The 50,930-nt window shown below is 42.2% G+C and overlaps 1 protein-coding gene across 1 annotated transcript; it reads right to left on the bottom strand.

Annotated features, from left to right (window-relative positions):
* Positions 1-4,466: 4,466 nt before the first annotated feature.
* LOC124771133 (WD repeat-containing protein 91-like) lies at positions 4,467-33,624 on the bottom strand (the record flags this gene model as incomplete). Its single annotated transcript, XM_047249288.1, has 5 exons — positions 4,467-4,617; positions 7,123-7,316; positions 20,803-20,918; positions 21,037-21,177; positions 33,457-33,624. Coding segments are annotated over 5 exons (755 nt in total), but the record flags the coding sequence as incomplete, so codon positions are not given.
* Positions 33,625-50,930: the final 17,306 nt, after the last annotated feature.

Below are 50,930 nucleotides of genomic sequence, written 5' to 3'. Positions count from 1 at the left end.
CTTACCCTCTCCCTTAAAACCCATATCCTTTCGTCTTTCCCTCTCCTTCCCTCTTTCCTGATGAAGCAATCGTGGGTTGTGAAAGCTTGAAATTTTGTGTGTGTGTTTGTGTTTTTCATTGTGTCTATCTACCAGTGCTTTCCCGTTCGGTAAGTCACAGAATCTTTGTTTTTAATATATACAGATACACACATTTTTAACAGCTTGTTAAAGCATATTATCTGCCTTGTGAGAAATACAGTGGTGTTTAATTTTTTATTCATCATTCCTGTCTACTCCACAAAAAAAGCACCTTCACGTTGATCCTTACAACGATTATAAATTGGATTAACATTTAATAACAGAATTTTTTATTAAGATTCATATTAATACTTTCATATTATACTATATTTCAGATTATTTCGTTTGTTTCATTTGACTGTGTGGTACAAGTTGTCTTCTTTGTTTTTCAGCATCTTTTCTCTGCAATCGCAGTTATATAACTTAGACAGATTTTTTTAAAAAAATACCGTCTTTCGTGGCCATAACAAAGTATCATAAGGACTAAACATGTCTTGCTTTATCTTAAAACATCTTTGGTGGTCACTGTAACAAAATAATTTTCCTTACAGTTTTGGTATGCTAAGACCATGAACAGTTCCCATGCATCACCACACTGCCATAAACAATATTAATTATTATCACTGCTTGTGGTTTTTTGGTATCAGGACTCATCAACACTAAATATATTCACATTTTTGTGTTGTGAAGAACCATTTCCATCACACCACCTCATGCACTTTTTTTTTTAATATGTGGTATGCATTTGTCTTTTGTTTATTTTTGGTGATAGCTTGAGCTTCTGCTATCTCCCCCCCCCCCCCCCCCCCACCCCCTCTCTCTCTCTCTCTCTCTCTCTCTCTCTCTCTCTCTCTCTCTCTCTGTGTGTGTGTGTGTGTGTGTGTGTGTGTGTGTGTTTTGTAACTTACTGCTTTACTGTGGTATATTGTGTGTGATCTAGGGTGGGGATATTGCCCAGTTTCTGTAACGCTACTTTGTGGTGCCTAGGGGGGTTGTAACGCTACTTTGTGGTGCCTAGGGGGGTTGTTCTTTATCTACTATATGTTTTATTAGTGTGGTAGCTGATGTTCTTTCAATTGTTGATTAAGTGTTTCTTTTCTATTATTGACTTTTGGATGTAGAAGTTCTCTTTTAGGTTTAGGAGATGTTTCTTATTACAGTAGCTGACTATTTTCATAACTGTTCCTATTTTGGTAGGGAGGTGTTTTTCTTATCAGAGGTGTTCCACAAATGTTGAATGACTGGTACTATATTTCCATGCACTTTTATGCTCTTTATATATTACTTCAAAATTTACGCTGGTCTGCTACAAGTACAGAGCATTACAGCTGTTACAGTGGAGCTGGCAGATGTCAGACCTTTGGTACACATCAGTGTCGTCTTCCTTCTTTAGACATTTTTGTACAGAGTTCTTGCTTTGGTAAGCTTTTTATTCCTTGTTTCTTGCGGATGCTCCCAAAACTGTGTGTCAATTTGTTTCTGTATGTGAGTGTGTAGTACTAGCTGGGCTGTTGAACTTCTGTTTTGTGGCCTTGTTGTGCAGCAGTGGCATTATTGGTTGGTTGGTTGGTTGGTTGGTTGGTTGGTTGGTGTGTGTGTGTGTGTGTGTGTGTGTGGTGGATATTCTAACTCTTTGGATATTTTTTCTAACTAGAGATTCTTTACATTCATTATTCTTGCTATCTGAATTATTATGTCATGCCTGTTATTATTGTTGTGTTTGTCAAGTGGTACTGTGGTTAGCCTGTGGAGCTTATATCTGAAAGCTGATTTTTTTGGACCTGTTGGTGGTTAGATGACTGGTATACTACTGTGTCTGATGTGTTTTTCCTGTAAATGCTGAAGGAGTGTTGGTTATTTTCTTTGTGATGGATATATCTAGGAATTCTATTTGGCTGGATTGTTCGTTCTCTAAAGTGAAATTTATTTTTCTGTGTTGTGTGTTTAACTACGAATGTGTGTAGTTGATCTATCTTATTCTCTGGTTCACTACCAAGCAGAGGATGTCATCCATTTTTCTCTGCCAGTACTGTATTAAGCGTGCACTTATATCTGTTGTGTGTGCCTCACTGTAATTATTTAGGTATTGTTCTGTTATCTTCATTGTTTCTTTGACTGGGACTGTTGAGCATATGTTTTCCACATCAAATAAGACCAACATAGCTGTACCCAGGACACACAAGTCTTTTTTGTGGCTTATTAGTTCATCTCGGCTCTGTCATTTTGTGTTTCATATAGCTATGTGAGTACATTTAACATGTCTGGTGTGGATGAATGTGGGTGCCTTCCCACAATTTATGACTGGTCTTATGGGAGTATTTACTTTATGAACCTTGGGTTAGCTCTGGAGTTTTGGAGCACTAGGTTTCATACGTGAGATTTTTATCTGTCATAAAGTGTGTAATTTACAGTCTTTAGAATATTTTTTAATTCTGTGGTATAAATTCTTGTGTCTTGTGTATTCACAAGAATCACTGTGTTCCCCTGTCTGCCTAAGTTGTTGTTGTTGTTGTTGTGGTCTTCTGTCCTGAGACTGGTTTGATGCAGCTCTCCATGCTACTCTATCCTGTGCAAGCTTCTTCATCTCCCAGTACCTACTGCAACCTACACCCTTCTGAATCTGCTTAGTGTATACATCTCTCAGAACATGTCCTACCAACCGGTCCCTTCTTCTTGTCAAGTTGTGCCACAAACTCCTGTCTCCCCAATTCTATTCAATACCTCCTCATTAGTTATGTGATCTACCCATCTAATCTTCAGCATTCTTCTGTAGCACAACATTTTGAAAGCTTCTATTCTCTTCTTGTCTAAACTATTTATCGTCCATGTTTCACTTCCATACATGGCTACACTCCATACAAATACCTTCAGAAGTGATTTCCTGACACTTAAATCTATACTCGATGTTAACAAATTTCTCTTCTTCAGAAATGCTTTCCTTGCCATTGCCAGTCTACATTTTATATCCTCTCTACTTCGACCATCATCAGTTATATTGATCCCCAAATATCAAAACTCCATTACTACTTTAAGTGTCTCATTCCCTAATCTAATTCCCTCAGCATCAACCGAGTTAACTCGAGTACATTCCATTATCCTCGTTTTGCTTTTGTTGATGTTCATCTTATATCCTCCTTTCAAGACACTGTCCATTCCGTTCAACTGCTCTTCCAAGTCCTTTGCTGTCTCTGACAGAATTACGACGTCATCGGCGAACCCCAAAGTTTTTATTTCTTCTCCGTGGATTTTAATACCTACTCCGAATACCTAAGTTATGATTATGTTTTCTATGTGTAGTTTTTCTCTGAAGGATTTCAGAGTTTTAGCTTCTGTGATTATCTCTCATTTTACTGTGTCCACGTCTTGTATCTATCATGCTTTTGATTTGTTTGCCTATTAATTATCTTGTCAAGCTTATGTTCACAGTGCTTATGTCCTCTTTTTGTTCTCAAATTTCACGATCAAATTTTCTACATAACATTCATTTACTTTTGTGTTTACACTGTGTTTTAAACCTTTCTGCACTAGCTGTGTTTCTTCATCCTTAAGTTTGTTGTCTGCGTGGTCTATATGGCATGAGTAGAATTAATGTGTGTGTCTCCACTTATTTGGTGTGTTTGACGTATTTGTTTGCCCATAAGTATCTTTTGTTTCTTAAACTGACTTTGCTTTAACTGCTCTATGACTTACACATGTGCTCTTCAAGTTTGTCTAATATATATCAGGGGATGGTGCTGTTATTTATAGTGTCAGTTAAGTGCAAGCATGTTTCATACAATTTATGTTTCACCTCATGGTTTTTTGTGTACTGTTTTCTTATTTCACTTGCAGGCTGGCATTTTTGAGCTAATGACTTTGCTCTTTGAGTTGCATGTGAACTTTTCTGATAATTACATCACCATATTTAGATAACAGGTTATTAAATTTACAGTGTTTAGTATTGAAATGAATCGCATCTTTTTGTCCCTCATCTCAAATACTTCGGAGCAATGTATGGAGTACAGTTCATGTACCGTAATATAAATCACTTTGCAACCACAAGAAGTCACATCATCAATCACTCTTTCAGTATTACGTTCACCAATAAAATAGAAGAAACATTTGCAACCATGATACATTTAATGTAGCTTGTAGTTTAAACAATGATGTTCACAGATAATAAACAGAAGTAATAAAGTTGTACAAAAAAATAAGATATTCATGCACAAAATTTCCAAGTAATGTTCAATTTTGTATGATCATTTAGCATAAGATAATTAATAACTATTTAGTAAATGTTGTCAGGGTTTTAATAACGGATACAAATGTTCACAGCCTAATTTTACACTCTAGTTTGAACTGAATGTTGTTACACTTGTAATTTAAAAAGTTGCATTTATAGCAGTGTGAAATTATCTTGTTTTAGACTACTTGCACTGTCATTAAAACAATATATTATATGTACCTGCCTGGGAACTCTTTCTGTTCAGAATTGGACTTGCAGGCAAACCACTTCCAATATTGCGAATAAGATTCTTAAGAGTTTTACTTTGACTCTCTCCTGAGTTCAGTGTTTCTCTGGAATTAAAGTGTTTCAGATATTAAAACAGTAATTTCTGAAACATCATTTATATAATATAAATCCCCTAATACAAAGTGTTGCATATGATGCAATAGAAAAATATATCACAAAACTGATCACAAAATTTTGTAATGTTTCTAGTTCTGCACATTCACAAAGATATCTTTATTTATCTGATAAATATGATGAAATATGTCTGCAAAATTTCGCTCCGATTTTCAATTATTTGACATTTATTCTGGATATACAATGACTAAGAGCAGTCCTGTGCTATCCCAACCACTAGAGAGAGAGAGAAGATGGGAGGGACAGAGAAGAGGGGGGCAGAAGTGGATGCTGAAGGGGGGGGGGGGGGCAGACGCAGAAGATGTGGGGGGGTCCGATGCAAAAGAGGCGGTGCGGGGGTCCGACGCAGAAGAGGGGGGGCGTGGGTCCGACGCAGAAGAGGGGGGGCGTGGGTCCGACGCAGAAGAGGGGGGGCTCGGGTCCGACGCAGAAGAGGGGGGGGCGCGGGTCCGCGCAGAAGAGGGGGGGGCGCGGGTCCGACGCAGAAGAGGGGGGGGCGCGGGTCCGACGCAGAAGAGGGGGGGCGCGGGTCCGACGCAGAAGAGGGGGGGCGCGGGTCCGACGCAGAATAGGGGGGCGCGGGTCCGACGCAGAATAGGGGGGGCGCGGGTCCGACGCAGAAGAGGGGGGGCGCGGGTCCGACGCAGAAGAGGGGGGGCGCGGGTCCGACGCAGAAGAGGGGGGGGGGGGCGCGGGACCGACGCAGAAGAGGGGGGGGGGCGCGGGACCGACGCAGAAGAGGGGGGGGGGGGAGCGCGGGTCCGACGCAGAAGAGGGGGGGGGAGCGCGGGTCCGACGCAGAAGAGGGGGGGGGGGCGCGGGTCCGACGCAGAAGAGGGGGGGCGCGGGTCCCACGCAGAAGAGGGGGGGCGCGGGTCCGACGCAGAAGAGGGGGGTCGCGGGTCCGACGCAGAAGAGGGGGGTCGCGAGTCCGACGCAGAAGAGGGGTGGTGCGGGTCCGACGCAGAAGAGAGGGGCGGGGGTCCGATGCAGAAGAGGGGGGGCGGGGGTCCGACGCAGAAGAGGGGGGTCGGGGGTCCGACGCAGAAGAGGGGGGGCGCGAGTCCGACGCAGAAGAGGGAGGGCGCGGGTCCGACGCAGAAGACGGGGGGCGCGGGTCCGACGCAGAAGAGGGGGGGCGCGGGACCGACGCAGAAGAGGGGGGGGTGCGGGTCCGACGCAGAAGAGGGGGGGGGCGGGTCCGACGCAGAAGAGGGGGGGGGGGCGGGTCCGACGCAGAAGAGGGGGGGTCGCGGGTACGACGCAGAAGAGGGGGGGCACGGGTCCGTCGCAGAAGAGGGGGGGGGCGCGGGTCCGTCGCAGAAGAGGGGGGGGCGCGGGTCCGACGCAGAAGAGAGGGGCGGGGGTCCGACGCAGAAGAGAGGGGGCGGGGGTCCGACGCAGAAGAGAGGGGGCGGGGGTCCGACGCAGAAGAGAGGGGGCGGGAGTCTGACGCAGAAGAGAGGGGGCGGGGATCCGACGCAGAAGAGTGGGGGGTCCGACACAGAAGAGAGGAGGCGGGGGTCCGACTCAGAAGAGTGGGGGTCAGACGCAGAAGAGTGGGGGGTTCGACGCAGAAGAAGGTGGGGGGGTTCGACGCAGAAGAAGGTGGGGGGGTTCGACGCAGAAGAGGGTGGGGGGGGGGGTTCGACGCAGAAGAGGGTGGGGGGGTCTGACGCAGAAGAGGGTCGGGGGGTCCGACGCAGAAGGGGGGGGGGTTCCCACGCAGAAGAGGGTGGGGGGTTCCGATGCAGAAGAGGGTGGGGGGGTTCCGACTCAGAAGAGGGGGGGTGTCCGACGCAGAAGAGGGGGGTGTCCGATGCAGAAGAGGGGGGTGTCCGACGCAGAAAAGGGGGGGTGTCCGACGCAGAAGAGGGGAGGCCAACACAGAAGAGGGGGTGCGGACGGGGGGCGGGCGCAGAAGAGGGGGGCTGGCGCAGAAGAGGGGGGGAGGGTGCAGAAGAGGGGGGGCGGGCGCATAAGAGGGGCGGCGGGCGCAGAAGAGGGGGGGTGGACGCAGAAGAGGTGGGCGGACACAGAAGAGGGGGGCGGACACAGAAGAGGGGGGCAGAGAAGAGAGGGGGGCAGACAGAGAAGGCGGGTGGGGGCGACAGAGAGGAGGAGGAGGAGGATGAAGAAAAGGAGAAGTGTGATGGAGTAGAAGAGGAGAGAGTGTGTGTGTGTGTGTGTGTGTGTGTGTGTGTGTGTGTGTGAGTGTGTGTGATAGAGAGAGAGAGAGAGAGAGAGAGAGAGAGAGAGAGAGATTACAACAACAGAATTCACTTGGTGAAACTTCTGTTACGGAATTATTAAAATTATATGTTGTTTTACCTTTAACAATCCTTAGTCACTAACCATTGTAAGGAAAGGAAGAACTTTAATTTTTCAGTGATTTATTCTCCAAAGATTGAACATCTAAAAATATTATAACTCACTGTGCAATGATGTAAAAATCATCCATGAGTTCTGTAGGCTGTACTCCTTCTATCAGTGATGGCCCATCTGATGGGGTGGCTTTTGTGTTATCAATCTGTGCAAGTTTATGTCTCAGCATGTCATTTTCTTCCTGCAGACGACGCATTCTAGCAGCATCCTCTTCGTAGTTTGCAAGTGTAGGAAGGGGCATACACTGCACAGGAAGACAAGACTATTAAATACACAAGTTAAACATTATTTTAATTTTAAATTACAGTCACCAGGCAACATTAATTTATCTTTGACACAAACACATTTTTTAATCTGCAGCACATATACATCATGCAGAATGGCAATAAATTCACATGCAACAGAAATTAATCTTCTAATTATGTCCAAATAAACTTTTTCACTTACTGTGACAGTATGGTGTGAAACAATAACTGAGTTCCAAGCGCAGGGATGAAACAATTTACATTTTTTGTAACTGTGAAGGTTTATTTCATGGGGATTTATATTAACTATGAAAAGTATTTCCCATGTAAGTAACAGGGATTTGCTTTCCTAGAATCTAAACAATTATGGAAAATGTGGTTAATAAAGTATACATATAATTTGTATCTTTAATTACCCATGTCAATCCACTTTCACATTTTATTTTTAACAAAATTCTACACCTGAGTATACTGTACCACACAGAAACACAGACTTTGATGAGAGAGTATATTTGCTTATTAGCATTGAAAACTTAACATTCATAGAAAAAAAACCTCTGCAAAAATAAGTTTTGTCACATGCCTGAGCTGCCGGAGTTTGGTGTGTGTGTGTGTGTGTGTGTGTGTGTGTGTGTGTGTGTGTGTGGTATGCTTGCTTGCATGAATGACTTAAGTGTGTTTCTCTTCTTCTGATGAAGACTGTGGCCAAAAGTTTAAATGTAAGTGTCATTTAATTGTGCCTGTCTGCAACTTAACATGCCATCTTTATACTAAGGAGCAATCTATCTGACACTTCCTGGCAGATTAAAACTGTGTACCGGACCAAGACTCAAACTCAGGACCTTTGCTTTCATGGGCAAGTGCTCTACCAGCTGAGTTACCAAAGCATGACTCACGACCCGTCCTCACAACTTTAATTCAGCCAGTACCTCGTCTCCTACCTTCCAAACTTCACAGAAGCTCTTCTGCAAACCTTGCAGGACTAGCACTCCTGGAAGAAAGGATATTACGGAGACATGGCTTAGCCACAGCCTAGGGGATGTTTCCAGAATGAGATTTTCACTCTGCAGTGGAGTGTGTGCTAATATGCAACTTCCTGGCAGTTTAAAACTGTGTACCGGACCAAGACTCAAACTTGGGACCTTTGCCTTTGATGGGCAAGTGCTCTACCAACTGAGCTACCCAAGCACGGCTTAAGACCTGTCCTCACAACTTTAATTCTGCCAGTACTTCATCTCCTATTTTCCAAACTTCACAGAAGCTCTTCTGCAAACCTTGCAGAACTAGCACTCCTGGAAGAAAGGAGTGAAAATCTCATTCTGGAAACATCCCCTAGGCTGTGACTAAGCCACGTCTGCACAATATCATTTCTTCCGGGAGTGCTAGTTCTGCAAGGTTTGCAGAAGAGCTTCTGTGAAATTTGGAAGGTAGGAGACAAGGTACTGGCAGAATTAAAGTTGTGAGGACGGGTCGTGAGTCACGCTTGTGCAGCTTAGTTGGTAGAGCACTAGCCCGTGAAAGGCAAAGGTCCTAAGCTCGAGTCTCAGTCCGGAACACATTTTTAATTGGCCATGAAGTTTCATATCAGTGCACACTATGCTGCAGAGTGAAAATCTCATTCCGGAAGCAATCTATCTTTTCCTACATTACTGATACAGCTGAATTAAATCAGGCACTTCTGAGAGAACAAGAAATTGAAACAAGACATTAAAAGCAGTTGATGAGTTTTGCTGTTTGGGTTGTACATTACTGATTATGGACAAAGTATGGAATATATATGTAATGCAGACTGGCAGTAGCAAGAAAAACATTTCTGGGGAAAAAAGGGGGGACTTTGTTAACAACTAGTGTAAGTTTAAGTGTAAAGAAGTCTTTTCTGACAGTATTTGTCTGATGTGTAACTTTATATGAATGTGAAATGTGGACAATAGAATGAAATCCATGATTTTGGGACAAAGACAGGGTGGGGGGAGCAATCACTGTGCCATTCCCAAATTCTCTAGAGTAAATGAAGCTTCTCCTTAATCTGTTATTATACCAACTGCAATAGTGAGAAAATTTTCAAGAGTGCTAAGTCTGAAAGCTATGTAGCGAACTTGTTTCTTTTGAGGTTAAGATGCAACAGATGTAGCTCTTGGGATTTTGGGGGGGGGGGGGGGGGAGGGGGGGTAGATCAAGTAACAAATTAGGAAATACTGAATACAATTAGGCAAAAAGAAATTCATGGCACAACTTGGCTAAAAAAAGTGTTCAGTTGATAGAACAAATCCTGAGGCATCCAGGAGTTGTCGATCTGGTAACAGAAGGAATTGTAGCACGAGAGCAAGGGTTGATTACTGTTACCAAGTTGAAATGGATGTAGGCTGTGGCAGTTATGCACAGACTAAGAGACTAGCATACGAAAGACTAGCATTGAAAGCTGCATCAAAACAATCCTCAGATTGAGGAGCATAATACAAAAAACAACAACAACCGACAGCAACACGTAAGAGCAGTTACTAGTACCAAAACTAGTGCCCGGTGTCCGGACATTCACAGGTGACACGGGACTCAAAGTGAGGGTTGCAAAGCAATAGCAGACATAATGAAGCCTGTCTTCAAATTTTCCTTTACAAAAGAAACTCAGGGAGAATCACCACAGTTTAACCTTGCACCACTAAGAAGATAAATGATACAGATATTAATATCAGTGGTGCTGGGAAACAGGTGAAACCAGTAAAACTGACAAAAACTCCAGGGTCTGATGGGATCTCTATCAGATTTATGCAAAATTTTAACGATAATATACTGTAAATCCATCAAACAAAATGTTGTGACCAGTGATTGGAAGAAAGCACAAGTCACAATCATCTTCAAGGAGTGATCAACAAAATGAATTGTCCAATATCATTGACATCTATCTTTTGTAGAATCTCAGAATACATACTAATTGATCAAAAGTGTAAAGGTGCCCATATGTAAAGCAGAACTGATCACTACATGTCGTAAGAGGTGGACTCACTAGTATAAAAGTAGGCTGGGAGTAATCTGTTGTCAGTAGAGAAGTGGTAACAGCAGAAGTAGGAGAGCTCAGCGATTTCGAATGTGGATTAGTAATTGGATGTCATCTAAGTAACAAATTCATCAGGAACGTTTCAATCCTCCTAAAGCTGCCCAAGTCAACTGTCAGTGATGTGACTGCGAAGTGTAAATGCGAAGGAATAACCGCAGCAAACCAAGACCAGGGAGACCTCAAGTACAGATAGAGAAGGCCTGCTGGACTTTGGGGAGGGTGACTGTAAAAAACTGCATGAAATCAGTGGAAGGAATTACTTGCGAATTGCAAAGTGCTATCAGCACACACTGACTGTGCACAGGAAGTTAAGAAGAATGGGGTACGTCGGTCAAGCAGCTCCTCATAAGGCACGAATTTCTGTAGTCTGTGCTAAGTGACACTCAAGGTGATGTAAAGAGTAATGACACTGGACAGTGGAAGAATGAAAACAAGCAATCATCAAGCTAGACCCTATGGCAATCTAATGGAATGGTTTCAGTCTAGAGAATGTTACCTACCATTATGCATCGTGGCAACAGTGAAGTACAGAAGAGCGGTATCAAGGTGTGGGGGTGTTTTTCCTGGTTAGGGTGCGGTGCACTGACTGCATTTAAGGAAATGCTAAACGTTGAAGGACATGGACACATTTTATAGCATTGTGTGCTGTGTACAGTCAATAGCAGTTCAGAGGTGTTGATTTGATCAGCATGATGATGCACCACATAATAAAGCAGCAACTATGAGGCAACGGATTGTGGACAATAACATTCCTGAAATGGATTGGCCTGCACACCACCCAGTCTGAATCCAATGAACACATTCAGGATGAGTTAGATGTTGACTTTGCGCCACATCCCAGCATCTAACATCACCTTATTTGGTTTTGTCTTTTGAGACATAACGGGCTGAGATTCCTCCGTATACTTCAGACACCTCATTGAAAGTGTCCCAGGCAGAGTTCACGCTGTCATATAGGTGAAGGATGGACACACACCACACTAATGACCGCTAGTAAGTGTCCAGACATTTTGGATCAGATAGTGTGTTCTGAGCTACAATGTAATGAGCTATTTGATCAGAAGCACTTCCATGCCGAATCGTATGATTCCAAAAACAATGATCACATAAAACAAAACCTGCCTTTTTCTCCTGTGATATCCTGAAAGCGATGGATCATAGCAGTCAGACAGACAAAGTAAACCTCAACTTATGAAAAACATTTCACTCATTACACACTTATGCTTGTCATTGAAATTATGATCATATAGTATATCAAGCAAAATTTGTGACTGGACTGAGGACTTCTTGGTCAGGAGGATGCAGTATATTGTCTCTGATGGAGAGTTATCACAGACGTGCAATTAACTTCACATGAGTCCTAGGAAATAGCATTTGGACACCTCCTGTTCATGTTGTATATTAACCACCTAGCAGGCAACGTTCATAGTAAACTCAGACTTTTTGCAGATGAGGCAGTTGTCTATAATGAAGCACTGTCAGAAAGAAGCTGCACAAATATTCAATCAGATCTTGAAAAGATTTCAAAATACTGCAAAGACTGGCAACTTACTTTAAATGTTCAGAAAAGTAAAACTGTGCACTCTGCAAAATGAGGAATAAATTGCATCATATGACTGCAATAACGACAAGCCACAGTTGGAATCACTCAATTCAAACAAGTCCTGGGTATAATAATTTGTAGTGATACGAAATGGAACGATCACATAGGATCGGTCATGGATAAACCAGGTGGCAGTCTTTGGTTTATAGGTAGAATACTACAGAAATTCTATCAGTCTACAAATGAGACTGCTTAGAAAATACTCGTGTGACCCATTCTAGAATACTGTCCAAGTGTGCGGGACACGTACCAAATAGGACTGACAAGTGATATATATTGTTTACAAAGAAGTGGAACACAAATGGCAACAGGTTTGTTTGATCCATGGAAGAGTTTCACAGAGACACAGAAAGAAACTCAACTGGCAGATACTTGTAGACAGATGCAAACCAACCTCGTGAAATCCTACTTAGAAAGTTTCAAGAACCTACTTCAAGCAATGTTTCTAGGAATACAACAACTCAGTAGATGTTGCTTCCATAGGGATCATGAAAACAAGATTAGTGTTTCAGCCATCATTTTTCCCCACACTTGATACATCAATGGCACAAAAACAAGCCCTGATAACTGACACAATGGAAAGCACCCTCTGCCATGCACTTCAAAGTGGTTTTTTGAGTACAGACTTGAACAAAGTAATCTTTGTATAGTTATGCACACTTTTAAAGCTTTGAATCTCTCCTCTAAGCACTCATGTTTCGCCACACTGTACCTTATGTCAGTCTCATTTTTTGTATGACTGTATTCTCTTTTGTGTGCTTCATTTTTTATATTTTCTCCATTTAACAATTAAACTTTATATTTCCTGCCTTTATCAAAGAATTTCTATTGAACCTTGTCACTCAGCTAAGTTGTTCCTCACCTTCCTTCATTGTTTCCTCTCTCAAAGCTACCCATTCCTGTTTCATTGTTTTTCATTTGTCTATTTCTGCAGTCTAATGCTAACTCTGAAACACTCCACAACTTCCAATTGTTTCAACTTATTCTAGTACCATCATCTTAAATTCCACATTTCTGCAATTTCATTAGCTTTAGTTTCCCAATCATAACCAGTAAATTATGGCCAACAGCAAGCTCTGCTAGAAGAGAAATTCTGCAGTTTGCAATCTGGTTTATAAATATCTGTCTTACCACTATGTGATGTATCTGATGTTTTCTTGTGCCCCCAGTTCCCTTCCCCATATACAACCCACTTTCATTATTTGAAGCTCAGTGTATGCAATGATTATATTGTGCTCTGTGCAAAATACTACCACGAGATTCTTCTTTCACTGCTTTCATCAACCCACATACTCCTACTGTGTCCCTTCTCTTTCTTTTCCTACTTTTTGCTTATTTTCAGCCCAGTCAATGTCTTATGATTAATAATCTGGGATAACTCATGCCCCAAAAGTGTTCAGGGGTTCAAAGTTTGATTTGTTTTGTTTTGTTTTCGGGAACAAAAACAACTAGAGTCATAAGTACCCATGTCAGAACCAAAGAACATGAAAACGAAAAAGGAGTTAAAAGCGACTAAATGTTAAGCCCAGTTGATGGAAGGAAAGACAGCTAAAAGCAAGGACTTGGAAAAAGGTCCATAAAATACACCATAAAGACAATGGAGGCCCTGAACTAAAGATAGAATGTCCTTCACCACATTGCTACAATGGACAAAAACGCAGTCAACAGCTCACGTGTCGTTTGCTAAAACGGCTGATAACTCAGATGACAAACATAAATGAGAATGTAAGTGTTAAAAAAGGAGCATTCTACCAGGAAATGGCAAACCATCACAGGCTGAGGGCAACGAGCACAAAGTGGTGTGGGATCTCCGCTAAACAAATGGCAATGGCTAAAAAGACAGCACCCGATACGCAATCTAGCTAAAATGTTCTCGCGGTGAGAGAGCCGAGAGGAGGTCAGCCGAGCCACTGGGAGAGGTTTAATTCCCCAGAGCTCGTTCCCACGGAGGGAAGCCCAGTGTCGACGTTACAGTGACACCACCCGGTGACAGTCGGCAGCACAGAGATCGTCGGAGGGAACGGAAGAACTGGCGGGCCGAGGAACGAGGACTGCAGCCTCGGCAGCAGGGTCAGCAACCTCGTTCCCCATCACACCCACACGATTAGGGGCCCACATAAACATCACAATGGCTCCATCGAGAGTGAGCGAGTGATATCTTTCCTGGACTTACTGCACTAAGGGATGGACGGTGTACAGCACACAGAGACTCTGCAGGGCACTGAGAGAGTCGGAGTAGATGACACGGTCGAAAAGCCTGTTTCGCAGGATGTACTGCGTCGCCTGATACAGGGCGAAGAGCTCCACTGTAAATACTAAGCAGCGTTCCGGAAGCCAATACCAAAAATCACTGATGCCAAACACAAAGCCACACCAACCACCACATCATCCCGAGGGCCATCAGTGTACATAAAGTACTGTTGCGAAGTTCCGTGCGAAGGTCGAGAAACTTACGGCGATAGAGCAAGTCTGGAGTAGTGTCCTTAGGAAGCGAATGAAGTCCAACGTGAACACGGGTCGCCACACGAAGCCGAGGTGGTAAATGGTTCACACCCATTGGGAAAAAGGCAGGGAGCGTGAAAATACGCTGCCAAAGCAATAGCCAAAGTGAACTACATTAAGTAACAGAGAAGAAGGATGTGCTCCATACTGGCGGTCAAAGGAGTCATTGAAGAAGGAGGCATAGGATGGGTGGCCACGCACGGCGGACAAATGGCACGCCTACCTGCGGAGGAGAAAATCACGGCAGTATGACAGCATTAGTTCGGCAGCTTCTGAATACGGACCTTCAACTGCATTAGTGTAAAAGGCACCAGTGGCCAAACAGATGGCATAACGGTAGATTGTATTGAAACGGTATAAGATGGATGGACGTGCAGATGCATAAATGAAACACCCACAGTCTAGTTTTGAATGGAAAAGGGACCAGTACAAGTGGAGGAGGGTGGTCCGAGCTGCTCCCCAGGAACCACCGCTGAGGGCACTGAGGGACCGCGTACAGCAGGCGGCCAGGTAAGACATGTGGGAGGACCGAGAGAGTTCCCTAATGAGCATGAGCCCCAGGAATTTCATTGTTTGAACAAATGGAAGAGCAAACGGCCCAAGGTGTAAAAACGGTGGAAGAAATCAATTCCGCCAGCAGAAAGTGATACAAATCGTTTTGTCAGTGGAAAAGCGAAAGCCATTGTCAATGCTCCACAAGGGCAAAGGCGATTGAGACAACGCTGAAGACGCCGATGAAGGAGACAAGTCTGTGAAGAATTGCAATAGATGGGAAAATTGTCAACAAAAAGGGAACCGGAAATGCCTGGTGGGAGACAGGTCATAATACAGTTAACGGCGATAGCAAAGAGGATGATGCTCAGGTCTGAAGGCTGGGGCACACCGTTTTCCTGGATAAAGGTGTCTGACAAGGCAGAACTGATACGCACCGTGAAAAGTCAGTCTTTTAAAAATTCCTGATCCTGAAGAAAACGAGGCATGCGACATCGGAAGCCCCATGTGTATGGAGGAAACCAGTTCTCCAGCAGGTGTCGTGCACTTTCTGCAAACCGAAAAACACAGCTGCAGTCTGGTATTTCCACAGAAAACTATTCATGACCTGGGTTGACAAGGTGACAAGATGGTCAACTTCAGAATGGTGCGCTCAAAATCCACATTAACCAGCAGTTAGTAAATTTCGAGACTAAAGCCACCATACTAGCTGGGCGTGAAACATATGTTCCATCGGCTTGCAAACACAGCTGGTGGGAGAAATGGGGTGGTAGTTAGAAGAAAAGTGTTTGTCCCTACTGGCCTTAGGTGCAGGTATAAGAGTGGCTTCACACCAGCATCTGGGGAACGTGTCCTCTGCTCAGATGTGATTGTATGCATGAAGGAGGAAGTGCTTGCCTGCAAGAGGAAGGTTCAGCAACATCTGGACGTGAACATCGTCTGGCCCTGGAGTGGAGAACTGGGATAAAGTGAGAGCACGATCTAGCTTCCTCACAGTGAAGATGGCATTGTAGCACTCACGAGTCTGAGAAGAGAAGTGTATTGCCCGACACTCCCCACTTGTTTCCAATGGAGAAAGGCAGGGTGACAGTGGGTGGAGTTCGAAATCTCCGCAAAGCAGCACCCCGAGGTGTTGGAGATAGCAACAGGGTACACTATGACACTGTCTGCTATGGTAAGGATGGAAATTGGGGAATGGACGTTGGCCCCAGAGAGCCGTCAGAGGTCGGCCCAAATAACGGAAGAGGAACTGGAACTGTTAGAAGAACTAGTAAACGAAATCCAGTTAGCTCTTTTTTCTATCCTGAAGAATGTGATGACACTGCAAGTGCAACTGTTTATAATGAATGCAGTTTGCCATCGTACGATGACAAGTAAAAACATGGCGAGCATGTCTCCACACACGAACTGCATCTTGGCAAGCCTCAGTCGACCGAGGGACTGGGTCACTGAGCAGCGAAGATGAAGTGCCAGGAATGGAATGTTCTGCAGCAGTAGGGATAATGTTGGTAAAGTATTCCACCTGGTCATCACAACTGGAGAAATGTTGTTCTTTGAAGGTCACCAGGGAGGAGTAAAACCTAGAGTCAGTCTTAGAAAGCTGTCATTTGAGTGTGCACATAGGTGAGGTCTGAGTCAGCAAATGGATAGGACACGGGAAATGATCACTTGAGTACATGTCAGAGGGAACGGACCACTTGAGATGACAGGCAAGCTGGGCAGTGCAGAAGGAGATGGACCAAATAGGAATAGGTGTGCATGGAGCCTGAAAGGAATGTGGGTGCTCCTGTGTTAAGGGAAACGAGGTGAAGTTGACTGAGAATATCAGCCAAGAGGGTACCTCCTGGACACGTTCTGGGAGAACCCCAAAGGGGATGGTGCACATTAAAGTTACCAAGCAGCAGAAAGGGGTCAGGGAGTTGCCCAATAAGCTGGAGGAATTCTGCCCTGATGACACTTAATGATGGAGGGATGCAAACGGTACAAAGGGAAAAGGTGAAATGCGCACTACAACAGCTTGAAGCTGGGTAGTCAGCAACACGGTTTGACTACGAACATTATCCCGCAGAAGCAAGATGACTCCCCCATGAGCCAGAATGCCATCCTCGGGGTGAAGGTCAAAGCAGACCGCAAAGAAATGCAAGAGGTCAAAGCGGTGGTGAGGATGCGATTTTGTTTCCTGGAGCACGACTCATGACCCCTCCTCACAGCTTCAATTCTGTCAGTACCTTGTCTCCTATCTTCCAACCTTCACAGCAGCTAGGAATGAGGTTTTCACCGTGTAGTGGAGTGTGCGCTGATATGAAACTTCCTGGCAAATTAAAACTGTGTGCCAGACCAAGACTCGAACTCAGGACTTTTGCCTTTTGTGGTTAAGTGCTCTATCATCTGAGCTACCCAAGCACGACTCATGCCCCACAGAACTAGCACTCCTAGAAGAAAGGAGTGAAAATCTCAGTCTGGAAACATCCCCCAGGCTGTGGCTAAGCCATGTCTCTGCAATATCCTTTCTCCCAGGAGTGCGAGTTTTGCAAGATTCGCAGAAGAGCTACTGTGACGTTTGGAAGGTAGGAGATGAGGTACTGGCAGAATTGAATCTTTGAGGACGGGGTGTGAGTTGTGCTCAGGTACCTCAGATGGTAGAGCACTTCCCCTCGAAAGGCAAAGGTCCTGAGTTCGAGTCTCAGTCCAGCACATGGTTTTAATCTGCCAGGAAGTTTCATAACAGACATGTTCCTCAAGGGAGGGAAAAAAGAATAGCAAGTGGACAGACATGCAGCACGGAAGGGAAAAGATCGTGGTAGTCAAGCACGATCCTGCCAAAGTGCCGTGAGCCATGTGGGGGGAGGTTCCAAAGTATAATGGGAAAGCCTCTACTGGGACTGTACGGGTCTTCGAATAATGTAACTGGTAATGCACTGCTCATACAGTGTAGGTATCTACATTCAAGTCCTGATGCAGCACACAGCTTCAACTTGGCATATGCAGGAGTTGGACAAAAGTGGGAGAAATGCTTGCTTGAACATAAATGCAGACACTAGCCAAGCCTGCAGCTTGGGGTGTTGTATTTGACCACAAGTGGAACCTGCATAATGTCTGAAATAAGTTGATAGTATCAGTCATGGTTATAACAATGTTCTGCATAGCTGTGTGTCCATTATGTCAGAGCTAAGTGAATTCGATTGTGGACAAATTTTTGGTGCATGTATCGTGGGTGCTTCCATAAACAAGGAAGCTGCAGTGTTTGGTGTTTCAAGAGGCACTGTATATCAAAGATTTATACCGCACACACGGGAAGATGGAAAACATAATCCAATAAGTCACAACGCAAGTGAAAGAATGTGATGAGTGATCATGACAGACGGTCATTGAAGAAGACTGTGATGAAAAGTAAGAGGATGAAGCTGTAAAAGTCACTGCAGAACTAAATGCCACACTCGTGAACCCTGACAGCAACAAACAACATGAACGAAGCTTGATAAGCAGGTTAACTGCAGGGTGAACTGGAATTCCAAAACCACTAGTCAGTGATGCAAATACCCATAACAGAAAAATGTGGTGTCAAAGCCATAAAATCTGGGCTATAGAGCAATGGAAGAAAGTCATTCAGTCAGATGACTGTTTCCAACTTCTGGCCAGTGTCCCAACAGTGAAATACGGTGGGGATTCAGTGATGATTTTGGCAGCCATATCGTGGTATTCCATGGGCCCCATGGTTATTCTGCAAGTCTGCATTACAGCCAAGGATTATGTGATCATTTTGGCTGATCAGTCCCATCTCACAGTACATTGTTTGTTCCCCAGTAGTGACACACTGTTGCAAGATGAGAAGACCCCTGTTCACAAAGTTTACATCACCCATGACAGGTTTTGTGCGCACGAGGATGAACTGTCACATCTCCCCTGGCCACCACAGCACCCAGATCTTAATATTATTAAGCCTTCGTGGTCTACTTCAGAGAGAAGGGTGCATTATCACTATCCACCTCTGTCATTGTCAACTGAACTTGCTACTATTTTGCAGGAAGAGTGGTATAAGGTTCCCTTGGAAACCATACAGTACCTGAATTTATCAATTCTGATACGACTGGAAGCTGTTTTCAATACCAACAGGTTTCCTACACCATATCAGGCATTGTAATGTGTTGTATTTTCGCGTTTCCATTTTTTGTCCCTCCCCTGTATAAACATAACTGTTTTCTCCATCAGTATTTTTATAGTACAACTGGTGAGACAAGAGGGTGTAGTTAGTTTTAAAAATGGTATTATCAACAAAACTTATGGATGAAAGAGGTCTTATCACGACCAATAGAATTAAGCTGGAGGGCACTACAAACCTTAGGTAAGAAATTTAGTTTTCTACATTTATCAATAGAAACACTCACAGAACCTTAATAGCTATAGTTTATGTTTGAGACTAGTGAACAATTAAATATGTCAAAGCATATCATTAAAGTTTCCACAGCTATAACAAAAAATTCATTCATATATACTTGCACTCTCAGCCAATCACAGGTGTGAAACATCTCGTACACTGGAAGTAGCATATGGACAATTCTCAGTATCCAGGATGCAAAATTGCACTAAACAATCATGTTGCTGTCAACCATGCCATGATAGTGACATTGCCAGGTGAATATTCTCAAAGATGTCTCCAAATGCTCAGTATTGCAGAAATACATTTTAATGCTAGAGAGTGATATTATGACCAGACTGTATGGGGTGCATGTGAAGAAATTAACAACTGCACTCTCAGTTTTGATACTGAACAGCATTAATGTAAAGGAAATATTACACGTACTCAATAAGCAACTGAGGTCCAGAGCTCAGATGATATTGATAAACTTTTTGATTTTGTTATATTTGTAAATAGCGCATGACAATGCAATTCATGACAGCTTGCTCTATGGAATACTTTTGTTTAGATGACTTTTTAAAGTAGGTATGTTGTCTGTATTTAGTTCAAATTAACAGACAGACACAAAATTCATCCATACCTGGCACAGAGCTACCTCTCTAAAATTATTTAACAAGCGCACTATATGCTATTGGATGAACAGCAGTTAAAAGTGTATAAAATGGCAAACACCAAAGGCACAGCAAAAGAAGGAGTATGACACATTTTACATGAATAATTAACAATGAGAAAATTTTGTACAAACTGATGCAAATTTATTGAACTCTAGCCAATAATGAATATCTTTGCAATGTTCATACTGAAGATTTCAGCAGATTTTGTGCACTAAATTGTTGCTGGAGGATACTGATCCATTACTTCATGTCAGGAACAAAGTAGCAATCAAAACAGTGGATGGAAGCTCGTGGCTTTGTTACAAAAGCTAAAGCTTTAAAGTCTATTGCAAATTGCAGAAAGTTAAAGGATAAAATAACTGGTGGATTTATTAAGTCCTCTGGAACAAATGGATGATCCAATATATGAGAAGATGACTGGATGATATGTAAATAAATGAGAATAAAAAAAGTATCACACAATACACCTGACCACAAAGATGTTTCGGGCGGGGAAAAAAAAAAAAACAAAAACAAAAAAACAGGAAATTTGAAATACTAATGGTTGAAATAACCAGCCTAATTGCCATATTTGGTACCCTCAGATTTCCAACTAAAGCCACAGCTGGAAATTAGGGTCTTGAAAATGTTTCGTATCCAAATATGAGATGAAAGCAGACCAGTCTTTCACTGCCAAGTCATGAACTTTTTATCCTTCCTTCATACAGCATCTGTAGATGAAGGTTAATGATGTGGAAATACTGGCCAATTGCAGCTACAATTGCACTTTTCTTATTGATAGACAATAAAGCTTACCTTTTCTTACCTGAAAAATCATTGCAAGGAAATTGTGTAAGGATACAAAGAGAGTATCCTGCCACTGGCGTGTAAAATGAACAGCAAAGGTGGGGTTTTCCTCTGGACATTTAATGAATGGCAACACTGCGAAGGAAGAAAGATTTAAAAATTATATTACACAGGGGAGTACACAAAAATACATATACTGTTACAGAGTAGGTTCACAAGAGAGAAAAAGCAATAACATGAATCTAGTACTTACTAAACCATTCTTTCCACTCAGACTGACTACTGAGTTCAGGAGTCATTTTCGCGAAAAAGTCCGTAACTTTCTCAGGTTTGTTATTAGTGACAGCATTCACAAGGTACAATTTCAGTACAGCATTCTCCATTTTTTTAACAGCTGCAAATACAAAAAATGAAAAATTGGTTGGATTAGTTGATAATCAAACAATGAAAACTCAAATGTTGTGTGAAACTTATCATGTGTCAGGGACAAAACTTAAGCAAGAAAGTCACGAGGAAGGCTGCAAAATAGCGAAAATGATACACCTAACACATCAACAGTGGTCTTTACTTCATACGTCATATACAACTTATGTCTGAAAATCAAGTTCAGAATGACAATTGTTCCTAATATAACACAAAGGATATACATATATGTAAATAACCAAAGGCACCCAGAATTGGTGATATGGTCGTCGTCACCATCATCAACCAACATCACCACCACTATTACTGTAAGGTGTATCTGAAAAATAAAATCCCCTTACTCTCTCTCTCTCTCACACACACACACACACACACACACACACACACGCAGACACACACACACACACACACACACACACACACGTGCCAACTTTTATTGACAGTTTTTGTTTCCTAGAAACCTACTTCACCTTTCCATATAATCATTGTCCTGATCTATGCACATTTCACAAAGCTGCATTAGTTGCTTCATCTGATCTGTCTAGAAGGCCTCAACCTGAGAAATGAACCAGCTGACAACAGTGGTCTTTAGCTCTTTGTGGCCTTCAACCTGTCACTGAAGGTGAAGTCGGAACCTGAGGAGTTTTCCCTTGTTGTGAGTTGACTTTAAGTGATCAACATATTGCAAGACACCAAGTTTTTACTCGTTCCCGTGTAATAACGGTTAACTTCTTTTCCGAATTTCCTGGTCGCAGTCTTGTAACTGAGTATGTAATTTGTGTGTTCATAACATCTCAGAAAATATGTATGTAAGCTCATGTTTGTGTAAACTTTTGGCATATTGCTTCATGCCAGCAAATTATCATAATGTCCAACATCAAATGTATGTTTGTGCATCACCATGTGCATGTCATGTACAGTATTGATTCAGAGGACAATAAATAAATAAATAAATAAATAATGCATGCTTTTTGTCTAAGTGAGGAGATAGCACAGAATATAATCCTGTAGCACCCCAGTGAATGAAAATGTTTTCTTACTAGCACCTATATTCCCAAAGATGGCAATTATTCTTATGGCAAAAGTAGCTGATCCTAAAAGTTTTAGCAGGTCTGCTATATGGTTTCTCTTCTTTCAGTTTTCATCAATATGCACACCTAAGAACATAGAATTTTCTACTATGTTTATTATTTTTTGTTGGTACACTAGGTTAATAGGAAGTGAAATCAAACAATGGAAAATCTGGCATGGAATAATAATAATGAAGACACAGAAAACCTCACATGTTTATGGCCACTGTCAATGAGAATACATATATATCTGTGTGTGTGTGTGTGTGTGTGTGTGTGTGTGTGTGAGAGAGAGAGAGAGAGAGAGAGAGAGAGAGAGAGAGAGAGAGAGAGGGGAGGAGGGGGGGGGGGGGAGGGGGAGGGGGAGGGAGAGGGAGAGGGAGAAGGAGAGAGGGAGAGAGTCAAGTTTTCATTATTTTTTGTGTGTCTCTTGACAACTCATTTCAGCTATTCAGGAAGTTTATACTTCACTCCTAATTATTGACAATCTGCCAGAACTTTCCTTACCACACTAATAAGAAATGAGATACTTTCGACAGTACAAAAGTAAATGAGCTGTGTTTTGTCAAAATTTAAAGCTAGCAAAAGTGTTTCACAAATTGAGCAAGTCAATAACACATTACTCCACCTCTGGCCCTTATGCAAGCAGTTACTTGTCATGGCATTTTGATTCGCAGAGTTGTTGGACTTCCTCCTGAGTGATACTGTAGCATAGTCTGTCCAACTGACACACTAGATCGTCAGAATCCCTCGGTGGCTGGAGGGCCCTGCCTATAATCCTCCAAAAGTTCTCAACTGGGGAGGGATCTGGTGACCTTGCTGGCTGAGGCAGGGTTTAGCAAGCACAAAGACAAGCATCAGAAACTCTTGCTGTGTGTGAGCGGGCTTTGTCTTGTTGAAATGGAAGCCAAGGATGGCTTGCCATGAAAGGCAACAAAACAGGGCATAAAATATCACTGACACACTGCTATACTGTAAGTGTGCTGCGGATAACAATCAAAGGAGTTCTGTTATGAAAAGAAATTGTATCCCACACCACAACTCTTGGTAACCAGGCTGTAATGCAGGTGACAGATTGGTATCCCCCTGCTGTCCTGGGCACCTCCAGACAATTCTTCAGCTGAGAACCTCAATGACTGGAGTAGAACTATCTCCAATGACGTGCCCCGCTTCAAACTCAGCACCGATGACCACCAAAGACGTGTCTGGAGGCACGCCAGACAGTAGTGGGATACGAACTTGGCTGTTGCTCATTGTATGGCCCAACACCCAGGAGTGATGGTCTGGGGTGCCATTTCTTTTTATAGAAGGACCTCTTTGGTTGTCATCTGTGGTGCCCTTGAAGCACCAACGATATTCTATCCCCCATTTTGTTGCCTTTCATTGCAAGCCATCCTGGGCTTACATTTCACCAAGATAATGTGCGCCTGCACACAGTGAGAGTTTCTACTGCATCAGTGACAGAAGTTCTGGCCTCAGATTTCTCACAGAAACTGGTTCTGACCTCAGCACCCTGCCACAGTCTTCACTGCATCACTGTAGGCCACCGACTACCTTCTGTCTGACAGCTGCCAATAATTCGACTATTGCGACCCACGGTATCTGGTGAACGGAGCTGAACTTAGGTCTACACTGTCTGTCCAAATTGAATTTCACCGTTGCAGACGCACAGAAGCGATCATCAGTGCGGTTCTCCCGGCACATTACTACCTCTTGTCAGACTTGACAGACGCACAGCTGTTGGACAGCGTCACAGGTTTAACTGGAGTGCAACCGTCCACAGTGAAAAGCCTGTACAGACATCTGAGGGTGAACACACTTTGCTGTTAAAGCAGTTTCTGAATTTGGCCAGATCACCCGGTGTATCTAAACAAATTCAACACAAAGCAGTGCATCACATCAAGATGATGGATGGACCATCAGAGTCATGCTGAACTAGACATTTAGCACTGGACCTTGCAATCACGAAAACTGAATTTGACCCCATGCTGCAAGAGGGCAATCAGACCATCGAACAGTCCGTGGTTCTCCGCCTTACGCCTGGTGAAAAAAAAAAGTGGAGCCTAGAACCCACGTGGAGACTATTGTGTGCTGAACATGAGAACAGTGCTGGACCGATATCCTCTGTCATCACTAAGTGACTACAACTACATATTACACTGTGCACCAATATTCAGCATCTTAAGACTGTGCTAAAGCTTACACTCAGATAAAGAGGACATTATGAAGACCTCTATTATAACACTGCTCAACCTGTTTGAGAGTAGGTATATGACATTCGCATAATGAAATGCAGTGCACTTGTGGCAAAGATTCATCGAGTCTGTTCCTTAAGGCCTCCCATTCTGTTTTGCATACCAGGGCAATGTGCCCTTGTTCTCTGAGGAACAACACCAACAACACCTACAAAAGATGTTCAAGCATTTGGAGTATTACAGAGTCATGCTGAATGTTGCTAAATGTGTTTTCGGACAATCTAAAGTGATCTTCTTGGGACACAGAATCTCTGCTGTGGGCTCCCTAGCTCTGACATAGAAGGCTAATGCAATTTTAAAATTACCTAGGCCAACCACAATCACGGAATTGCGTCGATTCCTTGGTATGCTAAATTTTTATCATTTCCACACGCCTCATGCAGCTGAATTGTAGGAACCACTGACTGCGGTGCTCAGTGGTCACAGCGCAGTGGACTGAGTCTGCATGTTCCACATTTGAAGCTGTGAATCTGAGCATGGCTAATGCAGAGCTTCTAGCTCATCCTAAATTCAGTGCACCTCTTGCATTAGTTGTAGATGCAAGCTACACAGCTATTGACAGAACTCTACAGTAGTGGCAGATGGTTCATGGCAACCACTGGCATACTCTTCCCGAAAACCGTCACCATTCAGAGAAAGTGGAGCACATACGATCGTGATGTCCTGCTAAGTACATGACACACTGAAATACTTCCATCCTGAAGTTGAAGCCCAAGTGTTCACGATATTCAAGGACCACAGACCATTGACTTTTGCATTCAGATGTAACAGTGCCAACTGCTCTCCTCATCAGTTCAACCATCTAGAGTTCATAGCACAGTTCACTTCTGACGTCAAAAACATCTCGGGTATCGATTACATTCTGGCCGACCTTCTTTCGTGTGTCAGCAGTGTGACAAGTCCTATCGACTTTTCCGCACTGGCCTGAGCACAAGAAGAAGACAGAAACTCCGGACATTCATTGACGACAACACATCAGTGTTACAATTGCAGCTCATCGATGTTCTGGGCTGTCAAGCTCTACTGCAGGGTCTCTCGCGTATGACCTTTCCCGTTTCTTCCACCACTGTTCAGGAGACAAGTTTCGAGAGCATCCATAGCTGTGCCAACCATGAGTACATCCCACTTTACGACTCATCCCTGATGTTTTGTGTGGCCAGGCATGGAAAAGGGCTGTTGAGAATGGACAATGACATGTTTGCAGTGTCGAAGTTGTAAAGTGTCTCGTCAAGTAGACACTTCAGTTGGAGACTTTCCAGGTACAACTGTATGTTTTGCCCATGTATATCTGGATGTTGTGGGGCCAATTCCTCCATTAAAAAGTCAACACTACCTTTTCACAATGACTGATCATTTTACCTGCTGGCTAGAGGCAGTGTGAAATGATAATATCACCACCGAAACATGAGCCTCTGCCTTTGCATCAGTGTGGTTAATGGGCTTTGGGTGTCCACAGCATATCAGTACCAACCGTTGACGGCATTCTGAGTTAAACCTGTGCATGCAGCTTGCCATCTTTTGTGGGTATGTTCTTCACAGCACCACCAGTTACCAACGCAGTAGCAGTGGTCGAACACTGGCATCATTCCTTGAAGGCGGTCCTGATTTGCGATGAAAACACATTGATTTTGGCTCTTCCAATAGTTCAACTTGGCCTACGAACAACTTGTCTGTGGAGTTGGTCTACAGAAAGACAATGCATTTGCCTGACAAATTTAATGATGATGATACACTGCAAAGTTCCTCATAAGACCAGTCACACTTCTTATGTTGCCTGTGGAACCACATCGCACGGATCCATCCTCCAAAGGCTTCACAGCATGGCATACCATTTTGTTACATGCATTGGGACCTGGAACACTGCTCGTATGTCATGTTCCATACTGACAAGTGTAAAACCAGCCTTACAATCCCCGTACACTGGCCCGTACCACATGTTACAGAGAAGTATGTAGACAATGGACATATGGGTGAACAGCGAGTCAATAACCATTTTTCTGAAGAGAGTAAAGCCTGCACATATTTTTCAAGAGGCATCACCATCTGCAACCCAACAGAGACATCAGAACCTGCCTGAGCAAGGCACCAAGCCACAAGCACCACTACCGCAGCAGCCGCCCGCAGAACATCCACCGGTTTAGACGACCCACTCCGGATGCCATGTCCACTTCCCTACCCATTTCCTTGACACCGACACTCCGCTTCTGCCAAAGGAGCTGATACAGCGTCTGACATGACAGCTGTTGTGCGCTAGTGTGGAGAAGTGAAGCATTCGCATAGTGTGCGTATGTGCAGTGTCGCGACTGTCAAGTACTTCCACACCCACCACCAGAGGCACTGTGTGTTGCATGAAACAAGTGAATTGTGGCTGTCAAAGAGTTCTACACCCAGCCGCCAGGGTCATTGATTTTTTATTTTTAACATGTGCTTGTGCCTTCTCCATGCGTGATGTTTATTCTGTGGTTTTATGTTCCATGTTTTTTGATGGTTTTATGTTCTGTACTGTTGCTCTAGGTTACAAGTAATTAGCCCCCTGCTCTGATTGAATAAAGAGTTTCCTATCATGCGTAATCCTTTGGTGTCAAGTTAATCAGTATTATTAAGTCGATCGGTTCTAATTACATTGGTCCCGATGAGTTGGGTCTGTAACCAGTCAATGTGTCAAGATGTATTACATTGAAGACTGAAGTATCTGGCAGTAACACCCATTTATAAAGGTACAGGTAATCAAGAGACCTCAGACTTGTCTCCCTCCTTTCTGTGCTCTCAAAATTCTGAGAAGGTAACTTCAACGGATTATTGATCTACCTTCCACAGGATAACCTTTTGACAACAGCTCCTTGTGGCTTCCATAAAGTTTGTCTAATCAGAAAGCTACACATGATCTAACAAATGCATTTATAACAGAGATGAACAAGAAAAGTTTTCATGTTGGCTTTTCCTGTGATGTTGCTAAGGCCTTTGATTCTATGTATCATAAATCGTACAAGAGAAACTAAAATGGTATGGAGTTTAAGGCACTCCCTTCACATGAACAGTCATTTTTTACCAACCAACAAAAAAAAAAAAAAAAAAAAAAAGGCACATCAGCAAATAATAACACTGGATTAAACTACATGGGTAAACACTAAACATTGAGTTCTGCAACTTTTGTTACTTGGTCCATCCCTATTCTTTATTTACAGAAATGAATCACCTGGAACATCAGAGGGTAGTTAAAAATTGTAATGTTAGCAGATGATGCAAACAAACTAATAAAGGGTCCAAATAAATCCATACCAACAAGCACACCCAGAAGAATAATGAAAGAGGCTTACAACTTAATCGTTACCTTTACAGAGTGATCTTTATTTACTTATTTGTTTATTTCACATGGAAGGAGTATTGTAACATCCCCTAATCAAATTACAATTGTAATCAAATTACAATTGAAGTCAATTTGAGGAAGGAAGTAAGTTGGTGTTAAGAACAGAAAATATTCAAGATTATTTTTTCCAGCAGATAATTTTGGCACAGTAGAGACTGGCTGTATGGAGGAAGTAACAGTTACTTTGATGACATCCACATGCATGACTGGACATACAATGAATAGCAGGCCGCATCAGTCTGACTGAATGTACGATAGTAATTGTACCATCAGAGATCAAAATCGCACATTTTATTTTTATTAACACTTTTTTAGTACCAGAGATATGATACTGAGCTACTGTAGCTATGATATTAAATTAAATGAATTAATGTAATTAAAAACCTACAGTGATCAGGAAAAAGACATCATGAGACAACTGTCAGGAAGGATTATTTCACGAGGGGATTTTGAAAAAGCCGTGCAAAAATAAAAACTACTCAAGTGTTTGGGGTAAACCTTTTTTTATTTTTTGAGATAGTCTCTTTTTCGACTTATACACTTCGTCCAATGCTGTTCTAATCTGTTGATTCCTTCTGAATAATAGGAATTGTCCAAGTCTGCAAAATAGCTATTAGTTGATGCAACCTCCTCGTCTGAATAAAATCTTTGTCCCGCCAGCCATTTCTTCAAATTGGGGAACAAATGGTAGTCCACGGGAGCCAAGTCTACAGAACGGCGGGGGGGGCGGGGGGGGGCGGGGGGGGGGGGGGGACGTGAAACAAGTTGGAATCCTATTTCCATTAATTTTGCGACCACAACTGCTGAGGTGTGTGCTGGTGCATTGTCGTGATGGAAAAGGACTTTCTTGCGGTCCAATCGCTGCAATCGCTGGCGTTTTTCTTGCAGCTTGGTTTTCAAATGGTCCGACAACAATTAATAATATGCACTTGTAATAGTTTTACCCTTTTCCAGATAGTCTATGACCATTATCCCTTGCAAATACCAAAAGACAGTCGCCATAACCTTTCCGACCGAAGGAATGGTCTTCACCTTTTTTGGTGCAGATTCTTCCTCGGTATCCCATTGTTTAGATTGTTGTTTGGTCTCACATTTTTTGGTGCAGATTCCCCCTTGGTATCCCACTGTTTAGATTATTGTTTGGTCTCAAGAGTATAGTAACGTATCCATGTTTGATCCACAGTGACAAAACGATGCTTTAAGTCCAGTGGATTCTTCCTGAACAGCTGCAAACCATCCTTGCAACACTTCACACGATTCCATTTTTGGTCAAGCGTGAGCAACTGCAAAACCCATCTTGCGGATAGCTTTTTCAAGCCCAAATGCATATGCACAGGGCGTCCAGAACATTCAGCATCATTTGTGCTCATATGGCCACTCCGAAAATTTTAAAACCACTAATAAACTGTTCTAATCGAAGATGCAGAGTTACCGTAATGTTTATCAAGCTTCTCTTTAGTCTCCTGAGGCATTTTGCCTTTCATAAAGTAATGTTTAATCACCACACGAAATTCTTTTTCGTCCATTTTTTTACAATCGCTCGACTTCCTTGATTCACACGAATACCTAACACAAAGAAATAGACTAATATGACTGAAACTTGGTGTGCATTCTTTCCAAAGATGCTACTAACTAAACATGATCTCGATACACGCCGATGGTGCCATCTCTTGGACTTTGCATGGACTTCTCAAACGCCCATCGTATCTCATAAACTGAGGTAAGAATGTAAAGTAATTTACAAGTAATTTTTGTAATTATCAGTGTGAGCAGATTAGCAACAGTTGTAAATTCTTTTTAGTATACTTTGAAGTAGATGCATGCAGTAGCTGCTTCTGCTCTTAATGTATAACTTGACTCCTTGCATATACTTGAGAGCTCTCCTTCATGATGGAATTTGAAAAACATGATGTATGCTTGTATGAACTTATGTATGGTATTTATAGCAAGACAGCAAAGTGACACAGTCAGTATAACTGCATAAAACATGTTTTCTACAGCTTTACATGGTCAAGTGTGGATCATGCAATCTAATTATACAAGTTTTACTTGTAAAAGTACACAAAATGTAAATTGTTATCTACACTGCTTATGATATGTTACCTATTGTAATTAAATCCGGAGAAGATTGTATAGAAATCAAAAAAGGTAATCTCAATTTTAATTTGTGATCACGACAAAACTTGCATACATATGGAGTGACAGGAGGAATGGTCAGTATTCAGGAAATTGACAGGAATGATCATTCAAAGCAAAAAAGTTAGTAAACATGGGCTCTAAAATGCATGCCTTAAGAGCTATGAGCACTTCATCATCTTCGATCTGTGAAACAAATCTCTGGAAAATTCTTACTCGTTTTGCTCCATGCTACCTCCTCCCAAAACATGGAAAGCAATGAGCTTGCAGTAGAAGAGATTTGTTTCATAGTATCACAACTGAAGAAGTGCTCACAGCTCTTAATATAAGCACTTTAGTGTCAACATTTCCTACTTTTTTTTATGGTTCTTCATGTCATATCCCTGAATATTGACCATTCCTCCTGAAACAGACTGTATTACTGAATGACACTGGAACACTATCAAGATATAATGAGTACATACTATGTATAAAACATTCTTGGACTTCTCGCCACATCAGTCCAACATAACACCTCAAGTTTTCGACAATTTCTACCATCGCCTTTGTCAGGAACAACTGACTTGTCAACATTACTGCTATGGTCGCCTTATATAACCCAAGGACAGCTTCTAATTGGTTGCTAGTTATGTCATGCTGTCGCATGTGGTGTCAACATCTGTGCTGGTGACACCACCACTCCCACCGTGGCATAAACATTGTGACAAAAATCTATGGTTCTTCTCTGCACTGAAAGCTCGCTTCCATGCATTGTTAAGATTTTATCTGCCATCATGCTGATTGATTTCTCACACATTCTTATTTCTACAGCCTCTTTAATTATAGAGCTCCATTATGAGGGAGACTAGGATAAAAATTTTCTTTCATCAAACTATGTTTCTCTGTGAGGCTGTGCTGAGTGACTGCAGATTTCTCCAGTTCTTGATTTTTAATGTGCCGTTGATGTTCTGCAGAGTGGTCGGAAACAGAGTGGATGGAAAGACCACTATAATTGTTCCTGCACTCCTGTGGGATGTTGTAAATCCCAGGAATCCTGAGGGCGAGACTGTCCTTAACAGTGCATAGCATCAGCGCATCTTCCCAGGACTCTGCCTACTTTGTTTGATATAGTGCTGCAGAAGAGTAGGAATGCAGTCAGTGGCTCATCACTTGAATGTCCGACATTTTCATGCTTTCTTTTCTTGGATAATGCTGACTTTACATCATGTGACCCATAGCCATTTTTTCAGAACACATACTTCAGATGACTGATTTCAGACTCCAAGTGGTCTTCGTTAGAGATGGTTTTTGCTCTGTCTATTAGTGTATTTAAAGCTGCTCTCTTCTGCACTGGATGATGAAAACTCTGGACACTAAAATATAAATCAGTGTGCATCATCTTGTGGTACACCGAGCGGCCAAGACATCCATCTACCTTCCACTGTACCGGAACATCTAAAAATGACAGCCTTCTCTCCTTCAATGATTCAATGGCAAATTGGATGTTTGGTTGCATCCTGTTCATATGTTCCTCGAAGTGCTCAAGAGCTTCTACACCATGTGTGCAGACCATAAATGCGTCGTCAACATAATGATAAAATGAAGATGGATGAAGAGGAGCCAAATTTAAGCCACGTTCCTCAAAAAGTTCTGTAAAAAGGTTGGCCACTGATGGAGACAATAGAAAAACCATAGCCATTTCATCCATCATTTCACAAAATGAACCACTGTACAAGAAATAATGGTCATAATAACATTTTGGAACAACTTTTATCATTTCAGGAGGAAATTGCTCTGCCAACATTTTCAGCGTGCCTCCACAGGAACCTTTGCAAATAGTCAGACCACATCCAGATTGCCTAAAATATCATTTGGGCCAACTATAATCTGTTTCATTTTCTCAAACATCTGAGAGTTTTTCATGTGATGTTCACAGCGGCCAACTATCAGCATCATCAACTTCATTAAATATTTATACAGTCTGTAGATAGGAGAACCAATGGTGCTAACAACTGGCCTCAATGGAATACCTTCACTGTGGACTGTAGACAATCTGTAAGGCCTAGGAGGTCTAGGAGCTTGTGGCCGAAGATTTTTGATAATATCCTCTGGTAGATCAGAATTCTTCAGGAGCTTCACCGCTTTTCTTCTGTATGAAACAGTTGAGTCCCATTTTAGACATTTGTATATATTGTCTTCCAACAATGATGGTACTGTGCTGTGATATTCAGTGGTTTTCAGCTAAGCTGCCCAAATCTAACATCAGCAGCTGAGAGAGAAAGGGGCTCAATGCAGTGTGGAAAGATGAAGATCTTGTAGTGCTTCCTGCTGACAAGGGAAATGCTACAGTTGCTCTTAATACCACTGATGTCATGGTTGTTGGAAGATAGCATGCACAAATGTCTAAAACGAGAACCAGCCCTGTCATACAGCAGAAAAAAAGTGGAGCACCTGACTAATTCTGGCCTGCCAAAGGATGTCAACAAAAATCTTAGAACACAAGCTCCAGACCTCCTAGGCTGTGCAGATTACCTAAAGCCCACAACAAAGGTCTTCCATTGAGGCCAACTGCTAGGCTCCCACACACTGGAGCTCTATAATTAAAGAGGCTGTATAAATAAGAATGTGTGAGAAAACCATCAACGTGATGGCAGATATAATCTCAGCACTGCATGGAAGCGAGCTCTCGATGCAGAGACAAACCACAGATTTTTGTCGCAATGTTTATGCTGCGGCAGGAGTGGTGGTGCCACCAGCACAGATGTTGACACCACCTGTGACAGCATGATGTAACTACCAACCAATTAGAAGCTGTCTTTGGGCTATGTAAGGCCACCACAACAGCAATGTTGACAGTCATTTGCTCCTAACAAAGACGATGGTGGAAATCATCAAAAGCTTGAGGTTTCACCCTGAACTGATGCGGCAAGAAGTCTGAGAATGCTTTATATAACAGTGCCATTATGAAAGACTTTTTTCTTACGTAGATATTATTGTGAACGCTACTGGATTCCAAATCCATGAAAACAGTGATGCACAAGCAGTAAATTTGTATAGTTTGCCGTGAAATATACTTTACCTCACAGAAATTTGCACACAAAACAGCAATTATCAAAATAAAATTGTCAGGCAAAATGATAAAAGTTCATCTTTGGCATGCAGCCAAAAACAATAAGGTTATCACGTATTACCATTGTAAACAATGTCCATCTTTTAAAAAATATGCTCCTCAGCTTTCTGTCTGCTTGCCACTCTGACCTCCTACACATCATACATTACAGTATTCGGTTAGCTACTAATAGTTAATATTGCTACTCATTTAAGTTCCCAGCATGTACTTAGATTTCTATTTCAATGTGGCTGCAGTTTTAAAACCACATGAGTGAAACATCTTCAGTGGACAGTAAACAGTACATGAATTTGAGAATAAAAAATGTGTTTACCTGGCGAAAAATGATGTTCCAGTTTGGAAAACATTTTCTGATCGAGGTGCTGCCATAATTCGCGTAAGGCGAGAAGGTCATAGGCAGATATGTACTGTGCCAGTTGTTCAACAATTCTGTCAACCTGCAAAAATTTATTGCGTAATTTTATTATATGTCTTTGAAATCCTGACAGTGAAAAATTTTAGATAACAAATATTTGTCCTTTTGTCTCCTACATATATTTCCATTAAGACCCAAGGAAAACCTAACTACAATGATGTTTTTGAACAAGATCATTCTTTAAGCAGCAAATTCAGCATTAAATAATGATGAAATTAAACATACCAAAATTGCAGCTGTTAGCACTGGTAATGCATCTCTAACACTAATGTGTGACTTACTTTCCTTGTATTTCTATTAACCACACGCAGGATTTGATGCAAAAGGCATCACTTCTATTTCATCTAACTTATAATTTTTGTTTGAAATTATAAATAACCCAAGACCAGTTACCTATAAAAAGACTATCACTAAATTGCATCCTTCAATTACAGCTCTACAAAGAAAGAGAATAAATCATCAATAGTTCATCAGAGGCATGTACACAACATATCAGTGATGTCAACTATGGAACATGTCACACCATAAATAATTGCCAGCCACTCAAGAAATATATTACTCAACTGATCAGATAGATATACACGACAATGTAGTCATTGAGTACCCTGACACTAACAGTCACAAAATTTAGTATAAAATCAAAATTTAAATTGTGAGAGAAATATGAGAGAAATAAAATTCTGCTAGTAAAGAATTTCAGTATCCAGGTGAAGTATATGTGACAGTGTAGTCATTCAAGTACCCAGATGCTAACAGTCACAAAATTTAGTATAAAATCAGTCACATAAATAAATTAAACATACCATTCTAGCACTCTAGAAAAAGGTTAAAAATGGACAAGTGCACACAAAGATGTTCAAAAACATGTAGAGTTCTAAAAGAAAATATTTTAAAACTTGCCTTTCAGTCATATTAAGCGGTATACTTTTTCCTTCTTCCAAGCACCTTAAGGATGATGACAGGCAAAATTTATAAATGCTTGACATTTTGTGTTTCATCAGCAAAAATGAAGGACAATCCACCAGTCAAAATGTGGGCTAGTGGTGTTTGTATGCCCAAAGGACCCCATACCAGTGGGCCATCTCGCCAGAAAAGAAAACTATGCATTACAAAATATGTCCAATTATGAATACTAAAGCTGACTGAAATTCATTTTGGTGCAATGGCTAGATACAGCCCACTGTGACTGGAAGATTAGTTTTACAGAGTGCATTTTGTTGTTCCTCACATCTAGCTTTTCCTCCGCCCAATGACATATGATCCAGTACTTCATCAATAAGAATACTAAATGTGAGACAGTACTAAAGTAGGGATCTTGCTGGTCTCCTCAGTTGTTGCATCTGTCACTGCATTATTCCATCTTCCCAAATGAACTTGTACACAGCAGAATGTCATCTTCTCCCCTAGATGTTGTACATATAAAAGGGTGACCTGCATAAACTAGTTTCTATGATGGGTACAGGCACCATATACTTCACAGTGCACACAGGGAATCACACCAAATAACAAGATTTTGTAGCTGAAATATATTTCACATCCTCCAGTGCCCTCAAGGTTGCATGTACCTTGACATTGTAGACTGTTTGGTAAATGGACAAAGAGAGGACAATCACAGAAAACCACTCAGTGACCACGATTTGCTCTCTTCTTAATATGTCACGATTTCTAAATGAATTCCAGACACTACCATAAATCTAAATCGATTCCAGGCCTCTTGAGCTTTAAGGATGGCATTCAACACTGTCACCAGAAGAGGAATGGAACCTGGTCCATAACAAGTACCAGGTAGGCAGGATCTACAATCTTCAGATGTTTAGGTCGGTCTGATCTATACACCTGGCACTGATACCCCATGGCAAGCCCACAGAGGTTTTGTGAAACTGGAGCAGATATCCTACATCTGCTACACATGACCTGTCGCTGAGGGACTTTTGGTATGTTAGTGCCTATGGGGACCTGGTTTTCATGTTTCTCAGGTGTGGTAACCACTATTTCAGATAAACAAATTTGGTGGTTTCCCAGTCCCAGTGCCTGATCTGCTACTACAACCACTTTTTAAACATAGTAGCAAATATAGGATTAAACGGTTCAGATGAAGAAGCAAGAGAATATATTAAAAGTGTCATTCCACAAAACTTTAAGCATTTTGAAGCAGTACCAACATCCTTGACTGAAATTAATACAATTCTAAGAATTCTAAAAAACAGATGCTCTGGTGGGGTTGATGGTACTTCATACAGAATTCTGAACAGTTGTTCCAACTTAATATGTAATGTCCTTAGTGATATATGCAATGCATCACTGGCACAGGGAATTTTTCTAGATAGGTTAAAATATGTAATTATTAAGCCACATCATACGAAAGATGACAAGACAGACTTAAACAGTTATCATTCAGTTTCCTTATTGGCATCTCCCTCTTAAATAGTTGAAATGTAATGTACTCAAGAGCAGTTGCACACTTGAGTGAAAACAATTTGCTAAGCACATCAAAGTTTGGGTTCCAGAAAGGTTGCAGGATTGGGAATGATATTTATACAGTCACTCATCAAACAGTACAGGCCTTAAATAATAATATATCATCTGTTCATATTTTTTGTGATCTCTCAAACACTTTCAACTGTGTAGATCATGATACTTCCTTAAAAAACTCAAGTTTTATGGAACTGATGACACAGCTGATTTGAATCATACTTGACATACGGAATGCAAAAGAGGCTGCGGTGAATGATTCAGACAACGCTGGAAAGATAGAAAAGTTTAGTGACTGGGATACAAATCACAAAGGAAGTCGCACAGGATTCAATTTCGGGTCCACTTCTATTCCTTATATATGTGAAAGACCTTTCACTTAGTATTCAACAAACAAAATTGGATTTTTTGAAGACAAAACTAGTGTTATAATAAATCTCATTTCAGAGAAAGCAACAACTGACGTAGCACAAAAGCAGGAGTCAATAAGTAGGACAGCATGCTCTAAATTTTTGGGTGTACATATTGGAGAAAACTGGAAGAAGCATATTACTGAGCTTCTCAAACAATTAAGTTCAGCTACTTTTGCTCTTCGTGTAACTGCTAATATTGGAAACAAACACATCAGCTTCCTCACATATTTTGCATATTTCCACTCAATAACACCATACGGAATGATTTTCTGGGATAAGCCTTCACTTAGAAAGAAAGTATTGATTGCATAACAGTGCGCAGTAAGAATATGTGGCATTCACCCATGAACGTCATGTAGGCATCTCTTCATGGAGCTATGCATTTTAACTGTGCCATCACAATACATATTTTCGCTGATGAAATTTGTCATAGATAATCCATCAAAATTTGAGAAGAACAGTGATGTACGTAACTACAGCACTAGAGGAGAAAAAGACCTTTATTAGCCATTTTAATAGTTGCTCAGAGAGGAGTTCAATATGCAGCAATAAAAATTTTTGATCATTTGTCAATAACATGAAATGTCTGACAGGTAGCAAAGCAACATTTAAATCTAATTTCATATAATTTTTGCTGAACAACTCCCTCCATTCCAATGATGAATTTCTATTAAAAACTAGTAGCCAGTAAAAAATAAATAAATGAATAAATAAAACACTTGTCTTTAAATGTAGTTGTATGAGTAGGAAAAAATGAGAATGTGTTCATTAATTTTAACACTAATCATGTATACACATCATGTTAACTGACTCATTTCATATCATTTCAATATAAGAATCGATCAAGTGATCTATGGAACATGTAACTAACTAACTGCCTAGCTACTCTCGCTTTATCCATGTTGCCCAGACCACAATTGCTCATTATCTTTAAGGCAGGAGTTAATGCTCCTTTTTGTAGTTCCTATATACATTTGACCATTTCTGCAAGGGATTTTATATACTCCTGCTGTGACAAGCAGCAGGCATAGGTGCTTCACATTGCTCAACTGTATGATTCTCTCATTAAATTTTGTCTTATAAGACTTGCCTGACTTTATATTGGGAATAGGAACAGGCCAGGAAACATCCCTGGAAGCCCAATTGCTGGAGCTTTGCAAGTATCTTATCCCTCTAAGACGTATCACATGCCTCCTTCTCAAGGTAAAAAAAGGGACATGTATAAGGCATTATTCATGTAGGAAAGACTGTTATACTGCCACTTCCAGTAGAGTAAGATTGTCAGTGGCAGGTTATTTCTAGAAGTAGAACTGGAAGTGACAAAAGAGCTTCCTAGAATCAAGAACCCACACAAAATAGTTGTGCTCCGCCTGCCAAGGTCTTTTCTATGCCGTTCACAAGAGTAACTCTATGACATCCATCTACATCTATACCCTGCAAGCACCTTATAGTGTGTTGGAGGGTACTTCTGGTATCATTATTTGCAGACCCCTTCCCTGTTCCATTCACAAATGGTGATTAGGAAGTACGACTGTGAGTTAACCTCTGTATTAGCGCTAATTTCTCAGATTTTCTCATGCAGTCTTTTTGCGAGATGTATGTGGGAGCAAGTAATACGTTGTCCCACTCTTCCTGGAACGTATTCTCTCAGAATTTCAATAGTAAACCTCCCTGTGAAGTACAATACCTATCTTGCAGTAGTTGCCACTGGAATTAGTTAAGCATCTCTGTAATGCTGAAACGATCAATGCTTTGTCGGATCTTGTCTACCTCTTCTATTAATGGAACCTGGTAAGCATCTGATACAGATGAGAAATATTCAAAAATCAGTTGAACAATTGTTTTGTAAGTCATTTCTTTCATGAATTAATTACAATTTCTTAAGATTCCTCCTATGAATCCCAGCCTGGCATCTAATTTGCTTGCAATTTGTTTTATGTGTCATTCCATTTTTGGTCACTGGATGGTTACTCCCACGTATGTTTACGGCAGCTACTGTTTTCAGTGATTTGTCACCAAAAGTGGAATCGTATAGAAGTGGACTATTTCCCCTATTTATGCACAATATGTTACATTTATTCATGTTCAGGGTCAATTGCCAGACCCTGCACCATTCGTCAATCCTTTGCAGGTCTTCCTGCAATTTGGTATATTCTTCTGACATTGCTAATATCTTATAGACAACCACACCACACCATCCAATAGCAGTCATATCACACTCCCTTGATGTACTACTGAAATTATTTTTTTACACCTGTTGATTTTGTCCTGTTAAGAGAGACATGTTGAATTCTATCTGCAAAGTAGTCCTGAATCCAGTCACGAATCTGGTCTGATAATCATCTCAGATTTTTTCAGTTAACAACAGTGCAGAATACATGAGCATAAAATATGTACCATGATTCTAACAACATACTGATATCAGCAACACAGGCTTATAATTATGTTCATCTGTCCTACAGCCAATCTTGAAAATGGTAATGACCTGTGTTCTTTTTGGGTTGCTGAACACCCTTCATCTGCAATAAACAATTGCTGAAAGAGGAACAAGTTCTTTCATGTACCCTCTGCAGACTCATTTGTTCCAGATGCTTTTCCATTACTAAGTGATTGTAGTTCCTTTTCTATTCCACAATCACTTCTCTCAATCTCTGCCATTTCAGTATTCATGGGATGATTGAAATGAGAAACCATATTATGATTTTCTGCAGTGAAACATTTTCAGAAGACTTAATTCAGTATTTTGGCCTTCTGTCTGATATCTTCTATTTCAGTGTGAGTATGGCTACCGAGCGAACAGATGATTTCAATCGACCTACCATCTTTACTTAAGAACAAACCTTCTTACGGTTTTTAGTCACATTGGTTCACCAAATTTTAATTTCCATTTCACTGAACATTTCTCTCATTGTTTTGCTCATTTCTGCTTTGTTCAGCTTTTGATTGTCACCTACCTTTGGTCCGACTTAAATGTATGATAAAGTTCAACACAAACTTGTCTAAATCAAACTGAATGATGCTTTTTCATTTTATCTTCCACATGTTCATCTTCAGGACTGAATTTTTGATACTCAGATACTCATCAATTGGTGTCTAATCCCTCTTGTTAAACAAATACATTTTCCTACCTTTCTTGACATTCTTTGTAATGCCCATAGCCAATGATGAAGTCACAGCCTTATGGTCACTGATGTCTTCCACCACATAAACTGATTTTTAATGTTCAGAGCTTTTTGTTGCTATGAGGTCTATGAGATTACCCTCACAGATTGGTTCTTTAACTATCTGCTCGAAGTAATTTTCGGACAAGATGTTCTGAATAACTTCACACGAATCCTTGTCTCCAGCATCAGTTTTGCCCACATAGCTCTCCCATTGTACAACTGACAAACTGAAATCTCCCCCTATTACAGATCCCCTATACAGATTCCATTGTTGGGGATAAAGCTCATATTCTTCCACTTGACAAAAAATATGCCGCAATGGCAAGATAATGATGGCAGTTACTTCTGTTGAACATTTTACCTTTATTTAGGGATGTCTCCTTAACTGATCCATCTGCATATTACTTCTGTAACTGTGACTTCCCACACTGCACAGAAATCCTCTTCAGAATCTCCCATATTAATGTATACTTTGTAGGATGATTCATGGTGTTCAGGAATCTCCTCTTATTCTCCTTTATTAATTGATGGCATTTAACCTCATTAGTTGAAAGATTGTAAAGTCTCAGCAACTGAATCTCCGAAGAAGTGTGTATCTGCTGCTGACTGGACAGAAGCATTTCTCACAGTCCCAGTAATCAGATGGTCTTCATTGATGACCAGAATACTATGGGATGGATTAATTAGAAGATCTGTAGTTCACGGCCATGATGTGATATTCCAATTTCTGGGGCACTAAGACAATGTTCAAATACAGACAGCTGGGTGGCAAACACCCAGGTGGTCTTCCTGGGCATACATTTTAATAGTTTCATGTAAGACACTGCTTGATCTCCACAGTGTGCCATTACTGACAGGAGATGTCTGCAGTGGCAATTTTCAACCATTTCCTACTGAGCAGTGTCTGCAAGAATGGGTGAGCATATCACGAGATAGATGGTTGAGAATGAAGAGTGTGCTTTACTTGGTCACATAGCAAAATTTTTGAAGAGATTAAGCTCTCAACTGCTGAATCTCTCACGTAAATGGTGGTACACCCCCCCAACACATGCATTTAAATCACAACAAACAAGGAATGGATGTGGGAGCTGATTTTTGATGCCAGGAAGAGCCTCTAGACTTAAAAAAGGAAGCAAGATATAGTTCGATGTCTCATCAACTGCAATCTCATTGGAAGTCGACAGTTCAGTTAGAAGAAGGAAATCAGCTGCAGCTTATCGAAAGAAACCGACAGAGCATGTTCCTGAAACTGTTTAAAGAAACAGCTGGAAAAAAATCAAGCTAGGCAGGTTAATATTTACAGCCTAGTCCTGCTAAACCCAAGTCCATTGTCTTGACCACTATGGTTGGTTGGTGGGTTGGTTGATTTGATGATTAAAGAGTCCAAACTATATGGTTATCAGTTCCTCTTACTTAGAACAGGCAAGTCAATAAAAACACATCAAAGAAGAGCCTAGTGTGCAAAACCCAAGGAAGAGAGACCCCAAGGCCTAGTGAAGGTAAATGAAGCCTATAGAAAGGAACATGGGAGAAGAAAAAGGGGGAAAGAAAGAAAAGCGTGTAGGGTGCCCCATCCAGAGAGCACCTGCACCTGGAGGCCTCCAAAGGCAGAAAGTGCAATGGGGGACATAACCCACGTCACTTACCAGAGACATCTCACACAACAGTACCCAGAAAATCTGGTAGTGATGATATTAGGTTTCATTATGGAATACGGGGAGTAGCTCACAACTGGTTCACCTCTTACTTTAGCAACAGACAGCAAAAGGTCATTATTCACAGTGCTGAGAATGGCTGTAATGTGGGGTCTGAGTGGGGCATGGTCAAATGGGGGGTGCCCCAGAGATCAATGTTGGGGCCACTCCTGTTCCATATTTATGTAAATGATATTTACCTAGTATTACAGGTATCTCTAAAATATTTTTATTTGGTGATGACACTAGCTTGGTAGTAAAGGATGTTGTGTGCAGCACTGGCTCAGTTTCAAATAGTGCAGTTCATGACTCAAGTTCATGGCTTGTAGAAAACAGACTAATGCTAAATCACAGTAAGACTCTGTTTCTCACACACAATTCAACAAAACCCAACATTTTAATTTCAGAGAATGGGCATATGATTAATGAAACTGAACAGTTCAAATTTCTAGGTGTTCAGATAGATAGTAAACTATCATGGAAATCCCACATTCAGGATCTTGTTCAAAGACTTAATGCTGCCATTTCTACTATTCGCTGCTGCATCCATTTTCAATAAGCTACCACAAGAATTAAAAAATCTTAGCAGTAATCCACGCCCTTTCAAATCAAAACTGAAGAGTTTCCTCATGGGCCACTCCTTCTATTATGTTGAGGAGTTCCTTGAAAAATTAAGCTGATTCTTGTTGTACTGTTGATTGCATTTACTTAAACATATGGCTTGACTTTTTTCAAGTTCATAAACATTTTATTTTGATCTGTTATTACTTTTATGTTGTAATTTCATGTACTGACACATTCCATGACCTCGGAGATTTGCTCCTCAATTTGGTCCTAAGGAACTCGACATGTAAATAAATAAAAAACAGTGTGGTCATCACCACCCTGACGAAAAGTCAGCAAGCCAATCTCATGGGTGGGGATGAAGGCTGTCCCCACGTGTGTAGCAGTTTATAATGCATTAACGTCTGCCTCCCTCCCCCACCAGTTTAGGGATGAGGCTTGACAGTTACAAAATGTCACCACTCTTTTAACACAGGAATCAGTATCTGCAAGGATGGTGGGCATATCTTCATACAGACTCAGTGATGCCCTGATATCAGTATATAAGACTCACATGCCAACATATGCTGAACTGAAAGTGGCACACCGCAAACCTCACAGAGTTGTGGATCCTCCCACCGGAGGAGGAAGCCACGTGTTAAAGTGCTATGTCCTATGTGCAAAAACCTCCATCCAGTGCTGAAGCTAACATTAAGTCCACCATGCCTGTGTGGTCAATTTCAGCGACCGCAGTTTGTTGCCTGTCACCTTCAACCAATCAGGCTCCCACTGATACATGATGCGTCTGTTAAAAAAAGAGATGATGGTGTACAATTGAATGGGTTACTGACAGACAACACCATCCAGACATGTTTCCTTGGTTGCTTTGTTGGCTATGTCATTTCCCTGCATACTGATGCGGCCAGGTACCCAGCAACAGATCACCTCCTTGCCATGGTGTTTAAGCTGCTGTAAAGAGTCGTGGATGAGCTGAATCAACTAGTCTACTGGATACATTTGGTGAAGTGCTTATCACGCAGTAAGCGAGTCAGAACAGACAAGAAACGATGTACAGTGATGCTTGTGAGTTCTCTCCAGTGCCATTATAGTGCCATACAACCCCACATCATAATTTGTAAATTGTTCTGGAAGATGCACTTTGAAACCCTATCCGTGTAAACAGTGGGACAACCGAGGACATTCTCTCACTGGGATCCATCTGTATAAACAATGATGAAACTGTGGCATGTACTTAAAATGAAGAAAACGAAGTTGTAAAACCATAAGTACAAGTTTTCTCGTACCGCGTCAAGCTTAAAATCATTTTGGGCTTCTGAGGGCACCAAGGCAGCAACGCTTTCCATCCCTGGCTGTGTACTCAGAGGTCTGACAAATCCAGATCCTTAAGACAGTCAGCAGCATGTATCCCAAATGGCTGGTTCACTTGGGGCCAATTTGTGAACAGCCATTCAAAGTTGGATTGGACCACTGTACTAAATGCCAATGACTGAGATGATGCTGAGATTTTCAGTGCCTGTCAAGCCAAAAGGATATGTTGCCAAATTCAGAGTGGTGGTGCACCAGCCTCTGCACACAGACTCTACACTGGGCTAGTCCAAAAGTCTCCAGTCAATATCCGACAGCATCTAACATCTTGAGGTAGGAAAAACGGGCCGATTCGTAGACCACGCTGCCAAAATGTAAACATCATTGAACAAATGCTCTATAAAACTGCAGGAGGTGGGACCTGTCAGCTTTCCATGCTTTTCTGCTATGGCCTTTCAAAATACACATTCACTGGAAGTCCTTTATTCGTATGTCTTTCAGATGTGGGAGACAAGTTAATTTTGACTCAAATAATAAACCCAAAAAGTGCACAGTTTCCTGAAAATGTTAAATATTGTCCCCCATTGTGAGCACTGGTTGGTTAAAACTTCGATGGGCACGGTCAAAACTGACACGTGTAGTCTTCTCTGGTAAGAACCGAAAGCCAGTTGCCTTGGCCCAGGTTTTGCTGCCTCCTGATGGTCAACTGTAGCTGTCTCATCGTCACTGTTAAGATTGGAGGAAGAGTAGAAGATTTTGTAGTCATCTACAAGCAAAGAGCATTTGACAGGGCTGCTGACTGTGGAGCAGATGCCACTGATAGCAATGGCAAACAATGTGACACTGAGTACACTACCTTGGAGGATTCCATTATCTTGAACATCGCAGTCAGACAAAGCATCACCAACAATGTATTGAAAGCACCGGTCCTTGAGGAAGGGATTGGATAAGAAACACAGATGTCCACATAGTTCCCACTCATGGAGTTGGTGAAGGATGTTGTACCTCCAAGTAGGGTCGTACGCTTTTTCAAGTTAAAAAAACACACAAACCAAATGGTTTCAGCATAAAAAGGGCAGGAACTCCTGTATCACCATCTTCAATAGAATTAAGTTGTCAAGGGTGGAATGGTAGAGCCTGAAATCACACTGGGAATTGCTAGGGTGACGTCAGGATTCAAGCAACAAGATGAGGTGGCAGTTGGCCATGCATTCAAGAGTTTTACCCTTATAACAGCTAAGGGCTACACTCCAGTAACTGTTAGGGATGCTACAGTCCTTGCCTGGTTTCCATAATGGAATTAATATTGCCTCCTTCCAAATCGTGGAGTACTGTCCATCAAACCAGATCTGACTGAAACAAGAGAGGAGTTGTTCTTTCACTTCAGGGTAGATATGATGGAGCATGGCATAATGAATCTCATCAGATTCTGGAGCAGTGTCTCTGGCCAAGGAAAGGGCTGATTCCAGTTACCACATGGAGAATGGAAGGTTGCAGACTTCCTCATTATGTGAGAAGAAATGGAGCTTCCTCATCTCCACAGTCCTACAGAATACCTGAAATGCAGGAGCTTGTCTGGATGACACAGTGACTGTAGAAAAGTGTTCAGCAAAAACTTGAGGCATATCTTTTATTGTGTCCACCAAAACCCCATTTCTTGACTAGGCCGTAAGAGGACATATACTGCCCTTGCCTGAAATTGACATTAATCCCCAAACTTGTGCAGTGGATGTGGACCGATTAATGGAAGTTGCGAATTCCTCCCAGGAATCCCTCTTCCATTCTTTTATCACTTGTCTTGCATGTGCTCACGCAGATCTGAAGGCATAAAGGTTTTCTGTAGTTTTATGTTGTTCAAAATTCCGCAGAGCTGTTCATCTGGCTCCGATTGCCAATCGACAGCACATCATTCCACGAAGGTACAGGTTGTTGTTTGAGGTGGTTGCTAGACTGGGGGATGGAATCTGTGGCAGCCCATTGGATCTCAGGCCACTGTCTCCTGTGCACAATCCTTTTTGATTGAAAATAGCCTGTTGACTGTACAGCAACCAATTTGCCCTGTGAATCATCCATTTTCATGGTCTAATGTTGACCACTGTCTGACTCGGCAGACAGATCCACACTGGGAAGTGGTCACTAGAATGTAAATCTGTTGCCACTTCCCACTGAACCAAGTCTGCAATAGTTGAGGGAGCAAACACAAAAGTCAATGGCTGAAAAAGCCCTGCAGCTGTGGAAGAATGTGTCATCTGACTCAAGTTCAAGAGGCAGATATTTTCATAATGGAGCAAGTGATGGCCAAGCCCCACACTACATCATGTGCACTGAAGTCCCCCAAAAGGAGGAATGGGTTCGAGACTGCCCAGAGGAGTTCTGTCAGTGCATCCGCATCCAAAGGATCATGAGGTGAAAGGTATAAACAACACACTGTGATGTTAAATAGTGCTAGGACTTTCTTGGTAACTGCTTGTTAGGAGGGACATGAGAGGAGTGGTATCTGTCATCAATGAAAACAGGTACTCCACCTTTAGCCCTGTCTCCAGTAATATCCTCTTTCATGTAAGGGTGGTAACCCCCTAATGTAGATGCATAGGTGACTTTGAAATGAGTTACTTGCAAGCAGATGCAGAATGCTTCCTCTTGGACCAGGAGCTGTAGTTCTGCCAAATGCAAGCGGTACCCATTTAAATTCCACTACAACACAGAAGTGTTGGAGCCGTTGATTAGCATAGTTAGTCCTGTCCTTCTTCCTCGGAGGCAGTTATTTATCTGGGAAGTCAGGTGGAACATTAGCCGATGCCCATCTCTCCGGTTCCTCCAATTGGAAATCCATATTCTCAAGAGTAAAGTCCCCACCTCAGAGGGAGAAAGCTCACCAATCTGAACATTTAACTGCCAGTTTCTTTGACTTTGAACTACTTTTTGAAGGATGTTTTTCTTTACTTTTGGGGGAATTGGTTGCTTGGGTTGAGAGGAAGGCTTAGTAGGTTTCCGATGGTGGGCAGCAGAATGTGCCTCAGGTTGTAAGCCCATCACCGATGTCTTCCAAATGATTTCTGGTTCAAGTGCACAGTACTCACCACAGGTACACCAACAAGTGCATGTGCACGTACTTGAATCTGTGGTGTGAGTTCGTTTGGAGGCATCACATTTGGCGATTGGCTTTTTAAGGGCCGAAGCAAAAGAAGTAGCAAAACCCAGAGGTTGCATAGCTTCGAAAGCTTTCTTAGTGTCACCATAGCATATGCAGCTTGTGACTTCCAACTCCTGAATTTTCCTTCCCTCATCGTAAACCACAAACTTTCTGCTCCGTACTGAGTGATCCACAGAGCAGTTTATACATTCGGAGTACAAGAACTGCCTGATTTGTGAACTGAGCCTCCACAATTTTCACATATAGCCCTCCCATTACATTCCATAATGGTATGGCCAAATCTCTGACATCTGAAGCATCGCATTGGGTTAGGAACAAACAGGTGAACCTTAAGACAGATATAGCCTGCAAGGATGTGTTCACATAATTCAGGAGTGCTAAACATTAGAATAAATGTTGCACATTTTTCCACTGTGTCATTGAATCTCCTCATATAATTCTGCAATTCTATGATTCCCATATTTTTCCATTCTTCACGTAACTGTGCAGGGTACATCTCCATTACATCAGAGCAGGTAACTACGCCTTCAGCCTCGACTGGGTAGTCACCTACGGCCTTACGTCCCAGAAGCTTAAATACTTGGCTTGAATTAACAGTTTCAACTGGAAGTGTTCCATTACAAAGTTGTTTGACACTTTTAGGGAGCCAGCAATACCCTCCAACGCCTTGTGAATATAGAAAGGGGAGACCTTCTCAAAGGTTCCCTCCATTCTCTTGCTTGCAATCAAAGCATTATAGCACACTAATGCCCTGTTACTATGATTCTGAGACTACTTCTTGGGAGGACTGACAATTTGAGCTCTCTTTGATGGTACACCCAGTCCATCAGATGTAGTAGTTTGATGAGACCATTCTATAGGCATCCCACGAGATGCTAGATAAACAAATGTTGACCCAGGTGGAGCCCTGCATGCCTGAGCAAGCCTCATACAACTGTGGGCAGCAGGTGCCCCAGAGGATACCCGTTAGAGACCATTTTACCACCTCAACTGCCATTCACCTCATCAGCATGTAGCACACGTTGGAGTTGGTTTTTTTTTAAATAGAAGTGTGTATCTTCATTGCTGTCCAGGCAGTGAAGCCAAGGCCCCCATCCTCTGAAACATACAATAATCCACCACCACACTGCACGGTGGTCGCTGAAGCATGGTCGGAGCTTACTGTAACAGAGGGCTGGTGGCGCTTACCAGTAACCAGCTCAGGAACCTGGGGTCGCCAAGCCCGTTCCCAGCAAATGAATGCTGAGCTCCTGGGGGACCCAGAAAAGACTGGTGATACGGATAGTGTGAGTGAAGTAAAGGAAACAAAGAAGAACAAGTCATGCAGAACATGTGAGAAGGGGGACAAAGAGCAAAAGAGTGGTTAGAGCAAGGGCTGAGGCAGACCACCAAGCCCAGACAGTTGTTTCCTGTTTGGGGCAAAGGAGGCAACAGGGTGTCCCGCCAACCCCTCAATGAACCGACAAGGCTGAGACACCCTCCCTTACAGAGAGTGGTAAAAACACCCTTCACGAATAAGCCATAAAACAAGGTCAGCTGCTGAGGCATCGTCTGCTAACAAAAGTGGTAGTGAGTCGTGGACCACAGTCAAATACACCAAAACAAAAGTGAGGTAGATCCTTACGACAGAGAAGATGACAACGAGTCAGCCAAGTACGGCCAATGCAGAACTGGCAAAGGACGATGGAGTCCTTGTGAGATGCCTACATGGAGGACCTCAACAAATTCGTGGTGTCCTTTATCACTTGTAGTTTGTTTGACAAAGTCAAAGTATGCTAGTCCGCATTCCAAATCCTTAGAATTTGATGGCATAATACAAATTGATGGTCCAATTCTTGAATACCAATCTCAAGAGGTGGCTTTCCAGCAGTCAACTTGGTCAGCCTGTCGGCAAGTTCATTCCCCGAGATCCCAACATGACCCTGGGGTCTAGACAAAGACCACTGAGTGGCCGCTCATTTGAGGGCAAAAAGGGAATCCTGGGTAGTCATAAATAAGAGAGGGCAAGGGTACTACCGGTCAAGAGCTTCAAAACTGCTCAAAGAGTCGCTGCAGCTGCAGCTGAAGAAGGACTCACCAGTGCAGGTATGGATACATTAAAGAGCATGAAAGATGACTACCAACTCCACAGTGAAAATACTGCAGGTATCTGCCAAGGAACGGAGTTCATTACATCCCACACGAACGTAACCAAAGCTAGTGTGAATGGCAACCATCGGGTCGTCAGTGTACGCCACTACCAAACCTCAGGGACCGGACACAGACAGAAATCATAACCCCAGGTCTGGGCCACCATTGTAGGAGGTGGATCTCCACATCTGGAATGAGGGTACGGCAGTTTGGGTGCTCTGGGGAGCAGAGGATGCATAATGCATGAGCGATTAACTGTTGTCAGCACAGAGCCCGCAATGATGGAACCCCTGCCTCCCTTAGAATTCTGATCATGGAGCTAGTCTGAAAGGCATCAGTTGCCAGTCATACCCCACAATGGTGAATTGTGTGCAGCATCTGTACCATTGGAGGTGATGTTGAGTTGTATGCGAGACTCCTGTAATCTAGACAGAACTGGACCAATGCCGTGTAGAGCCGTATCGGAGAAGAATGGTCCGCAACCCAGCTGGTCTTGTTGAAGAATCGAAGAGCATAGCAGTGGAACCAACGTGTCTGCTTTAGTTGACAAAGATGGGGAAACCACGTCAACTGGGCATCAAAGACCAGTCCCACAAAATGATGAGAGGCCACTGCATTGAGGGACTGGCTGTCGAGGTACAGATCCAGATAGGTATTGCCTGTATGGTGACATCACAAATGCATAATGCAGATCTTGGCAACTGAAAAATGGGATACATGAGTAAGAGTCAAGATTGCACTCAGTGTATAACTCCGTGCGGTCACAAAAGAACAAAAATAAATGCAAAAGTCATCAGCATATAAAGAGGGTGACCCATAGGTCCCGCAGCCACCACCAGACCATGGATAGCCACTGAAAGGAAAGGGACACTCGAAACAGAATCCTGTGGAATCCCATTCTCCTTCAGATGGAAGTTGCTACACTAGGTGCCAACCTCTGAAAGTGCGACTTGCAAGAAGATTCTGGATAAAACTCAGGCGCAAGCCACAGGGGCGTCAGTTATGTAATGCGGCAAGGATGTGGTGGTGTCACGTGGCAGATCGAAAAGATTGCAACAAGGTGTTGACAATGGGCAAAAGCCATTTGGATAACAGACTCCATATGGACTGAATTATCTGCTGTAGAGCCACTTTGGCAAAAATCTACCTGAGTCGAAGCCGAAAGGTCCCAGAATTCAAGAATCCAATACAAACTCTGAGACACCATATGTCCCAGTTAATTGCAGAGGCCATTGGTTAAACTGATCAGATGATAGCTGTCCATCTGAAGAGGCAGTTTGCCTGATTTCAAAACTGAAATATCAACACTTTCTCACCACTGGGAAGGGACTTCCCCCTTGCTCCAGAGATGGTTGAAAGGGAAATACGGAAGCGTCCGATCCTGCCTGTCTGCTTTGACCCATGACATCACAAATATGGCAGAAATGACCATAAACCACAATTCCAATATGGCGCATATAAAGACGTTACGTACACATTATGGGGACGAAAATACATCGAAAAACAAACATACACATGTTCCACAAAAAGCCTAATGACACTAACAGGACAAGCGCAGGAAAATAGGGGCGTTTTGGGTGGGGACAAACTAAATATAAACAAATTTAGACACACACCCCCATACAAAACCACGCAAAAAGACGAAAAGAACCAACATCACAAAACTCCCCAAATACCACTAAACACAATATCATCTGGAATCGGACACTTCCTTGACCTATATAGCTCAACAGAAGCTCCCGATCCATAAATTAGGACCTAACACTTCCCTTGATCTATATAGCTCAAAAACACCTCCCGATACCAACATTCACAGCCACACATTGGGATCGAACACTTCCCTTGACCTGTTTATCCTTACGACATCTCCACATACAGGCGTCCCTGGTCCAAGACGCCGGAACTTTAAGTAAGCCTCATTTCTTCACGACACACTGAACACTTCACAACTTCATCCAAATATCCGAATAGTTGAAGAAATTTTATTAGAGACAACGCACTGTCCCCATAATAGCCGACAACCGAAAACTGTTGACCCTGTCAGTCATATCCATCCATACCTACCACAAAGACATAAAAAAAGCAATTTACCAAAATTCACACACAACGCCACACTCGCAAACTAAACAAAAACATCAGCTAACACACCACCAGAGAGCACCACCGATCACATCAGAATGACACCTACAAACACGCCACTCTCACAAACTAAATTCCGTGCCGTCATGACATCACACACCACAACAGCCTTACGTCACGGGTCAAAGCCGATGGGTGGGATCGGACGCTTCAGTCGACCGTTGAAAGGGTCAAGTACATGATGTTGGCTAGCCATAAATAAGTGTTTGAAGCATTTGGTTAAGCACCTAGTCAAGTCCAGAGCCATGTTGGGTCAGAGAGCATGGGAACTGGCAAATACCCACTTGCTACACGGGGATTTATATGTCTCCAGGTGGTGAAGAATGGAAGATAAAGG

Source organism: Schistocerca piceifrons, unplaced genomic scaffold (genome assembly GCF_021461385.2).
Source record: "Schistocerca piceifrons isolate TAMUIC-IGC-003096 unplaced genomic scaffold, iqSchPice1.1 HiC_scaffold_895, whole genome shotgun sequence".
NCBI classification, from domain to species: Eukaryota; Metazoa; Arthropoda; class Insecta; order Orthoptera; family Acrididae; genus Schistocerca; species Schistocerca piceifrons.
The sequence above is the reverse complement of the archived record's forward strand: the minus strand, read 5'-3'. Positions and strand labels throughout refer to the sequence as shown.